Genomic DNA, 72089 nt, shown 5'->3' with positions numbered 1-72089 from the left:
TGGAGTACCATCTTCCATCCCCTCACTCTGAACCTGTGTTTGTCTTTAGAACCGAGAGGTGTTTCTTGGAGGCAACAGTTTGTTGAGTCTTGTTTTTTAATCCACCACACCACTGTGTGTCTTTTGATTGGAGAATTCAATCCATTTACACGTAAAGTGATTATTGATATATGAGGTCTTAATGCTGCCATTTTATCACTTGTTTTCCAGTTATTCTGTATTTCCCTTTCTCATCCTATGGATTTCAGATTACCAATTCAGTTTGGTATTTCCCCATGATAGTTTTCTCAGTTTTCTCTTTACATAAATCTCTATCATTTGTGTCTCTGTTATGATTATTTGTTTAGTGGTTTCCATGAGGTTTGTATAAAAAATCTTGTAGATGAGATAGTCAATTTTCTGATAGCCTCTTATTTCTTTAGACTAAGCCAATTCCATCCCTCTCCTCTTCCCCTTCTAAGTTATCATTGTCACAACTTATTCCATCTTGTATTGTGAGTTTGTAGTTAAAATTATGAGATTATATTTATTTTTGATGTTTTCTTTCTCTTTATCTTTAATGTTATAATTTTTTGCTAACCTGTTCTGATAGGTAGCTGCAATTTTATGATTTTGTCTGCCTATTTATCTCCTTGCTCATGGCTTTATAACCCCTTTATTTTTTTTAGGTATGAGGGACTTCTTGATGATTTCTTATAAGGGACATCTTGTCACAATGAATTCCTTTAGCTTTTGTTTATCTGAGAAAGCTTTTATTTCTCCATCATATCCGAAGGATATTTTTGCTGGATAGAGTATTCTTGGCTGAAAACATTTGTCTTTCAGAATTTTAAATACATCCTTCCACTCTCTCCTAGCCTGTAAGGTTTCTGCTGAGAAGTCTGTTGAAAGCTTGATAGGGGTTCCTTTGTAAGTTATTTTCTTCTGCCTACCTGCCCTTATCATTTTTTCTTTGTCATTGACTTTTGCCAGTTTTACTGCTACATGCCTTTGAGAAGATATTTTTACATTGATATAATAACAGTTCTATTAGCTTCTTTAACTTGTATTTCCCACTCCTTCCTAAGGCTTGGGAAGTTCTTAGCTATTTTTCTGCGAACAAGCTTTCTGCTCCATTCTCCTTGTCTTCTCCCTCTGGAATACCTATAATCCTTGTGCTGCATTTCCTAATTGAGTCAAATATTTGTTGGAGAAATTTCTTTCTAGTCTTAGATGTCTCTCATCCTCCATCTGAAGCATTTCTATATTTCTGTCCTCCAGACTGCTGATTCTCTTCTCCATAACATCAGCTCTGTTATTCAGGGAGTCCAGATTTTTCTTTATCTCATCCATTGTGTTTTTTATTTCCAACATTTCTGATTGGCTTTTCTTTATAGTTTCAATCTCTTTTGTGAAGAATTCCCTTTGTTCATTAATTTTGTTCCTGATTTCATTGAACTATCACTATTTTCTTGTAACTCATTGAGTTCTTTTATGATAGCTCTTTTGAACTCTCTATTATTTAGATTGTAAATTTCTGTGCCTTCAGGATTGATTTCTGGGTGCTTGTCATTTTTCTTCTGGTCTGGAGTATTAATGTAGTTCTTCATGCTATTCGATGAATGGATTTGTGCCTTCCCACAGTGGTAACATTTGGTCACAGATTTCTCCTGCCACCACTGGAGTGCATCATGAGTGGTGTATTCTGGAGCCTGCTGTGATCCCTGGTGTCTGTGCCTGTCATTTGGAATCTATGCTGACAGGGCCTGTCTGCCATTGTTGGCTTGCTCACTTGGTTGCAGCTGCTGCTTTTCTAATGTATGTGCAGGCTCTCTGGCTGGCCGGCTCAGCTGGAGCACTGGGTGCAGGGAGGTGCACTCTCTTTTGCATGCACAATCCCAGGGCCATTCTCATTCTGCCTTCATTATCTGTTATCCTAGGTTGGTGGCTTGATGAAGACACCCCTGCAACTTTTTGTCCTCCTCTGTATGGGGCTTTCTTACAGGCTGTGAGGGAACTTGGAGACTGAAGGTATTCCCACAGAGAGCCACTCCTCCCCTCTCTTCTCAGAGCTGTTCATGATCCCATTCCCTGGGTCACTGCTAGGGAGGGAGAAGAGATCCCCTTACCTCCTTTCACTTCCTCTTGAGGGTCCAGCACCTCCACCTTAAAATGTATGGGTCTCTCAGACGTCTTTTGTGTACTGTTAATGTCCTCTGTTGGTTTATGAATGTCCTTTCTGTTGTATCTCAGGGGGGAGAGTCTAAAGGAAGAGCTCATTCTGCCATGATGCTGACCCCGGCATATTCTGATGAGCACTGGGGGAAAGTTGGTTCAAAAGGGACTGTTTGCCTTTTGTAGGCAAATAATATTTCATCTGCGAATTTGGATTTGTCTTTGTGCATTCTTTTATTTATTTTTTGCATGCTACATTTAAGTAGAATGATATTGTACTTTTTTTTGATGTCTATGGTGTGCATATTTTGGTATCCAATTAGAAATGATAAAAGAAAGAGGTAAGAATGAATCCAGAGAGAGTTTACATGACAGTCACCATGACCACCTGAAGGCTGAACTATGGGCAGAAATAGAAAATTACATTTTAACCTTGACTGTTGCCAGATGTGTAGAGAACAGTGTGTTAGTTTTTCCCTGTGGTTAGAACTTTTGGAAATCCCCAGGCACAAGATAAACTGTAGCTGGAAAGGGTGACCAATCAGAACTGGACTCAGCCTTAGTCTTGGATACCCTACAATTTTTTGCCTTTAAAAACTCAGCCACCCTAGACTGAAAGGGGGGGCTTATCTATTAACTTACAAGTTAGTCTACTTCTCCATTTTGGTGATAAGGATGAGATGTAAAGTAGTAGCCTGATCTCTTGGGGGACGACTGGAGACTGCATGCTGACACAACTTGTAGCCTCTTGACTGCTGCTCCTCATCTCCAATGGCTTCAGGTAAGGCCCTCTCACATCCTTGAACTCCCAGGCTTTGGTAGAGGTCTAGAGGCTCTTTAAGGAGGGAAATCCCTCAATTTCAAATGAGAGGAATCCTTCAATTTCAGGATTCTTGAAGGTTCAGCTGCAGCTGATTTAAAGGAGGTTTCTCCACTCAGGATGGGTGCCTTTTGTTCCAAAGCTTGCTCTAAAAAGGCAGCAAATGGCCAACTACCTGCCACCACTCCTGTGACCTTTATGTACAAAAATTATGGACCAAACATTTGCAAGTTCGTTTTCACCTCGGTTCAGATTACTAAAAATGATCTAAAATTACATTAGCCACAATGGGGCTCCTTTGGTATTCCCAAATTCGTTTATTTGCATGCTTAGTTGGAAAAGAGAGGATATCACACCTCTCAAAGACTCTGTAAATCCTATTTTAATTTTTTGAGGCTTCTAAACAAGATAAGGAATCCCTTACTGTCTCTTTAAAAGAAAATAATTAAATAAAAAACATGCCAGATTGGAGGGTGTCAGCTACACCAGTGATCATCCTATCCAAATGAAACCAAATCTGCTGCTCCTCTGTCCTCTCTCAGTGAGCTCCCCTACTTCAACTCCCCTGAAATTCCTGATCTAAAACTAAGCAAGTGAAAATAGTAAACTTTTGAGATTACTTGAAATTATAATGGCAGATTCTGGGGAACCTTTGTTTCAGATAAGTCCATCTTAAGGGTCACTCTTAAAAGAGAAGATAAAAACCTCTCAGAGACAATGGAATGCATTCTTTGATTAATGTTCAAAAGCTTCCAAAAGACAAAATGTGTTCAAATACAGCTCTGAAAAGGATCGTTACAGTAAAAAAAAAAAAATTTTTAGTAAAAATCTTTGGCCATCTGAGCTGGTCCATCTACCAGGGAGCAATTTGGATACAACCGTTGTTTTTTGCACCTGAGACATGGCTAAAATTTTAAAGATCTCTATGTCTGTCTATATGTCTGTGTATGTTAGTCTCTCTATACATGTTTGTCTGCCTCTGGAAGGTATAATTTCTAAAAGAGCGCTATTTAATTGGCTTTAAGTAAGCACTTACATAAATTATTTCTAAATGTAATAGAAAATAGTCCAGATGTCTTTCAAGTTAACATGATATAAAATGATCTTTGGCAAATAAAAGCTAATTTAAGTTTGTTGGTTTAATAAAAACAGGCATGTCTTCAGAGTCATCAATATTAAATATAATGCAAACATACAAATTTTTCTACCTGAGCTTACTCATCAGATGGGCTTATGCTGTTTCTGTTGTGAAATTTGTCAGCAGAGGGAATGACTTGGGATGATGGTTAACTATTTAATATCTAATCCAAACGTCATTGTTAAAACAAATGTTTAAATGAATTTAAATAAGATAAAACTCATACTAAGTTAGACTAAATAATGGATATTCATTGAATATCTAAATAATTTCTGAATAGGATGGTATACTGAGACATTGATTGCTAAATATGTGTGTCTAGTTTTGGCTTTCTAACTTTTTTTCAAGAGACAAAAAAATATTTGGATCTGTCAATAGATATGTTTTGTGCCACATTGAACAGTTTGCTCTAAAGAGATATATGCTTCCAGAAATTATGAAATGTGTTTATGGGTTTGCTAATCTACTATAGGATCCTAATATTTGATACACAGTTCACAATTGCCTGCTTCCTAGTTTTCACTGGATAGCAAAGATTACAAATAGTTTTAAGAAGTTGGAAAAAGATCTGAGAGTACAAAATGAATCAAAGAAAAAATATGAGAACACTTAGAGTAATAAACACGTATTAACTGTATGCAAACTGGGTGCATTGATGCTGAGAGAATGCAGGCAAAGATGCAGGAACCCCTTTAAAAGATAAGAAGCAATGGAACTCTCATGAGAGTATTCTACTGTGGAAGGATTTACTGTAGCTTCTTATTTTTCAAACTATGGTCACACACCATTGATAAATTATGAGGAACATTTATTTAAATAGAAAATGTACACAGCATCTACATTTATCAATATAGATAAATGGATAATATATATCTTCAATTTTACTTCTAATTCATAGATACATTTATTATAAATTAATTATATATAAATAAAACAAAATAACTTCATAAAATGCAAAATAGAAAGCATGTATGGCATATACTAAAATAGGAAATATGTGTCAATTTATTAAATTTTTATTTCAATTACTTACATGATTTTATACATATAGGTATATGCTGGACCATAATATACAGTATATTTCTTGCTATGGAATGATTCAACATGTTTGAAAGCCACTTCTCTTATATCACAGTAAATTGAGCAACAGAAGGGTCTATGCAGCCAGATGGAGAAGCCAATACAAGGGCAACCACCCTTTCTGACCTCTACACACACAATGATAGCTCCTTAAGGCAGGCTGTAAATGGTCTCTGATAGGCTCAAACTCTGTTGCCTTGTCTTTTCAAATTTACAGCCAGGCAATCAGTCTTTGTTTAAAAGAATTTCCCCCATTTCTTATAACTACTTGCAAGGCTGAGAATTCTGGTGATGGCTCTCCAGATATTTATTGTTCTGCTATCAGTTTAGAAGTTGTTTTTCCATCTTTCAAATCTTTATATTGCTTACTCAACCTAGAGCAACCCTCTTCAGCAATAATGCAGGGATGTTGTTGATCTGCCTGTTCTATCATTCCTGGTTTGGCAGAGCAATGTCAGGATGAACCTACAGACATAAGTGAATCTCATACTGTAATTTCCAAAATGCATATGGTTATTTTAACTATGTTATGTGGAAAGAGATTATATTCATTTAATGTAATGCATAGGCATTTATGCTATCATCTAGGAGTAAAATCTGGCATCTATAACAACTACCTTGCATTATTTGTTTTCTAGGTAAATTTTGTAAGTCTTTGAAATTAAGAAAATGACTGTATATGAAAAGTAGACATGGAAAGTATGATATGTGTTTTTAGTAAGAGAAGGTATGAAGAATAAATTTTTGTTAGAACAAGAAATTAATTTTGTCCTAAAACAAAATGATTGTTACAAAATAAGAAACGAAAAGATAGGACAAAACCTAAATAGACATAGAAAGTCATAGAAGGTTTGTGGAAGTAAAACACTGAAGAAAGAGTTTTGTGCATGTTCAAGTTGGCTAAGATTAAAATGAATTCAATTAAGTAAATGTTTTAATATCTAAAGTAACCTGGTACAAAAATTAGAATTTGGCTTTCTGTCTCTTAAAAGGATAATTTTCCTAGACTTTTAGTCTGCTCTTGACAAAGAGTTACAAAATGGTTTTCTTTATCTTTGAATAAGTCTACCTAAAAGACAGAAAATCTATGTTTTGTTAAAATAATTTCCTATGTTCAAAGAGGCTGAGGTCTCTGTATTAGAGTTTTTCTTTCAACTGCTTAACTCTCTCTGTTTGCCTTTGGCATCTTCTGTTGTCACCTTAATTGAATGGATAACTAAGCATTGTTTCCTATTTGAGCAAGTGTTTTATAATTTTATTTATTTATTTATTTATTTATTTATTTATTTATTTATTTATTTATTTAGTTTTTCCCCCAAAGCCCCAGTAGATAGTTGTATGTCATAGCTGCACATCCTTCTAGTTGCTGTACGTGGGACATGGCTGCAGCATGGCTGGAGAAGCGGTGCATCGGTGTGCGCCCAGGATCTGAACCCAGGCCACCAGCAGCAGAGTGTACACAATTAACTGATAAGCCACGGGGCTGGCCTTTGACCAAGTGTTTTAAAACCTTTTGATATGTTTGACAAATTTCCCCTAAGGTTTATATCCTGGGTAAAGTCTTTCTTTTGACTTAAAACTGACCTTTGAGAATTTCCAATGGGCCCTGGGACTTCTCAAAGAATTTGTTCTCTCTTTCTATAAAGGGGGAGATATTAAACTAATTAGATTTATTTGGTATGTTAAATTACACGAGAAACACTGTCAAGTGATGATAAACATTCTTAGGTTATATTGCATGGCTAAATGTTATTTTTATTTATTTATTTATTTTTTTAATTATTTGTTTATTGCAGTAACATTGGTTTATAACATTGTAAAACTTTCAGGTGTACATCATTGTACTTCCATTTCTGCATGGACTACATCATGTTCACCACCAAAATACTAATTACAACCCATCACCACACACATGTCCGAATTATCCCTTTCACCCTCCTCCCTCCCCCCTTCCCCTCTGGTAACCACCAATCCAATCTCTGTCCCTATGTGTTTGTTTATTGTTGTTATTATCTACTACTTAATGAAGGAAATCATACGGTATTTGACCTTCTCCCTCTGACTTATTTCACTTTGCATTATACCCTCAATGTCCATCCATGTTGTCACAAATGGCTGGATTTCATTGTTTCTTATGGCTGAGTAGTATTCCATTGTGTATATATACCACAGCTTCTTTATCCATTCGTCCCTTGATGGGCACTTAGGTTGCTTCCAAGTCTTGGCTATTGTGAATAACGCTGCAATGAACACAGGGGTGCATGTACCTTTGCAAATTGGTGTTTTCAAGTTCTTTGGATAAATACCCAACAGTGGAATAGCTGGATCATATGGTAGTTCTATCCTTGATTTTTTGAGGAATCTCCATACTGTTTTCCATAGTGGCTGCACCAGTTTGCACTCCCACCAGCAGTGTATGAGAGTTCCCTTCTCTCCACATCCTCTCCAACACATGTTGTTTCCTGTCTTGTTAATTATAGCCATTCTAACGGGCGTGAGGTGATATCTCATTGTAGTTTTGATTTGCATTTCCTGATAGTTAGTGATTTTGAACATCTTTTCATGTGTCTGTTGGCCATCTGTATATCTTCTTTGGAGAAATGTCTGTTCAGGTCTTTTGCCCATTTTTAATTGGGTTGGTAGTTTTTGTTGTTGAGATGCATGAGTTCTTTATATATTTTGGAGATTAAGCCCTTATCAGATGTATGGTTTGCAAATATCTTCTCCCAATTGTTAGGTTGTCTTTTCGTTTTGTTGATGGTTTCCTTTGCTGTGCAGAAGCTTTTTAGTTTGATGTAGTCCCATTTGTTTATTTTTTCTATTGTTTCTCTTGCCCGGTCAGATGTGGTGTTTGAAAAGATGTTGCTAAGACCGATGTCGAAGAGCGTACTGCCTATGTTTTCTTCTAGAAGTTTCATAGTTTCAGGTCTTACATTCAAGTCTTTAATCCATTTGGAGTTAATTTTTGTGTATGGTGTAAGGTAAGGGTCTACTTTCATTTTTTTGTATATGGCTATCCAGTTTTCCCAACACCATTTGTTGAAGAGACTTTCTTTTCCCCATTGTATGTTCTTGGTTCCTTTGTCAAAGATTAGCTGTCCATAGATGTGTGGGTTTATTTCTGGGCTTTCAATTCTATTCCATTGATCTGTGTGTCTGTTTTTGTGCCAATACCATGCTGTTTTGGTTACTATAGCTTTGTAGTATATTTTGAAATCAGGGAGTGTGATACCTCCAGCTTTGTTCTTTCTTCTCAGGATTCCTTTAGCTATTCGGGATCTTTTGTTGTTCCATATAAATTTTAGGATTCTTTGTTCTATTTCTGTGAAAAATGTTGTTGGAACTTTGATAGGGATTGCATTGAATCTATAGATGGCTTTAGGAAGTATGGACATCTTAACTATGTTAATTCTTCCAATCCAAGAGCACGGAATATCTTTCCATTTCTTTGTGTCTTCTTCAATTTCTTTCAGAAATGTTTTATAGTTTTCGGTGTACAGATCTTTCACCTCTTTGGTTAAGTTTATTCCTAGGTATTTTATTCTTTTTGTTGCAATTGTAAATGGGATGGTATTCTTAATTTCTCTTTCTGCTACTTCGTTGTTAGTGTACAGAAATGCAACTGATTTTTGTATGTTGATTTTGTATCCCGCAACTTTACCATATTCGTTTATTACTTCTAAAAGTTTTCTGGTGGATTCTTTAGGGTTTTCTATATATAAAATCATGTCATCTGCAAATAGTGAGAGTTTCACTTCTTCCTTTCCAATTTGGATCCCTTTTATTTCTTTCTCTTGCCTGATTGCTCTGGCTAGGACTTCCAATACTATGTTAAATAGGAGTGGTGAGAGTGGGCATCCTTGTCTGGTTCCTGTTCTTAGAGGGATAGCTTTCAGTTTTTCACCATTAAGGATGATATTAGCTGTGGGTTTGTCATATATGGTCTTTATTATGTTGAGATACTTTCCTTCTATACCCATTTTATTCAGAGTTTTTATCATAAATGGATGCTGGATCTTGTCAAATGCTTTCTCTGCATCTATTGAGATGATCATGTGATTTTTGTTCTTCGTTTTATTAATGTGGTGTATTACGTTGATTGATTTGCGAATATTAAACCATCCCTGCATACCTGGAATAAATTCCACTTGATCATGGTGTATAATCTTTTTAACGTATTGTTGTATGCGATTTGCTAGTATTTTGTTGAGGATTTTCGCATCGATGTTCATCAGTGATATTGGCCTGTAATTTTCTTTTTTTGTGTTGTCCTTGTCTGGTTTTGGTATCAGGGTAACGTCAGCTTCGTAGAATGAGTTAGGGAGCTTCCCCCCCTCCTCAATTTTTTGGAAGAGTTTGAGAAGGATAGGTATTAAGTCTTCTTTGAATGTTTGGTAGAATTCACCAGGAAAGCCATCTGGGCCTGGACTTTTTTTTGGGTGAAGGTTTTGAGTACTGTTTCGATCTCCTTACTGGTGATTGGTCTATTCAAATTCTCTACTTCTTCTTGATCCAGTTTTGGAAGGTTGTATGATTCTAAGAATTTATCCATTTCTTCCAGATTGTCGAATTGGTTGGCATATAGCTTTTCATAGTATTCTCTTATAATCTTTTGTATTTCTGAGGTGTCTGTTGTAACCTCTCCTCTTTCATTTCTGATTTTACTTATTTGTGCCTTCTCTCTTTTTTTCTTGGTGAGTCTAGCTAAAGGTTTGTCTATTTTGTTGATCTTTTCAAAGAACCAGCTCTTGGTTTTATTAATTTTTCTATTGTTTTTGGTCTCTATTTCATTAATTTCTGCTCTGATTTTTATTTTTTTCCTTCTTCTACTGATTTTGGGCTTTGTTTGTTCCTCTTTTTCCAGTTCCTTTAGGTGCATTGTTAGATTGTTTATTTGATATTTTTCTTGTTTGTTGAGATAGGCCTGTATTGCTACAAACTTCCCTCTTAGAACCGCTTTTGCTGTATCCCATAAATTCTGGCATGTCGTATTTTCATTTTCATTTGTCTCCAGGTATTTTTTGATTTCTTCTTTGATTTCTTCGTTGACCCAGTCATTGTTCAGTAGCATTTTGTTTAATCTCCATGTATTTGTGGCTTTTCTGATTTTCTTCCTATAGTTGATTTCTAGTTTCATACGGTTGTGGTCAGAAAAGATGCTTGGTATTATTTCAATCATCTTAAATTTATGGAGACTTGTTTTGTGGCCTAATATGTGATTAATCCTGGAGAATGTTCCATGTGCATTTGAAAAGAACGTGTATTCTTCGGTTTTTGGATGGAATGCTCTGTATATATCTACTAGGTCCATCTGTTCTAGTGTGTCGTTTAAGGCCAATGTTTCCTTATTGATCTTCTGTTTGGATGATCTATCCGTTGGTGTAAGTGGAGTGCTAAAGTCCCCTACTATTATTGTGTTACTGTCTATTTCTGTTTTTATGTCTGTTAATAATTGCTTTATATATTTAGGTGCACCTACATTGGGTGCGTAGATATTTACAAGTGTTATATCCTCTTGTTGGATTGTTCCCTTGATCATTATGTAAGTCCCTTCTTTGTCTCTTTTTACAGTTTTTGTTTTAAAGTCTATTTTGTCTGATACGAGTACTGCTACCCCAGCTTTCTTTTCATTGCCATTTGCGTGGAGTATCTTTTTCCATCCCTTCACTTTCAGTTTGTGAGTGTCTTTAGGTCTGAAGTGTGTCTCTTGTATACAGCATATATATGGGTCTTGTTTTTTTATCCAGTCAGCCACCCTATGCCTTTTAATTGGAGCATTTAGTCCATTGACGTTTAAAGTAGCTATTGATAAGTATGTACTTACTGCCATTTTTTAACTTTTTTTTTTCTCAGTGTTTTAGTAGTCCTTCTCTGTTCCTTACTTCTTCTATACAGAATTGATGGTCACTTTAGTTTGACCTCTGTCTGAAAGCTGTACTCTTTAACTCCCCTCCTCCCTCCTTTTATGTTTTTGATATCATATCTAACCTCTTTTTTGTGCATTTGTATCCATTACGTTCTAATCGTGGAAATAGATAATTTTTCCTATTTGTGGTCTTCTCTTTTCCCCTTAAATCAGTCCCTTTAACATTTCTTGTAACACTGGTTTCTTGGTGACAAACTCCTTTAATTTTTGCTTATCTGGGAAAATTTTGATCTCTCCTTGCATTTTGAATGATAACCTTGCTGGGTAGAGTATTCTTGGCTGTAAGTTTTTTCCTTTTAGCACTTTAAATATATCGTGCCATTCTCTTCTAGCCTGTAAGGTTTCTGCTGAGAAGTCAGCTGATAGCCTTATGGGGTTTCCTTTGTATGTAACTTGACATTCTCTTGCAGCTTTTAGGATTCTCTCTTTATCTTTAATTCTGGACATTTTGATTATGATGTGTCTTGGTGTGGGCCTCTTTGGGTTTATCTTGTTTGGGGCTCTCTGTGCCTCCTGTACCTGGATGTCTGTTTCCTTCCTTAGGTTAGGGAAGTTTTCATCTATTATTTCTTGAAATAGATTCTCTGCCCCCTTGTCTCGCTCTTCTCCTTCCGGGACACCTATAACACAGATGTTAGTGCGCTTGATGTTGTCCCAGAGGTCCCTTAGACTGTCCTCACTCTTTTGAATTCTTTTCTCTTTTACCTGTTCACCTTGGGTAATTTCTTCTAGTCTTTCTTCCAGCTCACAGATCCGTTCTTCTGTATCCTCTACTCTGCTTTTTGAGTCCCTCTAATGAATTTTTCATTTCCAGTATTGTATTCTTCATTTCTGATTGGTTCTTTTTTATATCTTCCATTTCTTTGTTGACATTCTCACTGAGTTCATCTATTCTTCTCCCCAGATCAGTGAGCATCCTTAACACTCTTAGTTTGAACTCTCTGTCGGGTAGGTTGCTCATTTCTGTTTCACTTAGTTCCTTTTCTGGGGTTTTGTCCTGTTCCCTTACTTGGAATGTATTCTTTTGCCTCCTCATTTTGCCTCTTTCCCTGTGCTTGTGTCTACGTATTAGGTAGGTCAGCTACGTCTCCTGCTCTTGGATAGGTGACCTTATGTAAGTGATGCCTTAGGAGGCTTCCAGTGTGCTTCCCTCAGTTCTCAATGTTCCAAGGGTGGCCCCTATGTGGGCTACGTGTGTCCTTCTGTTTTGGCCTGTTAGCTCTCCCTATAGGCGCCCAGGGAGGCTGAGTTATGCTCCTGGCCAGCTGTTGTAATGCTCAGCTGCTTGTAGTTGTTGTCGGCTCTTCAGTCTCTTTATCAGGTGTGGGGAGCCCCAGCACAGTTGGCTGTAAGTTCTAATACCACACTTGTGTTGCAGTATTTCTTTTAAGTGAGTAGGCCCCCAGTGTGGCAGGTTGTTAGGCTCAGGGCCTTACAATTGCTGTAAACCTCTAGCCTATTAGGTCTCTTGTCAGCTCTCTGAGGATTGCAGCTGGGTGGGGCTGCCCTCAGGCACAGGAGCACCCAATTGTTTCAGGTTTTGGAAGGTGGGGCAAACCCCCTATGTGGGTCTTTGAGAAGCACAAGTCTTCTGCAGCTGACAAGCCCTGTTGCCCACAGGTCCACACACACAGTCAACACAGTCCTGTCCCGTGTGAGCGCCCCGACCTCCCCAAGCGGACCCAGACTCTCCACGGCGGGAGCCCCACACACTCCGCCACCACCCCACACTCTCCACCCATTCCTTGTGCACACCCTGCCCCGCTCAAGTCAGCTCATTTGCCAGGCTGCAGAGAATCCAGTCACCAATCTATGCAGGCCCACAAGTTGCCTGAGGGCTTGGTGTTGGGTGGGGCCAGTCTCTAGGGTGGGCTGCCTGCCCTGGCTGAGCTGGATTAAATCGGTGCTCTAGCGGGTGGAGCAGACCCTGGGCTAGCAGGTCTCTGGGAGAACTCCAATGGCATCTGTGTCAGCACGCTGACACCAGGCCACAACAATGGCCGCCGCCAATGTCCCAGTCCCTGGAGAGGTCTCACCCCTCACTGAGATGCACTCAGGGCCTATTAGGTGAGTCTGTTGTCACCGAAGCACTGTGCACCTTTCTTTCTGGTGATTTTAGGATGCTTTCTGGAACGGGTGAGTTTGTGCGCGGGCCCTTTAAGAGCCAGTTTTAGTTTCTTTGTGAACCGGGTTTTCTGGGGGTGCTACCCAATGCTTTAGTAGCAGGCACAGTCAGATATTATGCCGCTGGTCTCTATTGTGCTGGGTCCACAAAATGCCCACAGCGGGGGCGCTCCCCGGCTCAGGGCCCCGTGCCTCCAGGGAGGCTGCGTACCTGTGCGCTGCTCCCGGCGGCCGTGACGCTGGCGGCTTGTGATGGCGGCGTTTTTCCTCTCCGGAAGGGAGTCTCTGCCTCTTCTACCCCAGTTAGGATTGTCCGTTGTTGCAGGAGTTCCTCTTATCCAGTTTTCAGTTCTGTCTCAGGGATAATTTTTCCACGAGTAGTTGTAAATTGGCTGTGTCCACTGGAGGAGGTGAGTTCAGAGTCTGCCTACGCCGCCATCTTGACTCCGCCTCCTAAATGTTATTAATGTAAGTGTTTTAAAAATTATATAACATTCCTAAAATTCTGATCCATCCTGGTTGTTCATCATAATTCTAGTTATTGTCTCAAAGTGTTGTACATCACAGAAATAGCAAGTGTCTTTGTCAATTACCGTTTTTGTTTTGTTATTTGTAGACAATTTCTGTTTTACTCTGATGCTTTTGTAAATGTTTCATCTTCAGACAGATGCATAGAAAGGACTCTGACACTTGCTCTAGAATGCAAGTTTCTGATAAACTTTCAGATAATAAAACTGAAACTGGGTAAGATATTAAAGAACTCTAGCAGAGAAACTGATGGCCTCATAAAACTGTTAACAGAAGATCAAGATCAAAAGTTGCTTATATGGGACTAAATGAACTGATGAGGATGATTGTAATTTTTATGACTTTGTTTGAAATAGTGCTGATTTTTAAAATATTTTGTTTATCCAGGTTTAAGGAAACCTTTTTCTCTTTTCTCTTAAGCTAACTATGACTTATTGCAATTTGTAAGCAGAATTGAAATATTTATCTTTTTCTCTTTACCTGATCCCTCCAGAATTTGGAAACTCTTGATGAGTGAGTATTCTTATTTTCATGGCAATATAGTTGTTTGCATAAGTTCAATAAGAATCTGTTCTCCTTATAGCAGGACACAATTGGAAGCACTAGCTGTATTACCAAGGCTTTGACTGGAATGTCATATTTAAAAAAATGCATAGACTCAGATATTATTAAACAGCTTTAAGGAACAAGGATTGGCTTTATGGAACAAATAAAGCCACTTTGAAATATTGGCCTGCTACCTTGCTTATAGGGTTCCTAGCAACCTTACCAAGTGAGTAAAGAAGGTCACTTCCCTGGCAGGTGCAAGAACCTTAGGTTATTTTGGGGACCTTGAAAAGAGAAGAATTCACCCAAATCTGTAGGTATTGCAGTTGGAGTCTGATGACAAGTCCTTGGCTTGGCTTTCCTGGCCTCAAGAGGCCTTTAAAGTTCAATCTGATACTCCTTATAAAAAGTTTCAGCAAAACAGATTTAAAAGAGCCCATATGATCAATTGCTATTTTTGCTATACTTATGTAGATAATTGGGCCAAGTTTATTAAAACTAGACTTATTTTGTAAACCAATGAGTCTTAATTTGGCTATCTTTGGTAAAAATGAGGGTTATTTCAGAGAGGAAAATTATGTTTTGATAGAAACTATAATACACATTTGTGGATATTAGATTCTAGTTCTGTTAATCGTATTTGAGGTTTTTGTTTTCTCTTTGTAACCTGGACTGGATCCTGAATTCTTCTAGTTTCTTCAAATAACTGGTACAGATCTCCAAACTAATATTTTTGATTTTTTCCATCCATTTCATTTGGAATCATTGAGGACTGAAGCCACACTTTTTTCTGAAGACCTACAAACTGAAGCTGGACAACTTGACATAAACTTAAGAGATATCACCATGATAGCCCATTTTTAGACAATCTTCACACCTGTTGCTGTATAAGCAACTCCATAAGCTTACCTGAACACCTGATGACATCATCAGAGACATTTTAGACTACAAAAAAATGCTTCAATCCTGACATCTAGAAATCTTCTTGATTAGCTATCCTCTGGGCTCAGAAATTGGTTTATAATTTGCTCCAACCATTAATATTGTTTTTCTTTTTGTTTCATCAGATTTCACTTGTGTTTCCAGGCCCTAACATTGATTGGTGTACAGTTCTCTTCTCCTGGATTCCCCAAGGCTTGAGATCCATTATGGAGGGGATACTAGAATTTGGGCTATTTGGCTAATATGTGTGGCCCTCCAAGTAATTATAAAATGTGGACTTAAGCGTTGTTCCAAAGCCATTGATCAGAGTACTAAAATATTAGTCATGCAAAGCATTCCTCATTCTCTCCACCTGGTACCCAAAGTTACTTTATTTTATTTTATTTATTTATTATTTATTTATATTTTTTGTGAGGAGATCAGCCCTGTGCTAACATCTGCCAATCCTCCTCTTTTTTTGCTGAGGAAGACTGGACCTGGGCTAACATCCATGCCCATCTTCCTCCACTTTATATGGGATGCCACCACAGCATGGCTTGCCAAGTAGTGCGTCAGTGTGCGCCCGGGATCCAAACCTGCGAAAGCTGGGCCGCCGCAGTGGAGTGAACACACTTAACCGTTTGCACCACCGGGCCGGCCCCCATACCCAAAAATATTTTAAAGTAAGGGTAGAAGAATTTCATTCCTCTGACCTTGATCTTCGCTCTTTCATAGCACGAAATAGCTAAAGCAGTCTTTGCCCCCATTCCCTAAGATTGAGGAATTACCATAAGACAGTGAGATTGAAACTGAGAATAAAAGAGTTAAAATTTTCCCTGGATTGGGGTGAAAACATGCCTTTTACCCACAAGGTTGATGTGGGAAACAAAGTAACCAAAGTTATGACAGTTTTGCAGAACAAAAGGAAGACTGCTGATAAGCAGCTTGCTGACGGTGCCCACTTGCCAGACTAAACATCATGCAGCAGTGTCTGGACGCCACTCTGTCACTGGCAACCCACATGATACTGGCTCAAGTCACCATCTGTGTTAAGCCCATGCCATACTCTGGTGCCTCCTATGTGGAACTGGATGGAAGCCAAGTAGCTGAAGGGGCACTTGGGCACTGAGGGACCTGAATACTCCCTGAGTTGATCAAAGGTGTTGCCCTGGTGAACTAGGATCAAAAGGGGGAAATGATAAAAGAAAGAGATTAGGATGAAGCCAGAGTTGATGTGATGGTTACCATGACCACCTCAAAGCTGAACTATGGGCAGAAATAGAAAATTACATTTTAATCTTAACTGTTGCCAGATGGCCAGAGAACAATGTGGTAGTTTTTCTCTGTGGCTAGAACTTTTGGAAAGCACCATGCACAAGATAAAGTGTAACTGGAAAGGGTGACCAATCAGAACTGGATTCAACCTTAGCCTTGACTACCCTGCAAATTTTTGCCCTTAAAAACCCAGCCACCCTAGACTGAGGAGGGGGCTAGCCTATCAACTTACGAGTTGAGGTGTACTTTCCTTGTTTGCAAACTTTTTAATAAAGTCTCTCTTTTATTTAAAATTTTATCTTTGCCTCATAAACCTGCTCATTTTGGTTGACAGAAACATAAGTAGAACACAAGTCTTTCTGCTAGAGAGAAACAAGGCTATTCACCTATTTCTTCACCTGAACTTCCTAAACCCATACATCTCCACAGAGCTTCAAACCAGGGACCTCCAGAAGAAAAGAATGGAGGCTTTATTACACTACTTCTAGAATAATTAAATTTCCCATTAACAGGATGTTTGGACTAAATGCATTTTACCAGCATTTTCCTTTTGAAAAATCCTAAACCTAAAAAAATATAAATAACTAATGCAAGGAATGTCCACTGAAGTAGATTCACCCATTTTATCATTTTGCTTGTTTGCTTTCTCTCTAGATTTTGAAATACATTTTTGGAGAACTCTTTGAGAGTAAGTAGAAACTAAATTGCAGACATGATATGTGACCTTTTAATACTTGATAACACATCTCTTTAAGATAAGGACTAAAACCATTGTACTATTATTTCACCCAAAGGAAATTAAAAATAATGTCATCCAATATCTACTCTGTAAAGACTAAAATTCTTCACATTGTTCCAAAATATGTTTTAGGATAAGGACCCCATCAAGTTTTATATATGACAGTTGTTTATGTTTTTTAGTCTCTTTTAACCTAGAACAGAGCTATTGTTTCTCCAAAATATTGACTTTGAAGAGTCATGTATTCTTTTAGAAATTCACATTTTTTGATGTTTCTGATTTTGTATTCATGGTGTGTTTAAATGTTTCCTTCATTTCCTGTAATTCCTGTAGACAGGTAATTTCATCCAGTACAGAGATTGGCAACAATTTTCTCTGAAAAGGCCCAGGTAGTGCTTTATGCTCTGTGGATCATAAGGTCTAGAATTACTCAGCTCTGCTTTTGTAGTGCACAAGAACCACAGACCTTAGTAAGCACATGGGTATAGCTTTGTTCTAATAAATCTTCCCTGCTCCCAAACAAGCGTGTGAGCTGTAGTTTGCTAACTTCTGGTCTAGAGGCTGCAAGAGATCTTTCACAAAATCTTTTGTAGATGATGAAGTGCACTTAAAATTGCATTCTATCAGAAAGTTACAAATTTGTATGGAGTCATTTTTATCCTCATTACAGGCCAGACTAAGTAGTCCTCAAATTTAGTTACCAGCTCATTAATATTCCGTTATGTAAAGACTAAATTTTAATGTTATATTGTAAACTGTATATTAATAAGAATGTGAATGATAAAGAAGTGGATGGTTAGTATATATAAATACATGCATATAAATAAACACATACATATAAGAAGCATAAGACAAAACATGCAGAACTACTATGGTTTATGTTTCTAGATTGGTCTCAAGGTTGTAATTGATACCTATGGTTTACTTCTTCGAGATCAATTTCGTGTTTCTCTGTCCTCAGGCAAGTTTGATCTTGGCATTAATTTTTGCAGTTCCCCCAGCAATGTTGTATTATTTATGGATTATGTCAGGTCGTGGGGAATTCCAGGATCCTTCATTTAGCATTTTCCTATAATGGTCCTCACTTCATGGGTCAGAGAGCTAATTTAAGGAAATTCTGCCAATTGCCAAGAATGTCTTGAATCCAATTATACATTTAGGAACTGGGGAAATAACCACAGGGTGGGTCCTTGGTTCAGCTGGCTCCAATAAGAGTTCAATGGAGTTGAGACTTCATCTATCACTTGCCTAGCATAAGCCATTACTTTGACTGGTGGTGGGTCAACATGGTATTTTGGATACCCAGAAATTAGTGCATCTTAGAGCCCATTTGGGTAGTTCCTTTTCCCTAATGCATACTCACTCTAGTAAATGACTACAAGTCCCTTTGTGGATGGTTTGAAGGAAGATGTATACTATGGACTGTGGTGATGGTGCGGGGTCTTTCCTTTGATGAAGAGGTTTTATGTTTGTGAATTGATCTATGTCTTACAATTGGGTAGTTGGGCTGTGTTTTTCCACTATCGTGACTTAAGTCAGATTTTTGGTTATCAGACTTGGGACTTCTTGTTACAAAAAATAAGCAAAATTCTAGAACACAAGTTGGCAAATTATAGACCCTGGGCCAAATCTGGCCCTCCACCTGTTTTTGTAAATACATTTTTATATCAACATAACCATATTCATTTGTTTACATATTGTTTGTGGATTCTTTCATACTATAATGGCAGAATTGAGTTTAACAGCAGAGACTATTTGGCTCACAAATCCTAAATTTTACTATATGGACCTTTGGAGTTGGGTTTGTTGGCCCCTGCTCTAATGGGTTGCATATCTATTTCATTGCTAAGAACCAATTAGCCTGGGATCAGTTAGCCAACACTAAAGATCTCAGCAGACCAAAGCATTCTGATTCCTGCTTCATTCCAACTGCACTTGATGGTTTATTTGTCACCTTGTCTTTGGAGATTAAGTGCTACCTACTTGATTTCTGCTACTCTGGGTTCTTATCATCCCCAGTGAAATCAGGGAAGTCACTTCAGTGATGTTATCTCCTACAGTCATATCTCGCCTATAAAGGAAAATACCCAAAAACCTTTTCAAGGACAGAGGTGTTCCACTTATTAATCTATTTCTCAATTCCTTTGTGAGTAGAGAGTCTTCTGTTCCCTCAACACAGAATTGGGAATGTGGTCTGTACACACATGAAAAATCCAGTGCAACATTCCTATCTTTCTAGATGAGGCTGCCATTCCTTCCCCACTGCATTCTTTAATTGTCTGGAGCAGAGGATTTTTCCTGACTTCCACTTAAGCAAGAGCTGTCCCATCTGAGACGTGGGAGTGATTCCCCCTCCTTGGGAGAGGATATGTCTGACAGGGATGTGGGTACTCCTTTGTGCAAATGCTGTTTATTATCAACAGTGAAACAAATGGTAATGGGGACATGTCTGACTATTCCATAGCTTGGCCTGGGGCACACAGCTTGCACACTGACCTCTTCTCCCAGACGTCCTTATTCAGGGCTGTCTCCTCAGTGCCTAGAAATGCCATTTATTGGGTTTCCCATTGTCCTCTGGTATTGTTGGTAGCCCTTGTTACCTGCTGCTCTGGCCCTTTCTTCACTCTTAGACCTCATCATCCTCTCTGTCAGCAGCCTTTCTCCCACCTTTTCTCCCTCCCTGACTCCTTGCACTTTTTACAGAAAGGGTGGCCTGAGGGAGGGGGACATATTATAGGAAATTATAGCAGCTAGGAAATGTCTTTCCACAGGAGATAGCCTCCAGAAGGCAACACTTTGTTGTAAGAGCCTTAAGTTAAGGCCAAATGTTCTTAAGAATAAGGTGTAGAGCAGGGTCAGCTTGTTATTTGTGTGCAAAATGAGAAGGTGAGATGTTTCACTCTGAGCTTGTAAACATTTGACTTCTGACCCATTAAAACATATCTCCTTTTCCCCTCCTTCTCCTTCCCCCAATGAAAAATGTGATTGAGTACATCATGGAGCCCATTTTATCATTCTTTTCTATTTTTATCAGTGGCACCCTGTCTTACACTTCCCCAATGGACACCATTGGGGTATTTTCTCTAGACATGAGTTCCTTGAGGATTCAAGGGCAGCCCATGAATCACTTGTACCTTGTACAGAGGTAACGGCAAAGTGAAGGGGTCTTGTGGGGGCTTTAATTCTGCCTCAATATATCACACTTTTCTCTAGATCAAAGTCCAGAGTCACTGGCCAGCAAACATGTTCAGACACCCACACCCTTCACTGATGTGTTATGTTCATCCCATGGTGACTCTTGGTGTGTTGGTTTGCAAGGCAGGTCTGGAGGGCCAGGTGATGACTCCTCAGATCATGCAGACAATGGAAAATCCAGGGATCCTGGAGCTCCAGGCCTCTCACTCTTAGGTACATAGCTACTACAAATATTTGGATATTGGAATCTAACTTTTCAATTCTAATTCTTTGAGATATAAACACAAATCAATTACATCTGATGAAAATACAGTATCCAGTGAATTTTGAAGACTTGGTATAAGGGATTTAAATATCTAAATTTTTATATTGCTTACAATGTTGAAATATTTTAAATATGCCGCACTAAATAAAATTTATTATTAAAATTGATCTCAGTTCTTTTTTCGCTTATTGTGGTTACTGAAAAATCTTAAACTCTATATGATACATTATGTTTCTAAACTGCTGCTGGGCATTATGAAGAGATGAAAAATGAAATATTGTATTCAGCTGATACAGGGGATTTTCCCTTGAAGCAGTCTGGAGTCTTGTAACTTCTTTAAAGTTCTTATCTCTGGCTTTTTCCTTTACTCTTTCAGCAAATAATTAAGTTCTGTCCCTGTGCTAGGAAGTGAGAAGAGATAAATAATGTATACAGAAAACATCCAACTGCTTGAAGATCCAACGTTCCTATGGAAGTAGGTAGACAATAAACCAATGATTAATATATCAGACCAAAAGCATATTTAATATGAGAAAAATCAGGCAGGTAGTAAAATAAGGTGTGTTCTACACACACACACACACAGGCACAAATATTCTGGGGAAGATAATGGCAGAAAAGAGAAACTGGCTATTCAATCTTGAACACAAAAACAATGTCAACCTTTTGACAAAAAAAAAAACAAACTCAGAATACATTTCAAGTACTGGGCAACTTCAAGACTCTTGGTTGGGAACACTCAAATGAAACAGGTCTGCTCTCTCCCCCTCGCCTTCGCAGAGCGGAAATGCCAAATCAGACTTTCTCCAACATCCGTGCATTTTATGGGTCTCCTCAGATATGCATCTTCTCAGAGAACCACCTTTGCATATTGTTGATCAGTTCTTTTGTTTTGCTTTGATTTACATTCATTTATTCCTCAGATTTCCTTCATGTTCATTTATTTGAGATCTTTTAACCTTATGTGATTTCAAAGTCAATTCTTTTTCTCTTAAATAAATTGCACTCATTAATAATCAAAAACAGAAGAGTAGCCTGAACAGTAAGTTTCACAGTTCATTATCCATAAACCAAATCCACCCTCACAACAACCTCATGATTGAGAAGCCTGAAACTCTTTACATAATTCTATGTTGTCTGACATCAGGATCTGCTTTCTACTAGAGTTTTCACATATCATGGGCAGCATTATGTGTCTTTTGTTTACCAGTGTCTTTCTGTTACCCTGAAGTCACATACAGTTACAGGAAAAAACCAGCTATTTCCTAGTTGAAATTTTATTTAATACTACAGTTCTCAAAGTGGGGGACTTTCTGTTGATGAGACCCACAAATGTGTTTAGTTTAGTGGTGATTGCACAGAATTGTCTTTAATTATAATACAATTAATATACAATCAAATACGCAGACCTTAAGTATTCAGTAAATGATTTTAAAATTGCACATACTTGTGTAGTCACCAGCCTAAACAAAATATAGAACACATTCATCTTCCTCAAAAGCCTTCTTGCCCCTTCTAGTCCATTCCCTCTACCTCTTCTGCAGACAAGCACTTTGATTTCAACAGGTACTAGGTACAGTATTCTGTATACATATATTAGGCAGTTTGTTCATCACTTTCAAATCTACATCTTAACTGGTTTTTCTCTATTGTTTAGAGAAACAAGATGGGAGAAAGATTTTTAAATCTCCCACTAGAATTTTGGACTTAAGAGTCTATTTCTCCTTGTACTTCTGTCAAGCATTGCTTTACATATTTAATAACAATATTATCAGGTGGATTCATATTTTAACATTTTATATTTCGAAGAATTTGTCTTTTTTCTGAGTTAACTCTATCTCTAGAAATACTTTTTGACTTGAAGTCTATATTGTCTGACATTACGATCTGCTTTCCTTAGGGGACTTTCTGCTTATCATGAGCAACCTTGTGTCTTTTGGTTACCAATGTCCCTTTAGATCTGACATTGATCCTTGGTCACTGACACCCAGTGATTCTTGACAGACAACTGAGATCCTCCTCAAGATTGTTAGTGGATACCTAGTTACAGCAAAATAACTGGATCTTAGGTTTCTTGCTGTAATACACAATCCTCCAGGGGATAAATTAAATATCCATCTAGAAGCAAAAGAAAACAAAAAACATAAAGTGCTCTGGTGCTATAGTTGCTACTGCTACATCTTGATACCCAAACTACGGACTTTCTATGTATCAAAGTCTCCCTATTTTGTGCATCTTCTCAAAATCTCTATAAATAACTCACCTGCCCAGATATACTAAAATTTGAAAGTGAATGGATAAATATAGAATTACCATAATACTCAGCAATTTCTCCTGTGCGTTTCACTCAAAAGAACAAAATGCAGGAACTTCTAAAAGATATATGCACACTCATATTCACAAGCAGCTTTATTCACAGTAGCTAACAGATGGAAGCCACTCAAGTGTCCATCGATGGACAAATCGATACACAAAATGGGTATACATACAATGGAATATTATTCAGCCTTAAAAAGAATAAAATTCTGTCACATGCTAAAACATGGATGAACCTTGAAGGCATTCTGCTATGTGAAATCAGCCAGATATAAAAGCCAAATAGTGTGTGATTCCACTTATACAGGGTAACTAGAGGAGTCTACTTCACAGATACAGGGACAGAAAGTAGAATAGGGGTTGCTAGGGACGGGAGGTAAGGGGCTATGGTGACTTAGTGTTTAATAAGTACTACCAATTTGGGATGATGAAAAAGTTCTGGAGATGAATGATGGTGTTGGTTAAATGTGAGTGTATTTAATGCCACTGAACTGCACATCTAATAGGTTAAATGTATCAATTTTATGTGATATATACTTTATCACAATAAAAAATTCTGAAAGGACTGTTATTAGTATAATTTAGTGGAGCCTACCAAAATCACAGATCTGAGGGAAAAGAAATTCAAAACCAGCTTGGCTGCAAGTGCCTCTCACAGAGACCCAGTTCAATGAAATACCTACCCATAAAGAGAAGGATGTTAAAGTGTTTGAGATTTAATTAGTAATATTAAACTTATACATCTGAGTCATGTATTCAAAACACATTATAAATCAACTTGCAAATAAAAAGTCAGATTTTAAACAGTAATTTTAAAAATTACTACTAAACTCAGATCCTGAATTGAGGAATGTAATGTGTTAAAAAATGAGAGGTAAAAACTGCACTGCGCTGCCAGCCTTTTACAGAATAATACACCTAACACAAAACAGTACTTTTAAATGTCCACATATTGCACCACTCCTGTAGGTTCCTGGCACATAGGGAGGTTAATAGCGTGATGAGTACAGCTGCCACAGCCACTCAAAGACAGGAATGTCCTGTTATTTACCAGGCAGGCTCTGGCAGGTGGCTCATACAGGGAGAGCTGCAGACATCACCTAAGGCCAATGGTTGCCAAGGGAAGGTGGGCTTTGATACAAATCAGCCAGTGAGAGTGCTTCAAGGAAGAAACCCACACAATACAGTGTTTTATCTACCCAGCTGAGGGTAGCCCAGTACTTCTGGGAGCCACCACTGGAGACATTTCACTTTCAATTTGCATGGTCTAGGGAGGGGTCAAATGGCTCTTCAGAGTACAGCAGGAATCTGATGCCCCAAGAGACACCATGGGATGAAACCAGCCCCAAACTGGTCAAAGGAATGGGTGTCTAAACATGTTTATAGACCAAGTACTCTGGGCTTTGCTCTAGAGGCAAGACACTCTATCGACGCAGAAGTAAAGCCCCACCCTGTCCCCTTACCTTTTCCATTACTTCGAGGAAAGAATGATGAAATTGATTCCAATGATGAAAGCAGTTCCATTTTCCCTTAAGGGGTAATGGTGAAAGGTGGTATGTTCCAATGGGTCAGAAGTTAACTGGTTCAGAAGCTCAGAAGAGTGAAATGAAAGATCTCCTTCCCTTCTCTAATTCAACACAAATGCAAGCTGACCACGCTCTATTACTCACTTCTAAGGAATAAGTTGGCCTCATCTCGAGGCTCTTGTACTAAAAGGATGCCTTTCTGCTGTTATATCCCATGGAAAGACACACTGCTCTGTGGCAATAATTCCTTTTGTAATGTCCCTCTCCCTACAGACCCACAGGACACGGTTTATGTGACAAGTTACAGAGGAGTCAAGGAGAAAGAAAAGTTGGAAGGCAAGCCTGGGCTATGAGTGAAGAAAAGGCCAGACCTGCAGTCACTGCAGTGGTCCCCAAAAGACCAGTGAGCAATGCCAATGGGAAACCCAATGGAAGGCACCACTGGGGGCTGAGGGAGACCATCAGGACCAAAGTCTTCTGGGATAGAAAAGGCTAATGTGAAGCCTGCATGATCCAGGCAAAGCTGGAGAACAATCACACCTGTCTCCATCATCATTACTGAGTTTTGTCCACAGCAAGGCAATCATGCAATCTCCACTGGTGTGTCCCCTTAAAGAGGTGACCAACTTTTATCCTAAGACAGTACTTTCAGTTCAGTGTTTGATGATATCAAGCACTTCTCCATAAGGGTATCAACATCCCTGTCACACATACCCTCTCCCAAGAAGCGAAGGCTGTCCCACTTCTCAGGGGACCTGTTCGTCTTGCCACCTGGACCAGTTTAGTGGCTCCTCTGACTGTGGACTTATTTCTAGGTCTCTCTGTCAGTGTGCTGCTCAGAAGCTGAATAATGGGCATTACTGTATTCTTAAGTCCCAGTATACTTTGTAGGAGAGAAACAGTCTTAAGAGTCAAATAAAATATGTTAAAGAATTTTAGGGCAGCAACTAATATAAAATTAGTGGATTATATAAATCACAATCATCAACAGTGAAATCATTTACCTGAAAAAAAACATAAGAGCAGAGAGAAAAGCAAAATGAGTTATATACTGAAAAAAATGAGATGCTTTACACATGAATCCAAATTTATTAGTTATTACATTATGGATTAAAAGTTCCAAGTCAAAAAAAAAAGATTTTAAAAGACTGTATTTCAAATACTTAGATATTTTAAAACTCCACATTAAGTATGTAAAAAAGGAGACACTTAAAAATTAAGGGTCCAGGGCCAGCTCCGTAGCTTAGCGGTTAAGTGCGCACGCTCTGATGCTGGCGGCCCGGGTTCGGATCCCGGGCACGCCCCAAGGCACCACTTCTCCGTCCAACCCGAGGCCGAGTCCCACGTACAGCAACTAGAAGGATGTGAACCTATGACATACAACTATCTACTGGGGCTTTGGGGGGAAAAAAATGGATAAATAAAATCTTTAAAAAAAAAAAAAAAAATTAAGGGTCCAGTAAGATTAACAAATTAAGGAAAACCACGCCGACCTAACTATTGATGTACTTACTCATGAGCTTCATTAATAAGTGGGAAAGCAGGGATCCTTATTGTCCACTCTCACTCATATCATGAGGAAACCTGAGGGGGAAGACATTTCATGTCTGGGTTGCAGATACATGTATGTCTTCACACCCAGCCTGGCCACCACTGTTCCTCCTCTTCCAGAAAGCCATATCTCTATCAACATGCCATTCTCATCAACAAAACTGTTGGACCTGTAGTTTGATTATCCCCTTCTTCCAATGTATTATCTTGTCACTATTTCATGAATGCTGGCTGAGACACTGAAGCCAGAGACAAACTATTTAATTAACTCATGGTATAGCCAGCAGCATGAGCATCACCAAGTTTATACTGGTTACCTTTGTCCCCCAGTCTCTCAGAGGTGACACAAAGGGCTCATGTGGATGTCTGCACACTGGGTTGTGTTACAGAAGAGGAATGCTGAGGTTGTGGAACCTAGTTTATTTCAAGTAGTAAGCAAACCTGCTCTTTGTCTCAATGGGATAGATGGTCTCATCTCTCATGGTTCCTCACTGCAAACACACTTGTAAGAAATGGTCAAGGGAAAGAGTGGTCAGGGTCTTGTATTCTTCACATAAGCAACAAGATGAGTGACAGCAAGAGAGATGAAGGTGCACAAGTATTTCCTTTCAGGACTTGTTAAGCTTGACTTGGACTACAATTACAATGTTTTGATTAAGCCTCAAGAAAGTGTCAGCAAGCAGCTGCAGCCTTGATGGCCATACATGATATAACCCAAGGTTGCTCAAGCATCAGAACTATATGAATTTGTATCACTGATGCTGCAGTGAGGTTGTCCCTGTCTGGGTCTGCATTCAAAGTTCACAATCAGAAACTGCCAGTGATGGCATCAAGCACAGCATATTATCAGGACCAGCCATATTTGCATGAGTTTCTCCATTTTCACAGCACACAGACAGAATAACACACACAGAAGCAGGTCATATCACCAGTGGGAGCTGTGGCTTGGGTTGGAAAGATGACATGATTGTTATGCAAGGCTGTGGTGCTGGATACAGGGGTGAAAGAGAACATTCATTTTTCTCACCTTCTTCCTGCACAGCCTAAGTTTAAAGGTCCTCCCCAGGTACTAAGGTGGTTGGCCTCCCACACAAGTCATGAAGTCACGGTGTGTCCCAATAGTAGGTAAAACCTCACTTTTTCTAAACTCTTCTCTTGCCTGCACCCTGACTTTTGCTGAAAAGGATCAGGTGTGAGAAAGGGACAAAAACATTTTTAGATAATTTACAGAGACATTAGATTCCCCACCTTTGCTGGCATGAGGCACTGTAGATGGATTCTGTGAGTAGTGAACTGATACAAGTGGTCACTATCTTCATGATCTTAGACCTGGTCAGTAACAAGAAGGGGATCCATGAAACTGTAAATCTGGTAGGCCCACTTTTGGTCAGCCTGCAATCTGGAATGCATAGAAACTACACCAGCTTAGCATTGCTATTGGGAATGAAAGCCATACCATTCCCAAAAATTACCAGAGCAGAATGGCACATGTTCAAAATACATCTACAGAACCACCCTATAAGCTAGAGCTCTGCATATTTCTTACATTTAATGGTTTCAGTGTGAATTCTTACATGCAGGGTTGTAGTACATTCCGTTTGGTTTCCCACATCACCTAAATTCCTGTGGCATATAACTAATGTTAGTTCTTTCACGTATTTGAAGCAAATATGGACACTTGTAGGCTTTTCCACATTCTTCACATTCATAGGGCTTCTCTCCATTGTGAGTTCATACACGTTATACTGACTGAGGACCAAATGAAGTCTTTCCCACATCCCTTACATTGATAGGGTTTCTCTCCAGTGTAAATTCTTACATGTTCAGTTGGTCTTGAGGAAATAGTAAAGGCTTTCCCACAGTGCTTACATTCGTAGGGTTTCTCTCCAGTGTGGGTTCACATATGGATGCAAAATGCTGAGGAATATAACGTGCTTTTCCATGTATCTTAAACTCAAATGGCTTCACTCCAGTGTGAATTCTCAAATGTGTCCTCAGATATGTGGAATTAGTAAAGAATTTCCCACATTCACCACATTCAAAGGTTTCTCTCCACTATGAATACTTTCATGTCGCCTTAGAGTTGTCGAAAAAGTGTAAGCTTTCCCACACTGCTTACATTTATGGGGTTTCTCTCCAGTGTGAATTCTCACATGTCCAGTTAGGCTCGAGGAATCACTGAAGGCTTTCCCACATTCCATACATTCATAAGGTTTCTCTCCAGTGTGAATTCGTTTATGTTTTGTTAAGTCTGAAAGCCTCATGAAGGATTTCCCACATTCATTGCATTCATAGGGTTTCTCTCCAGTGTGAATTTGTTTATGTTTAGTTAAGTCTCAATTCCTAATGAAGGCTTTCCCACATTCATTACATTCATAGGGTTTCTCTCTAGTGTGAATACGTTTATGCCTAGTCAAATCTGAATGTCTAATGAAGGCTTTCCCACATTTGCTGCATTTATAGGGTTTCTCTCCAGTATGAATTCTTACATGTTGACTTAGATTTGAGTTACAAGTGAAGGCTTTCCCACATTTCTTACATTTATAGGATTTCTCTCCAGTGTGAATTCTTACATGTCTAGCTAAGCTTGAGGAAACAGTGAAAGCTTTCTCGCATTCTTCACATGCATAGGGTTTCTCTCCGGTGTAAGTACGAAAGTGAATCATAAAGCATGAAGAATTCACAAATGCTTTTCCACACACAGTACACTCAAAAGGCTTCTTTCCAGTATGTGTTTTTATATGTTTAGCAAGGCTTGAGTACACAGTGTAGGCTTTACCACATTCCTTACATTTATAGGGTTTTACTCCAGCATGAATTTGAATGTGGATATTAAAGTAGGAGGAACTTCTAAAGGACTTTCCGCACTTCTTACATATGAAGGGTCTCTCTCCAGGATGAGATTTTATATGTTTAGCAAGGTAAGAAGAACTAATTAAGGCTGTCCTACTTTCTTTACACTTATAGCGCTTCTCTCCAGTGTGGATTCCCATGTGAACTTTAAAGTATGTAGAACATCGAAAATTTTTCCCACACTCCTTACATTTGTAATGTTTCTTAGCAGTTTGAATTTGTACATGTCCACAAAGGCTTGTGGAGTGAATAAAAGCTGTCCCACAGTCCTTCCATTCATAGAGTTTTTCTCTATTGTGACTTCTCATTGGTGCCTGAAAGTAAGACTGATTAACAAGGGCTTTCCCACTGTCACTGCATTCGAAGGCTTTCTCTCGCATGCTAGTTTTCCAGGACACAATATTTGGAGTCAAGTGGACAGCATTTCCCCACTGATTAAACACACCAAGTTTCTCTCTAGTAGAGGACTTCCTGTGCAGAGTAAGGAAGCTTTCCCCACACTGATTATCCTCATAACTGTTTCCTCCATTTTGAGCTCTCCCGTGTGTCTTAAGGCGTGATTGTTCACTGAAGTCTTTTCCACATTCATTACACTCACTCAGTTCCCATCCAAAGTGGCTTCTTTCCTGTTGATGAATGAAGATAAAGAACTCTCAGAATCATTAACTGATTTTACCCATCTCAAAATAGAAACATCATTACCATGCTAATTTGCTTTTTACCATTTCCATTAGAGTCATACAACTTCCTATCCTGTTGATTTCTTTCAAGTGGAATGATGGAATCCTTCTGCCCAGATGATGTGTGATCTACTCTGATCTTAACAGATTACTGTACAGTTTCAAGGAATTGTTTTAAAAACCCCATGTCTAGTTACATACGTGGGAATGAGTACCTCTGCAAATTGTAAAGCAGTAAGTTTGAAGTTAGGTTTTCCCCAAATTCATCATATTCACAATATCTCACCAGAGATAATGCTCTCTCTTGGATGAATGCCACTTAGCTCAAATATCTATCACTTGTGCTGATCTTCTATCAAATGAAATTCCTAATCTTTCCTAAATGTGGAAAATAAGAAACATCTCTTTTCAAACTTACTGATCTTACCGTTTCAATCCTATTGAATATTCCTTCTCCTAAAATATCCTGTAGAGGAAGTGTTGAGTCTTTAGTTTTAAGTCGCATTTCCCATTCTAAAGTAAAAGAGAATAACAAATGTAAAATTCGCAAGAAATGATAGGTTAAAGGAATTAAAAACAATAGGCTCATGGGGTCAGACTGGTGGCATAGTGGTTAAGTGTGTATGCTCCGCTGCGGCAGCCCGGCGTTTGGATCCCAGGCACACACCGATGCACCACTTGTCAAGTTATGCTGTGGTGGTGTCCCATATAAAGTGCAGGAAGATGGGCACAGATGTTAGCCCAAGGCCAGTCTTCCTCAGCAAAAAGAGGAGGATTGGCAATGGATGTTAGCTCAGGGTTAATCTTCCTCACAGAAAAAAAAAAAAAAGCAATAGGCTCATTTGTATTATTTAGAAAGTAGATATGGTAAAAAGAGAAAAAGTATGACAGATTTGAGTAGTTTGTGTAGATCAACAATTTAACAATGTAAGGATGTGGAGTCAAAATTGAGCCATTGATTAAAAAACGATTCTATGAAAATCAAATATGATGGAAAAAGAGACAGAATATTATCAGGGAAGGAAAGTAAGCAGGCTCCGGACAAAGAGAATATATCAAAATAAACTTAAAAAAAAAAACAAAACAGGTCAATTTGTGAGATCACAGGAAATTTTGAGTAAATGTACAGTAAAAATGTATGTGAATTCACGATAAGACATCTCAAAGAATCCAAGACCAATGACCTCAGCTTTCTGAGAGAAAGCACATCTTAAAATGTCTCCTCATTATAATTCCAAACATAGTGAAATTTCTAATTGACCAGAAAAGTTCTTCACAATCACTGACCTTTGAAGACTCCTTTTTCCACTGTCCTCAACTCTTCTTCTTTCAACCAAGAGATCAGATTGGGTTTGAAGAATTGACACCCTGTCCATAAGGAAAAATATATTAACGGACAAGGCTCCTATAAAAGATGATACACACTTTGATGAATCGGGTCCTATATTTCTGATGAATATTGTCAAAATCATTTCAAATGAGATAAAAATGCAAAAATCTCTTTTCTGTGCACCAAACAGGATTTTTATCTCTGGTTTCTAAAATCACACTCGAATGTATACACCTACACTTACAAAACATTAAGACTTTCACTGAAAAAGTGCAAAAGGAGATTTTCATTCTCATGGAGAAACTGCTATACCAGTGGTTGTCAAACTTTGATGTCCATCAGAATAGTGTCCAGTGTTTTTTAAAACACAGATGACTGGGCCCCAGTGCCAAAGTGGAAACCGAGAATGCACATTCCTAACAGAGTGACAGTAATGCTGTTAGTCCTAGAACTACATTTTTATAGCAACTATGCTGAATTGAAATCCATTAGTGCAAAGACTATGTGTCTCTTATTTCCCACTGTATTCAGATTTGACATCACCCATCCAGGAATATAGTAAGTACATAATATTTACCTGTTCTATAAGAGGGTATAGCAATGATGGCAGCCTTACCTACTGTGGACAGATTCTTGTAGTTCTCCAGCATCACATCTTTGTATAGGTTTCTCTGAGTTGGGTCCAGTAAAGTCCACTCCTCCTGGGTGAAGTCCACAGCCACATCATCAAAAGTCACTGAATCCTAAACCATCACACAAAGCTGGCTTCAGTAAAGTAACATCTCCACCAATGTTCACTGGGGAATGAAGATGAGAGACCCAATGGCAATAGAAGGTTCCAAGGTCTCTCATCAACTCCCCCAGGGTGCAATGGTCCTAAGTTCTCTTCTCTCTATCTATACTCACCATTGATATCCTTCAGTTATATCTTTTTTTTTTTTGGTGAGGAAGATTGGCCCTTAGCTAACATCTGCTGCCAATCTTCCTCTTTTTGCTTGAGGAAGACTGTCTCTGAGCTAATATCCATGCCAATCTTTCTCTATTTTGCATACGGGACATGGCTTGATGAGTGGTGCGCAGGTCTATGCCTGAGACTTGAACCCGCAAAGCCTGGGCCACCAAAGTGGAGCACACGAACTTAACCACTATGGCACTGGGCCAACGCCAATACACCTTTAATGTAACCTGTAACACATGAACTTATCTCACCACAACTAGACTAAAAACTCTTCTTATCTTATTCTTATCTTATTGCCCTCTTGCAGGACACTCCTGAGAAAATTGCAGACACTTGTAAATGCTGATGAATAAATAAATTCTTTGGAGAAATGCACACTCTCATCTTCCTTACCATCTGTCACCACATCGAACAATATAAAAATTATGCAGCCACCCTCATCAGAGTCAACAGTTGATGGTAAGAATTGAAATACTCAGATTATTCAGGATAATCCACTACCAACAGGAGGCACTACTTTGTGAGGAAATTCAACAGGAGCTCCGTCCTTAGTGGCTTTATTTCTTTAAGAAGTTCTGGAGAAGGTCTACCTAGAAGGAAATGTGTCTGGCTGGTGGCTGCAGTACGTCATTTTGTAGAAAACACTTTATTCTCATCTGACAACAATTTGTCAAACAGTCAGTCACCATCCTTTCTGCCTCTATCTTGCCCTGAGAATGGCAGAACTGGTCCTTAGAAAGAAGGCCTAGCGGAAAAGGAGGCATGAGGACCCAGAGATAATGATAATTCCCACATTCAAATGCCTAGAAATCATTCCTTTCTAGCTTGAAATTCCCAAATATCCCTGTACACTCAAGAAAATCCACACGACTGCCATCAAATGACAAGAGTAGTCCTGTCTCACCTGGATCCAAAAAAGGGGATTGTGAGCCATGCTGCCCATCAGGAAAAGAATAATAGCTTCATTTCACAGGTAAGTGGAATGGAATTACTCACAGCCCTGAGTAATGTGACTTTTCATTTGTCAAGGCAGTAAAATTCATGAATGAGATTATGCAGCAACTCTACCTAATACATGCATACCAAGAAGCTTACTTAGAGAACAGCACTCTGGCCCACTTCAGCTCCTCCTAGATGAACCAGCAGCATGACTGTTCAGGCCCAGACCAAAGGACTCTATACTGTGCAGGGAGAACCTAAAGCAGCCTCTGAAAAAGTATATTAAACATGACCTACCATGGGAAAAATCATAGGCCACCCTCCTGTAAGACTGATGGTGAAATTTGCCTGAACACTCCTTTCCTTGAACCAAGATTACTTCAGGGAAGCTTATGAATATAAGTGGATAAGGCCATCTCCATCCCTCTGGAGACTGGGTTATCTGGAGTCCTGCTTCATATCAATCATTAATCAATGAATATTAATTATCAGTCATCCAACATGATAAATTAGCTCTTTCCATCCAGATGACATAGCTGAAAGCTACTAAAACAGTATGCTGTATATATAACAAGAGTATCAGTAACACCAATTGCCATTTACTGAGGACCATTATCTACCAGATGTCTCACTGGGAGCTTACAGCTCACTTTTTTTTTTTTTAATTTCCCTAACCACTTTCTCCGGACTTTATTTTCACTGATGGCTTCCTCGGCACTGTCCAATAGTAACATTAAGCACTCTATATTATAGAGTTTAATTTTTTTCTTAGTAGCCACATTTTACAAAATGAAAGTACTAGGTGAAACTAATTTTAATAGTATATATATATATTTTTATTGATGTTTTAATGGTTTCTAACATTGTCAAATTTTGGGTTGTACATTTTTGTTTGTCCATCACCATATATATGACTCCCTTCACCCCTTGTGCCCAGCCCCCACCCCCACTGCCCCTGGTAACCACAGTCCAGTTTTCTCTGTCCATGTGTTGGTTTATATTCCACATATGAGTGAGATCATACAGTGTTTGTCTTTCTCTTTCTGACAGCTCACTTTTATATTTTGAACAACATGAATATTAGAATCTACTATTTCAACTGTAAATTTTGTATGATATAAATACAAATCAAATATGTATGATAAAAAAACCTGTGCACAGTGAATTTTGAACACTTTGAATAAAGAAAATAATGTAAAATATCTTAATATTTAAATACTGATTTCATGCTTAAATATTGATTTCATGCATAATATACTGATATTTTAGTATATAAGGGGTAAAATAAAATACATTCTTAGAAATAATCTTACTTTTTTCATTTTTTTTAATTGTGGGTACTGAAAAAAATTTTATTATATACATGATCTACACATTATATTTATATTGAACAGCACTGGTGTAGACTGCTGCTAGGCATATGAGGGGAAGAAAACAAAATATTTTATTCAGTCAACACCCTTGAGCTTCCCTTGATGGATGTTTGGAGAAGCTTGAAGCTCTGGGCCACCTTTTAAGTTCTTATTACTGGCTTATTCCTTTATTCCTTCAGCAAATAATGAAGAGGTTATGTCCCTGTGCTAGGCACTCAGTTGAGAGCACCACCGTATACAGAAAACATTCTAGGCAGTAAAGATCCAACATTCCTATTGGAGAATATAGACAATAATAACTGATATATCAATTCACAACTGATATAGGAAAACAATCAAATGAGAAAATAAATCGTGTCCCTGACTGACACACACAGACACGCAGATATTCTGTTGATTCTTGGACAAGATAATGGTAGAAAAGGGAAATAATCATGGGTTCTTCCATATTTGACTCAAAAAGATTAGAAAAAGTATGTCAAAGTTTTTACAAAAGAACTCAGAATACATTAAAGTACTGGGAAGCCTCCACAGATCCTGGCTGGAAACAAATCAAACAGGTCTGCACTCTCCCCTTGCCGTGGGAAAGGGGCAATGCCATATAATACTTTGCCCAAAATTTGTCTATTTTATGAATCTTTTCAGATGACCACCTTTTCATATTATATATCAGAGTTCCATTTCCACCAAATCTGCTTTTATCTTTATTCATTTCATCCATAGACTTCCTTCATGTTTCTCTGTCTTTTAAAATTCTGTATTTAAAAGGTAACTTCCTTTTATTAAAAATCAACAACCTTCAATAAACCCAACACAGACCAACAGGCCAAATGCTGATCTACAAAATGGTATCTGAATGATGACAATGAGTCACCACAGTTCATTATCTATGAACCAATATCACCCTCACAACCCCACAGTCCTTATTCTACACTTCAGAATACTAAAGCCCAGAGACACATATGGTCACAAAAACTGTGTGTCTAGACTTACAGTATAATTGTACTTACTACCAGGGATCTCAAAACTAGGAGTCCTTGGGCTGAACAGGCCCACAAATGTGTTCAGTCAGATGGTGTCTGCATAGAATGTTTAAATTTGCGTTTATTTTGTAGTTGAGATATAATTAATGTACAAATTCAGTGGTCTCAAGTATTTAATGGATGAGTTTTGACAACTGCATATACTTGCGTGATCACCAGTCACAAGATACAGAACATATTTATTACCTTAGAAAGCCTTTTTGCCCTTTCCAGTACATTCCTTACTCATTGTTCCCAGACAAGGACTTTCTGAGTTCAATCAGTTACTAGATACACTATTCTATATAAGTATACCAGGCAGCTTACACATCATTTTCAAATGTACATTCTAACTGATTTTCCTCTATGGTTTAGTGAAACAATATGGGTGAAATATATTAAAATCCCCCACTAGAATTGTGGACTTGTCTATTCCTTCTTCTACTTCAAGCAATGCTTTATATATTTGCAACAATATTACTGAGTGGATACACATTTGAATTTTTATATTTTTGGAGAAACAGAATCTTTTCTTATAATGATCTCTGTAGCTATAGTAAAGCTTTTTGACAATGTTGTTTGATATTAGGATCAGCTTTATTTTGGAGAGGTGTTGGCGTTTTTTTTTGTTTTGTTTTGTTTTGCATATCATGGGTAGCATTATGTTTGTTTTAGATGCCAATGCTTGCACTACAAGCAGTAGTGAAGAGCCTGGCTCACTGAAGGCACCCAGTGACTGGTGATCAAGAGACAGTGGAGATCCTTCACACCACTCTTCAAGTGTACCTAGATTATAGCTAAATAACTGTTCATAACACAATATACATCTCACTTGTCAGAAATGTATTTAAGTAGCTTAAGAATGTAAGGATGGGAACAACCACTGTCTTCTTCCTAGCACTCATCCACCAGCCTTGGTTTACCTGCACACCAGTCAGTTGATTCCTGTGGCCTCCTTAAATGGATACTTAGTGCTCTAGGTCTTGCACATGTAGTGCCACTCCAATTCACTCCACATCTACCCACTAGTCATGGCTTGTCTGCATTCCAGAGGTTTGCTTCCTTCTTGCCCTCTGACTGCTGACTAGCCCTGGGCCTGGCAACCTAGCGAACTTCTTCACCATCCAACGGACTGCCAGGACACCTTCTCCAACAAGGTCTGAAGTCAAGTCTTGGGGAGAGAGCTGCCCTACAAGTTTGGTCTTCCTTAGGGACTCTCCATCAACTCTAGGATATCCATTAGAATTCTCTTTACATCTTTATATTACACTTTTCCTGTTTAAATCAAAGTATGATTTCTGTCTCTTGATTTCATACAGACTCATACAGAACTGAGAAGGGCAGTGACCCCTGGAGACAACTGAGTAAAGATGAGATTTGGGGATAGGTTTGGTCAAGTCTTTGAACTTCAGCAAAGCGCTAAGCTCCTTGAGAATGGGAAAGACATTCATAGAGTCACAACAGTCAAGCTAGCACCTAGGTGACTGTGATACAGTGCCAACTGAAGAACTTGCCTTGAGAGATTAAGTGAATGCTACACTTAACAATTACAGCAGTAATGATGATTACAATGGCTGTGATGAGGGATGAATTCTTTTGAGTGTAGTTGCCCAGAAAACGGTAAGCTCAGATCTGCTATCTTGGAGCTCAAGTCAAAGTCTGGGACCACCGAGATTCCATGACAGCTCCCAAAAACTCACTTCTTGTGGTCACAGGGGTAAGATATTACTGGAAATCAAATGTAAAATTTAACTGTTCGACCATAGTTAAATTCCATCTCCTTAATAGTTAATGTGAAATTGAGGGCATTGATCAGGGAAAAACGATAAGAGGAAACTTGAAATGGGGACATCTAGTTGGACCCAGATGAAACTCACAATCATCAACACCCAAGACACTCTGACCATCCCTTACCATGAAGTAAGTAGCTTGTCCTTTGGTTTTTGAGGAGACTAGCCTTCCTCTGCTTGACAACTCTGTGATAATCTCACTTGGAGCAGATGCCTTATAATGCTCATTCTCATGACCCACCACAATCACCTGCTGTTGCCTCTAGACTCACAACTAGTGCAAAATCCAAGAGAACAGGTATAAAACATAAGGGAGGAGATAATAGTTTACATACAAAATAAACGCAACTGTGCAAATATGTACCAGAAGAAACCAGGGAACATATAAGCTCCTATGAGCTCCTAAGAGATCAAGCTTAGGCAATTACAGTGAGCACAACTGAAATGTATGGTAGGTTGCCAAGGCTCTTTTCTCTTTTCAACACCAATTGCAGCTGCACTACCTCCTCTCCCTCAGTCCATGTCTATACCTTTCCATGGTAGTCCTTACATCCAGCTGACTGAGACAAAAATCTGGTTTACAGATGAGTCTGCATAGTAAGCTAGAAACACCTGGAGGTGTAGAGTTGAAGCTCTATATCCTTACTGAAAGGATGACCCTGAAGGACAGTAGTAATTAAAAATCTTCCCAGTGGCAGAAGTTCAACAGTATATTTAGCTATCTACTAGGTCTGCAATGAGAAACGGCCATATGTATGGATACATATTGATTCATAAATAGTTGACAATCGTTTGGCTACACAGTCAAAGAAAGATGTGGATGGAACAAGATTGGAAGGTTGATGACAAGGAAGTGTGGGAAAAGGTATATGAATGGACATCTCTGAATGGACACAGACTGTGAAGTTATTTGGGCCCCATGTGAATGTCCACCAACGGCAATCCACTGTAAATAAGACTATCAATAATCAGGTGGACAAAATGAAACAGTATGTAGGTGTTCAGTTACTTTCCCTAGCCACTCTAGCACTTGCTCAACGGGCCCATGAACGAAATGGTAGTAGGCATAAAGCCTATGCATGGATTCAACAGTATGGACTTCCCCTTTCCAAGGATGACCCAGCTAACACTACTGCTGCCTAATGCGCTAAAAGCAGAAATGAACACTGAGTGTCCAATATGACACCATTCTCTGGAGTGGACCAGTCAGCCACTTGGTGGCAGGGTGATTACAGTGGATCTCCTCAATCACAGAAGTGGAACAGATACATGTTCTGGATATGGATTTGTCTTTCTGCTAGGACAGTTTCTGCTTATACCACCATCCACGGACTTGCAAAATGCTTTACCTACAGTCATGGCATTCACACATCATGTTTCTAATCAAGAAACACATTTCATTACAAAGTGCAACAATGGGAGCATGTTCATGAAATAAACTGGTCTGGTCTTATCACATATCCTCATCACTCAAAAGGAGCTGATATAAATGAAAGGTAAAATTGCTTAGTGAAAATCCCAATTCAAGTGCCAGTTGGGAAACAATCCTATGAAAGAATGATATTCTGTCTCACAGGATACAGTATATGATTTTAATCAGACAGCCTGACATGGTACTGTCTCCCCACAGCCAGAATACATGGGTCCAGGAATTGACGGGTAAATGTGAGAATGGCTCCTTGACAGAATTTTTGCTTCCAATCCTAGCAAGTTAGAGTGCTGCAGGTTTGGAAAGCTTAGTCTCTAATGTAGAATGATTCCCGGAGAGGGCACAATTATAGTCATCAAAATGTAAGATGAGATTGCCACCTGGCCATTTTGGGCTTCCTATAACACTAAACCAGAGGCGAAAAAAGGGAGTTCATCTACCTGGAGCAACCTCATCATCATTGCCTGGAGCAACTGGTCTCTATTACCAAAGGGTAATTGGGTTACTGCAGTAAAACTGAGGCAAGGAGGATGAACCTAGAACTTCTTAACAGCCGCATACTCCACAGAAAAAGTTAACAGAAAATTACAACTGAAAAAAAGGCACACCAACGAAGGACTTGGACTCTTTGGGAATAAAGATTTGGGTTGCTCCACCAGATACACAACCCAGACCAGCTAAGGTTCTCACTGAGGGCAAGGGAACGGTGGAACTGGATGCTGAAGAAGTAAACCATGGATATCGACCAGAATCTCAAGACCAATAAACTAACCATTTCTATCTCCTTCCCAATTTTATTTTATATAGAAGGTATTAGTGGTTAACTTTACAATTTAGTCTTTGGAGAACAGAATATTCAGTAAGACTGTGAGAAAATTTGAGGAATTCCATTTTTTCACTACGTCAATCAACCATTTTAAGCACTAAGTGCAATAAGTCCTCTAGTAAATCAACAGATGAAGGAATAACTTCATCTAGTAATTAAAATTCTCTCAATTTTACCTTCTATAAAGCTCTCAGGTCATTTCATTTATTTTCTTTTCCATAATAATAATCCAATTGTAGGTTACCACCACTGTGTTTTAAAACTTACTCATCATAAGCTTCTATGTTGACTCCAAGCCTTCACTCTCACAATTCCTGAACACCATTCTCAAACTAGGAGTTTGTGCACTCTATCTAAGTTGGAAGTAGATTCAAATTACTCCCCTTCTTAAAATATTTCAGAAGTTTCCCATGGCCTTAGAATATAGTGCAGAATACCTTATTCGTCTGGTCCTGCCCCCACTCTCCAATTTACCTCTCACCATTCTCTGGTTCTGCTTTGTTTCAGCCAACCCTTTTTCCTCAGCTTAGGAAATATACTAAGCTCTCAACTGCTCTGGTATTTTGCTCACTAAGTTTCCTTCGTCCGAAAAGTTTTCATTCACTCTACACCTCCTCACCCTAGCTTGAGGACCTGATTAGCTAAATCACATCCATGCTTTCATTCTCAACTGAAATATGAATCCTTCCCAATATACCTTCTCCCCTCATGTTAAGTCATGTCCAGATAACAAACTTGCCAGTATTCATCTAAAATCTGTCTTCCTAAATAGACTGTAAGCCTCATGGTGGCAGTACTATTTCTGTTTTGATGGCCATTGTTTCCCTGTCCCTGGCACAAATATAAGCCAAAATACTGTACCTCTGAAAATGTACTTGAGAACTCTTACTCTGGAAGAAAGTGGACTGGATATTCTTTTTGAAAACAAGCGCCTTGCAGTTAAAACTAAAATTTGTTCCTTATGTTTCTCCAGAATGATTTTTAAACATATTTTGAAGTTGATTCAGAAACTAGCAAATGGCACAAGATATACGGAATAGATTTATATATCCAAAACAATTAAGTATACACTTGCCCTTTGACCTACAAATCCAAACTTAAAATCCTGCCCTGAAAATGCACTTCTATAAATGTGAAACAACATATACAAAAGATCACTGCTGGTTACTCAGAGATGACAGAACAACTGATGATAGAACGTTTTTGGGGAATAAGATATTCTGAGTGTCAAAATATCACCCCCCCATATGACTTTCTTATTCAAAAGGAAAAATCTATCTTTAAAAATAGAGGGCCCTGGTGATCATTACCTTAAGTAATCAAACGCAGCATCACTAACAGAAGGACAATATAAATCTATATTTTCCTAATGAAATGCAACTTGAGGTACACAATATAACCTACAAAACATTTTGTAAATGATCTTTTGAAGCCTCTAGACCAGAACAAAGTTGAAGGCATCATGCTGCCTGATTTAAACCATATTACAAAGCTATAGTAATCAAAACAGGATGGCATCAGCACAGAAACAGACATATACAACAATGGAACAGAGAGCCCAGAAATAAACCTACACATATGTGGTCAATTAATTTATGACAAAGGAGTCAAGAATATACACAATGGGGAATGAACAGTCTCTTCAATGAATAATGTTGGGAAATCTGGACAACCATATGCAAAAAAATAAAACTGGACCACTACCTTACACCATAAACAAAAATTACCTCAAAATGCATTAAAGACTTGAATGTAAGACCTGAAACCATAAAACTGCTAGAAGAAAACTTAGACAGTAAGCTCCTTGACATTGTTCTTGAAGATGATTCTTTGGAAGTGGGACTACATCAAACTAAAAATCTTCTGCTCAGCAGAGGAAACCATCAACAAAATGAAAAGGCAACCTATAGAATGGGAGAAAATTTCTGCAAATCAAATATCTGCTGAGGGGTTAATATCCAAAATATACAAACAACTCATACAACTCAAGAGCAAAAAATAAACAATCTGAATAAAAAATGGGCAGAGAATCTGAATAGACATTTTTGCAAAGAAGACATACAGATGGCCAACAGGCACATGAAAAGATGCTTAACTTCACTAATCATCAGGAAGTACAAATCAAAACCACAATGAGCTATCACCTCACACCCGGTGGATGTATGGATAAAGAAAATGTGTTATGTATACACAATGGTACAGTATTCGGCCATGAAAAAGAAGGAAATCTTGCCATTTGCAATAATAAGGATGGACCTTGAGGGCCTTTTGCTAAGTAAAATAAATCAGACAGAGAAAGAGAAATACCATATGATCTCACTTAAATGTGGAACTCAAACACACAAAAAATCGAAACTCTTGGATACAGTGAACAGATGAATGGATGTCAGAAGCAGGGGGTGGGAGAAATCAGTAAAGGCGGTCAGAAGGTACAAACTTCCAGTTATAACATAAATAAGTCCTGGATACATGTAATGTACAGCATAGCGACTATAGTTAATAATACTGGGTTGTATATTTGAAAACTGCTAAGAGAGTAGATCTTAAAAGTTCCCACGGCAAGGAAAAAAAAAACTTGTAACTATGTGTGGTGATGGATGTTAACCTGACTTACTGTGGTGATCATTTCAGAATACATACAAATATTGAATCATTATGCTGTATACCTGAAACTAATACAATGTTGTATGTCAATTATAACGGAATTAAAAAAAAGAAATATCAAAACGCGTGACTTGCTAAAAGAACGTATGACTCTTTAAAAAGTCAATATAATGAAGAAACAACAGCCAATCTCTAGGTTAAAAGAGACTAAAAGACATAAAAAATTGCCGTATATAAACCCTGATCGCATCCTAGATCCAAAAACACCCAGAAGCATATTTCAGAACAATGTGGAGGATTTTACTTTTCAATGTGGAGGATAGTAGGTGACATTTTAAATTTTCTTGGGGGAAATAATAGTATTGTGGTTTTATTAGCACATGTTTTACCTTTAGGAGATGCACTACCAATTATTTAAAGGTCATGTATCATGTCTGCAATTTATTTTCAACTTATTCTCTCAAATAGTTCACCAAAAAATGGATACTTATTTATCTAGAAAGAGCAAACATGAAAAATGCTAAAAATGGGTGAATCTACTTCAATGGACATTCATTGTACTGGATGTTCACACTTTATTTAAGATTTTTCAAACAAAAAAATGTGGGAAAAATTATACTTAGTCCAAACATCCTGTTTAAGGGAAGTTCAAGTATTCTAGAACTAAGGGAAAAAGCCTCGAACCGTTTTTCTTGGAAGCTCATGTTTTGAAGTTTTGTGGGGACGGACAGGCTTAGGAAATCCAGATGAAGAGACAGGTGAGTATTCCTGTTTCTCTTTAGTAGAGAGACTTAAGGTCCACCTACGCTTACATGTCTATACAGAAATATGCACACCGCAGACATCTAAGAAAGTACATCATATTTCTACCTGAATATAACGTGTCAAAAATAAATAAGGAACACGCAAAGACAAAGCCAGATTCTCAGATGAAACACTCTTTCGCATACAAAAGGGAAGAGAGGACCTTCTGAACGAGCTTTCCCCCGGGGCTCACCGGACACGCCGGAATCGCCAGGTCCGTGAGCACGCGCGCACACGGACCCGAGTCAACCCACTCGAAAAGCGGGAATCCTCCTCCCCCTGGAGAAAAGTCACAGAGGTTGCTGTGGAGCCTCTGGGGGGAGCACAGTGGATGAAACGACCCCACAGAAGCGCCCTCACCGCATATCCGATCCGGCTCCTCCCGGGAACGACGGCCCGAGAGGCCTCCAGGACCCGGCCATGCCGGGCGGCCCCGCGGCCCCGGGAAGCGAGCGGCGCGCACCGGGCCTCACTCAGCAGGCCCCCGGCGGCCAGGCCAGACCCGTCCTGTGACTCCCTCTTCCACACGCTTCTCTCTCCTTCACGCCGGCCTCACCCAAGCCGAGGCGGTCCGGGCCGGACCACAAGCAACGTTCACTTCGAGCCAGCAGCGGCGAAGACTGTGGCGAGTTGTGACGTCCTTCCGCTTCCTGTCTGGGGTTGGGAAGGGGCGGGTCTCCGGCGTTGGAGCGCTAGCGCACGTTCAGCCGCTTCAGAGAAATTCTGGTTTCCTCCCGCGTGGGTGCGGATGGGCCCCTGGTCCGCTGGGCGCCGGGGCTTGGGCTGAATGAGGCCCAGGGACAAGGGTGGGGCTCGAAGCAGCCCTGTGGGCGGAGCTACGGGCGGGGGGCGCGGCCTATCCCTGGGGGCGGGGCTGGAGGTGGGACGGGCCCAGTGCGTGTTGGGAGTCCTGAATATTCACGCCAAAAGGGCGAGGCTGCGGGTAGGGCCCCAGCCCACAGCGAGCACATCAAAAGGTTTTCTAGCTGCCTCTCCCCTCGTTCCTAGAGCCTTACAGTGATTCTCCCGTACTGATAATGCTGCCAATCCGTGAAGTGGTCTGTCTCCTCCAATCTATCCCGTCTTTAAGCCTTTGCTTGCAAGAGAAACCATGCTCAACTCTAAACTCTAAAATTGATTCCTTTGGATTTTCAATGTAATGACATTTTCTGTAAATCTTTTATGTTTTTTCCTCTTCTAGTATGTATGTCTCTTTTTATTTTTATTTTTTTGAAATAGCACTGGTACGGTACATTCTTATTCAGGAATAGAGCTAACGTTTCCCCAGTAATCATGTTTGCTGTGGTTTTCAGTGGACGGCCTTTGTAGAAATAAAGATTTTTAAACCCTGATTTAATTTATTAAATTTTATCAAGAGTTGTTCATGTGCGTTATCAAATGTGTTTTATGCATCTATTAAATTGATAACAATTTTACTAGATGTGGATTGAAATAAAGAGTCTAGGTGATATTACTGACCAAATTTATTCAATAATCAGCATGAGGAATTTGAACCCCGGGAAAACAGTTCAACAGAGTGCTCTGAGGCAACTACTCAGAGCTGTGTGAGTTTAAGTGCAGCTTATATCTCTTTCACAAAACAGTGCACCTGTAGGGAAGAGGAAAAGAAAAAACAACCTTACAACTAGAGTTCATATATGTTTAAAAAAAAGGGGGGGATAGGGTATATTTGGCTTTCCTCTAGATTATACATTGAAGGTAACATAAACAAGAATTTCTTGGTTATACATCAAACAAGTTCAGAGATGCTGATGTTATCTATGTGTAGAGAGAGGCAAGGACAAGGATTGTTAATTAGTCCCTCAGTCTCTAAGAAATGCGGCTGGGAAATGTGAGAGAGGTAACCCTTTATATATTCCTGTTGTGGATCTGTCCAGCAGGTGTCTTCAGTCATGAGATGTGGGATTGCAAGGTCGTTTGTCACAGGCTGGAGATGGCCTGCACAGATGCTTCACAGTACAGCATGGATTATATTGTACTGACTTGAAGCCTATGCAGTTGGCTTGCTAGATTTGCCTCTTAGTCCAGGGAGAAGGGTCCCAAAAGTCTGTCCACAGCACCATGATAAACTCTAAGTGATTCCTTTGTGTTTTGAATATAAGGATGTTTTCTGTAACTTTATGTATTCTTTAAATACATATTTCTGTTTTTTAGTTTTCTGAGCATACCATACAGTCTAGGGCTTCCCATGCCGAGTTTTGAAATAGCACTGATACCAGGCATTCCTCATTTATTCAAAAGTTATTCTAAAATTTTGCTGATGATCACGTTTACTGTGGTTTTCAGTGGGTGGCCTTCATGGAGTTAATAAAGGTCTTTTAAAATCCTGATTTGCTAGCACATTTTACCAAGAATTGTTCATGTGAATTATTAAATGTGTTTTATGCATCTATTGAATTGATAACTATTTTGCTATGAGACTGTTTCATCTGTTGCTGTACAAAATATTTAATTTTTATGTAGCCAAAAGAGTCTTTTTAAAAAAAAATTCTGGGTTTCCTGTCTTGCCTTAAAAATTCTTTTCAAACTCTAGATTACATTAACATTTCCTAGTTTTCTTCTAAAATTTATTATTTTTAATGACATTTTAGTCTTTAACTCTCAAAGAACGTATTCTGGCATGTGGTGTGGGTTAGTGAATCCAATTTTTTTTTCCTCCAGAAAAATGGCCACTTGTATTATCATTTAGTGATAAACTCTCCTTCACCTACTGATTTGAAATTTCACCTTTATTAAACAATAAATTCCTATATATACCTGTATCAATTTCTAGACTCTTCTTTCCAGTAATATTTATTTATGCCCATATCATACTCTTTTGATTACAAGAGTTTTATATTAAGTTTTAACATTTAGAAGTAGAAATATATTGTACCTAAAGCTTGTTCCATCTTACTACTCTAGATGCTTCAGAGACATTAAATTTTTTATGCTCGTAATTATGTAGCTACTATCATGATTTTCTCTTTTGATTGTTTTCTGCAACAGCTATAGTGATATATAATTTGCATGCCATACAATCTACCCATTTAAAACTATACCATTCACTGTTTCTTAGTATATTCACAGAGTGGTGCAGCCATCACAATTTTAGAACCTTTACATCACTACAAAAGTACCCTTTGGCTGTCATACCCCCATTTTCCTACTCCCTTAACATCTAAGCTGCCACAAATCTACTTTCTGTCTCTATAGATTTGAGTTTTTATTTTCTAGGTATTTTAAGTAAATGAAATCATACAATAATATCTTTCTAATTGGTGTGTAGTTGTATCTCATCATTGTTTGATTTAGGTCTTCTGTAACTTTTTTCAGCAAAGTTTTGTAATTTTCAGTATACAAATCTTTTACCTCCTTGGTTAAATATATCCCTAGGTATTTAACTCTTTGTGATGCAATTGTAAATGGAGATTTTAAAATTTCCTTTTCAGGTTGTTCATTGTTGTCTATAGAAACACATTGATTTTTCTGTGTTGATATTGTACCCTGTGACCTTCCTGAATTTATTAGCTAGAGTAGTTTGTGTGTATGTGTGTTTGTGTGTGGATTAACCATACATCTTGCTTTTCTTTGGCTGCACAGTATTACACTGTACAAGTGTTCCCTCATTTATCTAAGTAGTTCCCTAGTGACTGATAGGTATGTTGTTCCCGATACTTTTAGATAACAAGCAGTGCTGCAATGAACAACGTACATAGAACATTTTACATGAATATGAATGTAGCTGAATGGTAAATTCTTATCATTTACCATTGATAATGGGAATTGCTGAGTCAACTCTAAAATCAGAAACAGCCTACATGAGGACATTGAGGTATAACAACAACAATGCATGTTAATATAACTGCAAATAGTTTAGTGTTATTTCATTAACATTGACAATTTTATTACTATTTCAAAAACCAAAGCATTATTTAACTGCTCTTCTCCCATCTTATGATGTGTTTCCTTGAATACAGACGTTCACCACAAAGGCTCTCTGCAGATGGTGTTTTTTTGGGGGGATATGATCCCAAGGAACAGGAATACAGAATAATGGAAGTCAATTAGAGAAGGAAGGAAAGACAATGAAAAGAATCATTATCATTTTGATCCCTCTATGGGTGACTGGTGCTCAATGCCACCAAACCCTTCTGAGGTGCTTTGTGAAATGTGTCTCAGAACTTTCTGCTAGGTAGATGAAAAGACAACAGCTCATGTCTTCTATTGGCCAAGGGTGATCCTAGGGAGATTAACATCCCCACATTTCTGAGTTGCACGTTTGTGGGTGCATAGCAGATGCCCTCAGGTGTCCTATATTGTGGTATCAGAGAAGCTTCAGGGCAGGAAGCAGGAGGAATATGATATGGGCCTGAGGCAGATGCTGTCCAATTGCAGCTATGCAAAGCGTTTTAAAGCTTCCATTCAAATAATTAAATAAGACATTGCTGGAGTAAAAAGATGGGGCAGGAGGATTTTGAATTCGTGCCTCTCTTAGCTGGCTAGGGCTGCCATAACAAATACCGAAGACTAGGTGACTTAAACCACAGACATTTATTTTCTCACCATCCTCGGGGCTGGAAGTCTAAGATCAAGGTACCAGCAGGCTTAATTTCCTCTGAGGCCTCTCTCCTTGGCTAGCAGATGGCCGCCCTCTTCATGCCTCTTCAGGTGGTCATCTCTGTATACAAACCCCCCTGGTGTCTCTCTGTGTGTCCTTGTCTCCTCTTCTTATAAAGACATCAGTCAGATTGGATTAGGGCCCACCATAATGACCCCCTTTTAGCTTAATTACCTCCTTAAAGTCCCTTTTTCCAAATACAGTCACATTCTGAATACTGGGGATGAGGATTTCACCATATGAATTTTGGAGGCATACAACTCAGTCCATAACAGTGCCCAAGATGTGTGTAATATACCCTTCTACAACTATTCCCTTTTATTAATCATGTGGGAAACATGCTAACTAAACCATAGTTCTTGTTTCCTTTTCTAGTCCATTATTTACATTACTCTTAGATCTGGAGTTTTGCATTAAAGAGGCAAATTACCTCAATTTTACATGTCAGTAAAATATATATGAAACGCAAGATATTCTGAAATTAACAGATGGATTAATGGAAGAAATGAGAAGAAATCCACTGTACAAATTTCTGACAGTTACAATTGTTCAGTTTGTGTAGATGAAATTTATTATCAGGCAGAGACTGAGAGAGAGAGCAACTTGGAAACACATCTGTACTTCCAAGTTCATTTCTAATTCTAGTATTAGCATGGGTGTGATTGACTGATTCATGCCTTAAATATTTATGACCTGATATCTTCCAGTTACTGGTATGAAGTTTGAAACAAGATAAAGGCCCAAGTTTCATAGAGCTTACATTCTTTGGGAGAAATAAAATAAATTAATATATAAATAAACAGTAAAAATAGAGACTGTGATAAGTGCTAATAAAAATGTAAAGTCTAATTAGGACACCAATTTAACATAATGTTATTGTTACTTAACCATCTAGGAAAATTCTTATGTAGATCTGTTGATGTTGTCGATTGTGTTATTCTCTCTGATATAGCATGTTTGTAAGAAAGGTAGGAAGGAAAAAGGGAATGAAGGCAAAAACATTGAGTTTGTTCTTGCAAAGTTTCATTTTGATGTGCCTATGAAACACTCCACTAATAATATCCACTTGATAGTGGCATGTGTTTGTCTGGTGTTCGGTCCTAATGGCAGTAGTGGGAGAGAGAACTGAATTTACAAAGAAACAGATCAGAAAGATAAGATTATGCTTGGCTGAGCCTTACTCATGATCCTTCAATTCTCAGTTTAGCTCTCACTTCCTAAGGCATGTGCTTCTCAACTCCTGATCCACACGCATCACGAATAAGGTTGCATGGGATACTGTATATGTTGTTGCAGGTCACAACCCAAATGGCCATGGATAGACTATAGTGAATCCTGTGCTGTGTTGCCCACTTCTCCCTTCTGAATTAAGGGCTTATTGTTCCGGGTGCAGGGAGTGCAGCCATCTGACGGCCCTCACTCTTCAGCCCTCTTTGAGAATTGCCCTCAGCTAGGAGAACCTGCATCACCTAAAGTCACACCACTCAGATCTCTTGCTGTGGGAGCGTAACTGACCAACAGCCATCTGCATCTACCACTGTGTTTGCACTGAGGTTGTTCCTGAGTTGCTCCCAGCCACTGACTGAGCACAGCAGGGTACAAGTACGTGCCCACAGCCATGGTCACACAATGACATTAGTGACCAAGGTCAATTACACCTTCCAGAATGGTATCTCCTCTTCTTGGCATGAAGGACCTGACATGCCAGGCAGCAGCATAGCTTGAAGTTTAATGGGACTTTTGCCATGTCTCTGAAAGTGTTACCCCTTTAGGGGTCAAGACCTCTCAATATGCAGAGGCCAGAGGTGTGGAGACCTGAAGCACAAACTCTCCAAGTGGCTCACTGCGAGTGATGTTAGGTGGGGCCACTTCTACTTCTAACCCTTGATTTCTGGATCCATGAATTCTATAAATTGGAGATACAACACATTATAATTGTCATTGTTATAGGGTGTATACTGCATCTTGTGAATTATGTAGCCAGAGTGTCCTGTATATTCAGAGGCCTGCAATAAATATGATTATTCTGTTTGAAATTGGCCATGTTCCCACATCTTCCATTAAAAAAAATTGTTTTAACTAACCATACTCCATACTCCCTTTAGGCTATGTTTTATCTCTGTCCTCCCTTTCTCTTATGAATTTTATAGGTGATTTATATTTGCCACCTATTTTGCTTCAATACTGACTCTTCAACTCACTTTACCTGGATTATTTCTGCCCCTGCTCCTCTATTTATAGGTAGTAAATAGAGCCCTCCCTAATATCAACAAAAGCTTCCAAATGAAGCTTTTTGACTAGCAAATGTCAAGGGATATTTTTCTGTGCTTGCTTATTTAGTCCTTTCAACAAAACCAAAACTATTAACTACTCAGCTTTTCTTCAGAAAGGACCTCTTTGCCTCCTTGACACTGAGGATACCAAGCTATCCTTGAATCTCCAAAGGTTCTTCAAGGGAAAGATGTCACAGAGAGTTGGTTCTTGGATTTGGTTCCAACAGAAATTAAACTTTCCTTAGGGGACACCTTGTCATATTTAAGTCAAACAAAAGAAAGAATAAATTTTTTCTGGAGAAAACACTTTCTTCTTTTCCCACTGTTGCTTACACAGACACAACATTGGCTGAAAATTTTCCATTCTCTTATCTTTGTACCCCAAGGGACCTGAATTTTTTGGAAAGAGAAATGTCTATAGAATAATTTATTTAAGGAGGAGCTCTGAGAATTCAACCCTTGAGATAATAATAACATAACTCTGTTGTCATTTTTCCTATAAATCTCTGATCCCTACGTAGGTGAAAATCCAATTAGGCTTCCCGGGGACAGACCTCAGAGAACAGAAACTTCAGTGATAACCATCAGACAGGGTCATAGTGTCCCAGTGAGGGCTGGTGGAGTAAGAAGGAAGAGGAGAGAAAGTGGGTACCGGACTTTACCTGTAGAATAATGAGACTGGGACAGTTCTATATTTATTTAGTCTATGAAAGTTAAGTCCTGGTAGTTTGAAGTATGTTAGTTTCGACTAAACCCAGTCTTTTCCAGCTCTTGTTCTGTTTTTTTCTTTCTCTTTGGAATCTAGAGCCTCTCCTCAATAAGAGTTATATTCCAGAAAGTTTCCCCTTCTTCTCTGCTCTATTCCATAATTGTAGGTTCCTGTTGGATTTGCTGTGTCCAACTGTCTATTTACTAACTACTCACTGGAGGTCTATTATGCCCAAGGTATTGTCTATTTTATTCCTCATGTGATTGGATTTTTCCATTATATTCCCTAACTATATTGATGCAGATTCAACGCACTGATAGCACTTAATAGTTCAGTATTGATTGTTGTTGTTGTTCTATTTGTGTCCCCTGTATTATCTACAAATAATATAATTCTCTCTGATGTTTGGTACTTAGGCTAATTTCCTTTTCTCATCTTACCAGTCTTTTTAAATGTTTAGGAGACTATCGAGTGATTGAAGTTGGAGTAGACAGCCTCAGTCTGCCCATGAATTTAACACAAGTATTCTAGTGTCTTAATGCAGAATATCCTGTTGGCCATAGTAAAAGAACCATTCTTTATTGGGTTAAGAAATTGTCCTTAGTGTCCTCATTTAGAAACAGGCTCTGTCCTGGCTGTTAACCACAGTAATGACTGTTACAATTTCTCAAATGCACTTTCTATTGAAATTATTTCATTCACCTATTTTGTCATGAATTATGTTAACAAACATCTCAGTATTAAACCAAGTCGACATTCCTAGAATAGGTATTACGTATTCATGATGTATTAATCTCTTAAAATAAATGTGAATGCATTTGATTTAAGTTTACTATTCAATTTTGTGTCTATATTCAGACATATGTGAGCTTGAAGATTTCTTTTTTGTGTCATAGTTGATGCTTTCAGTCTCAATCTTTATTATACATCTAACATTTGTATATGTGGAGCACCTACTATGTGCCAGGCACCATGTAAGTACCTGGAAAGAAAATGGTGAGCAAAAATATTCAGATCCTCTGACCCACAAATAAACATAAAATTGCCAACATGAGAGACTCATCAAGAAATAGTGCAGGATGCTGGACTTGTGGGCTCACCCACTCTGTCCTCCTGACCCTCACTCTCTGTTCTCCATCTCAGTAGCCTCTCAAATCCTTCTATTCTCAAACTCACTGATCCACAAGACAACCATGAATTCTGTTCTCTCAGCCCAAAATGCTTGTCCTTTGCTTCTTTCCCCTGGTTAACAATTACTCATCCTTCCTCTCACAGCTCAAGTATTCATATTTCAGAGAAGACTCTTCCACCCACTTTCCCAGACTAAATTGGTTCTCAATGACTTTTTTCTCTCTTTAATTGATTAGAATTCTCTAGACATTAATAACACTGAAGCCTTTTCTATCATGATGAATGTAAATATTTATTTTGAAATATTAAATTTCCTCATCAACTATGACACAAAAAAGTTTCAATTTTTAGCATGATTTGATTTATAGAAGTTTTGAGCATTTTTATCCAATCTATCAATCATTTTTTTGCAATTAATTCCACTAATTTTTAATACAACACATCCCCATTTCTAAGCATGTACACGTGATCACACATGAACACACACAATTTCTATTTTGTTTGAATAGTATCGTGATTTTTTTCCCTCCTCTTATCTATGAAGTCCACATGCTTTTCCCTCTTCTTTGAAGAATACACCCGGCAGGCAGTCTCTGAAAGAGGGAGAGATAGGGATCTTCATTAATTAGAAGTGCTGCACAGTGTAGGTAACAGATCTTTGTGTTTATAATGATCAGAATTGTATCCTTGCTGACTACCTTGCTTTAAGGGAAATTTGGTAAATGTTATCCACACAAGACAGATTTATTGTGGCCTAAGAATGGAAGCTCACATTTACCAAGTGTCCACTATATGTCACAAGAATCACACACAAAGAAATTATATGCATCATCTCATTTAATTTGCTTGACAGTCTTACAACGTAGGGAACATTTACCACCCCTATTGTAGAGATGTGGTATCTGCAGCTAAGAGAGATCAAATAACTTCCTAAATGTCACACAGATGGTAACTTGGTGGAGCAAAATTCTATTCTAGGAAGTCTGACTCAAGATCCCATTTTGTAAATCACATCTCTATACTGTGCTTTGGGAGAGTTATATATCAAAAATAATGTCACACAAGGAACAGATTAATAATGATAATAATAGCTATCATTTATTGAGCTCCTACTTTGCAGAAAGCTATTTCTAAACCTCACAAAGAAAGTAATAGCAGTAACCATACTTTTACAAAGAAAAAAAATAAGACACACGAGGGTTAACTGTGACATCAATAGGAAGCATCAGGTCACAGAATTAAGGTTGTTTGGGTTGAAACCATGTGTCTTAATCACTATTTTAGAGTTATTAGAACGAACGAAGTATGAAGATTATCAAAGAAAACACCTTCAATATCTTTAGTTATTTTGGAAGAGTCATTTCAAAGAAGAAACTGGATTATGTCCAGAGATCTGAATAACAGAATTAGAACCAGTGAGTAGGAGATAAAAAGAGAGAGACAGAGAGATTTCTGCTAAATTAAAGGAAGTCTGAAGGATTACACACTTTTAAAATGGAAAGGGGCTACCACTTGTCTGAGTGAATCACTGTCGTTAGAAGGACTAAGAGCAGATGAAGGATGTCCATGCAAATGTGGAATCAAAAGGTAATGTCTAGCTCAGGTTCTAGTTGGGTGTTAATTGAATATTGCTTTTGCCTCCTCCTCTGGCAGATACATCAGCTACACAGAATCAAGACACTACGCTGAAGTATCAGAATTCCTCCTCCTGGGTCTCTCAGAGGACCCTGACTTGCAGTCCCTGCTCTTTGGAGTGTTCCTGTCAATGTGCCTTATCTCCACGTTTGGGAACCTGCTCATTATCTTGGCCATCAGCTCTGTCTCCCACCTCCACACCCCCATGTACTTCTTCCTCTTCAGCCTGTCCCTTGTTGACATCTGTTTCATCATTACCACCATCCTGAAGATGCTAGTGAACATCCAAGTACAAAGCAAAGACATCTCCTACATAGGACGACTCACTCAAGTGTATTTTTTTATGGTTTTTGGTGGAGTGGACAATTCTCTCCTGACTGTGATGGTCTATGACCAGTTTGTGGCCATCTGCCACCCACTGCACTACATGGTAATCATGAACCCACGCCTCTGTGTTCTTGGTTCTGATGTATTGGTTCATCATTTTATCTCTCTCTCTGTTTTATATTCTACTGATGGTGCAGCTGACCTTCTGTATAGGCACTGAAATCCCACATTTCTTCTGTGAACTGGCTCAGGTTCTCAAATTAGCCTGCTGTGACACCCTCATCAATAACGTCTTGTTGTATGTGGCCACTGCCCTATTTTTGTGTTTCCTCTGACTGGGATCCTCTTTTCTTACTCACAGATTGTCTCCTCCTTAAGGAAGATGGCCTCCACTGAGAGCAAGTATAAAGCATTTTCCACCTGTGGGTTTCACCTCTCTGCATTGTCCTTGTTCTTTGGGACAGGCCTGGGGGTCTCCCTCAGTTTTGCTTTGATCCAATCTTCCCAGAGAAGCTTGATCCCCTCAGTGATGTTCACTGTGGTCACCCTCATCCTGAACCCCTTCATCTATAGTCTGAGGAACAAGAATGTGAAGGAGACCCTGGCAAGTCTCCTCAGCTGAGCAGCCTCTTGTCTGTCATGAGTCATTGGCCTCAGACACTGTGGGTTCCAAAGGCAATTGTTGCAAATTTGAATCTCCTGGTTATTTTTCTCCCCCAAAAGACGTGCTTGATTTTTTCAGTTCTTCATACTCCATGACTTCATTTTTTTTTTTTTTTGTATTAAATTCTTCACACCAAACTCCTCAGTAATTGCTTTTTGATTTTTCTTGCCTATGCATTGTCCATTAAAGTTCTATGTTTGGTCAGCTTTCTTGCAGCCCTTCTTAAGATTTCTAACCTTAGATTGAAAACACTTATCCTACCAAGTGCTGATGTGTTTTCTTTCAAACGCTGATGTTCTTCACCTTCATTTGGTTGCGGGCTTGTTTTTCCATAACATACTGACTAATGAACATTAGTCAGTAGTCATAACAAGTACTTACCACATCAGGACTGTGCTTGTTTCTTCATATGTATGACTTTATTTCATCTTGAAAACATTTCTTTGAGATATTTTCTCTCATTCATCTCACTTTTCAAAAGAAGAGATGGAGATTGAGTTGAACTCTAACATGACAAGCTGACACTGACTTTGCTAATCTACTTTTCATAAGAACAGTGATGTGATTTTCAACTTCAAAATAGGAAGATTGATTGAAAAGCTGGTTTATTCAGATGACTCATGGGAGTAAGCCACCTAGAATAACTCTGAGATGTTCCTTCATTTTTTGTGATCTTTCCTTTCTATCTTCATTTCGTTCCTCCCTTTATTTGACCTTTATTTCCCATTACTGCAATTTTGATATATACCCTCTAAGATCCTACAACATGTAGTAATGAATATATAATAGAATCCGAGTTGTTGTCTCACCGGGTTTGATTTTTTTCCTGGACTCTCAGGAGATGCCATCAGGATTGGTAGTTACACACATGTGGAAGGTGTTGAGAACTTAGCTCACTTTTTGAGAAGAAGTTTGATAGAATGCAATCTGCAGGGAAGGATGGAGTGGTGGATCCTGTCCACATTCCTCCCACATTCCCTGGCATGACTGCCAATGACCAGCACCAACTGGAACCTACTATGCCCAATATGTGGTGGCAGAAGTGACAGGGAATTATGCCTCATCAGAGACAGCCCTTGAGGGAGAGGTGTGGGGTATGCTACCTCCTTTACCCTTTAGCTGGGATAATTCTGAGGTTTGAAGTTTGTACCATTTTCCAGAATTTTCCCATGAGATGAAAACTGTGCTTATTTCCTTTGGTAGCTGACTTAATGCAAGTTTTATTGGATGTGTTTTCTTCCCTGTGTTTACTTCTCCTGTCTCTCATCCATGTTCCTTGCTCCTTCCAATAAAAATACCGGCAAACAAATGTCTTGGCTCAGCGTCTACTTCTGCAGGAACCAAAACTAACAAGTGATAAAGACTGTGATGTATCAAGACAATATCATGAAAGGATGTAGTGACTTTGAGACAAACAAAGAAAGTAATTATTGGAGACATAGTAAGAACTGCAAAATTACTCAAAAATAATAATTTGTTAGAGAAAAAAGGCTTATTTGCTGTGGCTTCAATTCACTTTGATTCCATTAAGTTTAACCCAACATGCATTTATTGTCTACTGTGTACAATTGACAAGGAGACCAGAGAGGTAGAAATGATTGCAATACAAAGGAGTGTAGTGTGCATAATAAAACTGGTGTGTAACAGATCCCATGGAAAAGAAAGGTAAAAGTTTTCAACTCACCTTGAGTTATTCCAGGAAAGACTCTTTAAATATTTAATTTTTAGCATTTTTATTGAGGCATAATTTACATACATGAAATTCACCCATGATAATGTAAATTCAATGATTTTAGTAAATTTATAGTTATGCAAGTATTACCACAAACCAGTTTTAGAATGTCTATCATCTCAAAAATTACCCATGTGTCCATTTTCCCAGTTAATCCCCACTCCCATCTCAGCCCTAGGAAACCACTTATCACTTTCTATCTCTGTAAATTTGTTGTTTCTAAATAAATGGAATCATACAATATGCGATCTTTCGTATCAAACTTCTTCTAGTTACCAGTGTTTTTGAGGCTCATCTGTGTGGAAGTACGTATCAATATTTTATTCCTTTTAATCACAGAATAGTATTCTATTGTATGTATATACCACATTTTGCTTATCCAGTTACCAGTTGATGGACATATGGATATTTCCAGCTTGGGGTTACTATAAATAATGCTGCTATGATTATTTGTGTATGTGTCTCTGTATTGACATGCATTTTCATTCCTCTTGCATAGATGCTTAGGAGTTCAATTACTGGGCTATTTGGTAAATTTATGCTTAACTTTTAAGAAAATGAGAAACTATTTTCCCAACTGACTACTCTAATTTACATTCCCACCAGGAAAGCATGAAGTTTCCAGTTTTTCCACATCTTTGCTGACACCTGCTTATCAGGAAAAACTTCTAATAGGAGAATATGTGAAAGTTGGACAACAAATAATGAGGAGAAATTTTAGAGAGTAGGCTTGGGTGACACTCAAGAGTGAGGCATATCAGGAAGATATATGGAATTTATAACTGAGATATTAGAAAGAAGATTGGATATGTAGTTGGAGGACAGATCACTGAGAGTATAGTTTGACATACTAAGGATTTTATAAGCCACTGAGCAGCAGAGCCATGCTATAATCATACATATAATATGATGACTTTAGGATTTTTCTGAGTGGAGAAAATTGGGGGAAGAGGGAACAGGAGGAGGCTGTGGAAACAGTCCAGGGTAGATGTGATGTGGACCTGACCTAAGCCAGCAGCAATGAGATGGGTAAATTTTGGAGGAAATATGTATTAGTTACCTAATGATGCTGTAAAGAAATTGCCATAAGCCCAGTGGCTAAAGGACACAAATTTATTATCTTGCAATTCTTCAGGTCAGGAATCTAAAATGTAGAAGCAAGCCTGTTTTCCTTCTGGAGACTCTAGAGGAGAATCCGCTTCCTTGCCCATTCCAAGTTCTAGAGGCCCCTGCATTCATTGGCTCATGGCCCCTCCCTCCATTCAAAGTCAGCAGTTTAATGTCTTCAAATCTCACTCTAGCCCTGCTGCCTTCCTCTTCTAAGGATATTTGTATTATGTTGAGCCCAACCAGATGGTTCAGGGGGGTTTTCCCTTCTCAAGATTCTTATCTTAATCATATTTACAAAGGGCCTTACACCATCTGTGGTAACACAGTCACAGGTTCTAGAGATTAGTATAAGGACAACTTTTGGAGGCTATTATTCAACCTACTTCAAGATATGTGTGTGTGTTAGAATTTGCCAACAATTGATTGATAAGCTTTGAGCTGAGAAGGTAGAGGGTCTATCATGACACTCTGTGTTGATTTTTGTTGGGCATGATCATCCCGTGATCCTGTCTCATGTAAAGATAAGGCTGCGCAGAGAGGTCTGTTTTGCTGGTAGATGATGGAAGAGAATTTCCTGATTCATCTAATGAAAACTGAGCAGAGGCTCCACTGGACACTGGACACAGGGGCTCAAACACTCTGAGGATTTCCTTTCAGATTATCAGCTTTATTTTCTCAGACTAGCTATCCCCCCATGGAAACAGACACAGAAACCAACCAAGCTCTCACAACTCACACCTCACAGTGTCACTACTAAAGAGGAACTGGATTTATTTTAGCTCCTCTTGTGTAAAAAAATCTCTCATAAAGGGATTCTAATTGACACAATCATGTCCCCTTCCCACCTTGGACCAATCAGCTGTGGTCAGGAGGCAATGTCACTGACAGCCCCTTCAGAACCATATTTGTTTATTGAATTTATCAAACTAATTTTTTTTTTTTTTTTTTTTTTTGGTGAGGAGTTCAGCCCTGTGCTAACATCTGCCAATCCTCCTCTTTTTTTGCTGAGGAAGACTGGCCCTGGGCTGACATCTGTGCCCATCTTCCTCCACTTTATATGGGATGCCGCCACAGCATGGCTTGCCAAGCAGTGCATCGGTGCGCGCCGGGATCCGAACTGGCGGACCCCGGGCTGCCGTAGCAGAGCACGTGCACTCAACCACTTGCGCCACTGGGCCGGCCCCTCAAACTAATTTTTAATGAGTATTTACTATGTGTCAGTCATTAGTGTAGGCTCAACTCCACAGGATAAAGGGATCAGGAGTGTGCAGAGGGCAGGTGGTCATGTTATAAAAGATGGTCTAATAAACCTCATTGAGAAAGTTATATTTGGGAAGACAATGAATGACTTAAGTGAGTGCATATCTGAGGAAAGAGTGCCCCAGGCAGAGGGTAGGTAAATGCAAAGGCCCTGAAGTGGGCAGTGGCCAGGGGGAATGTGGCTGGAGAAGAGAGTGAGGGAGATCACAGTAGTAGAGGACAGGTCTCAGGGGCTGATCATGTGAGGCTGTCTCTGCCATTAAAGGACATTTGCTTTCATTTATTCTGCCTAACATATGCAGTCATTGCAGGAATTTGAGGAGATATATGATATGATTAAGATTTTAAAAGGTCATCCTAGCTGCTGGTTTGAGAATGGATTGTAGGGTACGAGGAATACTGCTTGAAGCTGACTGCAGCAAGCACGGTGAGATATAGGTTGCCAGGGCCCAGGAGATAGTGGTTTAAGGGTGAGAAGTAGTCAGTTGGGCCATATATTGAAGGCAGAGACAAGATGATTTGTTGCCTGGCAGGATGTGAGTTTGAGAGTGAGAAAGGAAACAAGAATGTCTCCAGGGTTTGGAGCCTGAAAAACTGAAAGAATGGAATTGCATCCATTGAGACAGGGCAGGCTGTGAATGGAACAAATTTGGGAGACAAAGGGGACATCAGAAGTTTAGGTTTTGAAATGTGAAAATTGAAATATTTTAAATGGATAAATATTATATGATTCCACTCATATGAAGTACCAAGAATAGTCAAATTCATAGAGAGAGAAAGTAGAATGGTGAGTGTCAGGAGTTGGGGGAGGAGGATGGGAAGTTAGTGCTTAATGAGGATAGAGTTTCAGTTTGGGAAAATGAAAAATTTGTTGAAATAGATGATGGCAATGGTTGTCCATCAATGTGAATGTACTTAATGCCAATGGTACAGAATTGTAGACTTAAAGATGCTTGGAATCATACATTTTATGTTATATAAATTTAACCACAATAAAAAAGATGAAGTAGCATAAAAAATTGGAAAAAGATTGTGAGGTCTTTCATATAATATTTCCGCTATCATTATAAAATAATAAACAATGGTTGGGAATTTTTGGATAAAAATTTTCACATTAGTGCTCAACAGTCTTTATGAAGATTTCTAACCCACGACAATATCGACATTTTGGTCTATATAATTCTTTGTTGTGAGGGGCTGTCTTGTGTATGGGAGGATTTTTAACAGATCCCTGTCATCTATACACTAGATGCCATCTATACACTGAGCTGTGATAACCAGAAATGTCTCCAGACATTGCCAGTTGTCCTGTAGGGGGCAAAATCAGCCTGATTGAGAACAACAGGAGTAGATCAATTCCATGGGTGCCAGAGTTGATGGTGGTAGATTTCACAGTATGGGAATAAAAGGAAGAGCAATATTTTAGGGAGAATAAAATATCAGTTGAATCTTGGAAAAGTTGAGGTGAGGAGTGAACAGAACATCCAATTGGTAATATTATGTCAGAGGTCAAATATATTGGTCTGGTGATCATCAGTCTCCATGGGTGGCAGCATAAATCAAGCAACTGTACAGGAAGAGGGAGAAGTTCCTGTTGAGAGAGTCAGGAGCTAGAAAGACAAGCTGGTGATTGGCTGAATCCTACCCATGATCCTTCAGTTCTCAGTTATAGGGCCCCACTTGGTATATGCTCTCATTGGACATAATACCATCCATCACAGCATTAGCCACCATTGTAATTAAATAATTATTTGTATAATTATTTTATTAATGACTGCCTCTTAAAAACCTCCATCTGAACAGTGATTCTCATCTATTCCTAACTTTTAGGGGAAATTATGCTGTCCTTTATCCTTTCTTTATCCTGCATATTCCAATGTCTGTGTGCAATGTTATAATTTCCAATGTCATGGGAAAGTTCCACATTCTCACGTCATTTGGTGAAAATGAAACTCACATATAGAGCCATACTTCCCGTTGAGTATTGCTTCAAACTTTCGGAGGATTTGGTCTATACTTGTTACTTCCATTTCCACTCTGTTCATTCTCTCTTCAACAAATTCTTCTGGAGTGTTCCTACATCCTTCACATTTGCTCTCCCTGAGGTCTGCAGTAACCTCTTGTGATATTTCCAATAAATTCCCAGGGATATTTCCATTCTTGCAAATGCTTGATTTTTCAGTAGCAACATCACTAATGGTTACATTCTCCTTGTGGAAATAGGGACCTTTCTCATGCATTTCATTTTTGTGACAATGGGATTCCGAGGGTCAGGTCCATTGGGCTCCTTGTAACATTAACACATCCCTCAGGTAGAAACTCCTAACTTTGAATTTACATCCTGTGAAGAGGAGGCAAGAATTAGGGCAGTACATTAAGGAACCCTGGGAGACTTCTTTGAAGGAAGATGAAGGAACTTTTTTAATCTCCAGGAGAATGATTTTGTTGACTGCAAATTTTAAATGTACCAGATAAGAAGGAATAATTGGAAGAAAGAAATTCATCTCTCTCCACAGCTATCTTCAGGGAAAGGGAAGTGGCAGAAAGTTTTATTTCTATTATTCTCTTTCTACTCCAAGGGAGCTTAACTGTTTAAAGAGTAGAAGGAAAATAAAATAATTTAGTTAATGAGGATGTCTGAGAATTCAACTCCCAAGACTCTGGAAACTTTAAATAATGTTCCATTGTCCCCAAGGCAAACCATATTGGGCCTCCCAGAGATATAAGTTATGAATTCCCTCCCTGGAACATCTCCCAGTACTTTCTGGGAAAAGTCATTGTAGGAGAAAGAACCAAGGTCCCCACGGGTTTCCATGATGCCATCTGAAAGAGCCAATGTATCCTAGTAAAGGCTGGGGGTGGGGTGCAGGAGGGGAGATGTCAACAGTGGAGGAAATCTTTTATTAGGTCAGATTACAATGGACACAAACAAGTGTGTCTCAAAATGTCTCCAGACCAGGAGCATCAGCATCACTTGGGAGCTTGATAGACATGCAAATTCTTGTGCTTCATCCCAGATCTACTAAATCAGAAACTCCAGGGACAGGCCCAGCCATTTGTGTTTAGTAAGCCATCCACGTGGATCTTACCCATGGCTAAAATTTGAAAATGAGTGCCCTGGGGTATTTGTTGAAATGCATGTTGAAGGACCAACATGGAGCTGCATGTTCAGAGATTTGAAACCTCTCCACCTCCAAAATCTTATCTACAAATAACCATACATTTCTCTTTTACTTCACAATGCTTATGTCTCTTTCTTTTTTCATCTTATGCATTTATTTTAACGTTTAGAATAATATTAAATACGGTTCATAGCAGCAGTAGTTGCATGTACATTAGTTGTCATTTCTGAATGCTTCTACATTCCAATGGACATTATCTCACATTGAAAAATGCACATTATTTATCATTTGAAAGATATATTCTTATTTTCCTTTTTTGAGAGCCTGCATCCACACACACACATATACCCCCCATTTGCAGCAGCAACAGTTAAAATTATCAAATACATTCTGATTCCTTTTAAACATACAGCTTTTGTATTGATTTATTTAAGAAATAAGTGAATGTAAATAGATTTCCTAAAGTTAAAGCATATTTACATTCTTGGGATGAACATTATTGACCTTTGTGTATTATTCTTTAACATACTGATCAAGACAGGCTTAAAAACAAACAAACAATCAAACAAGCAAAACCAAACTTACAGATACAGACATGAGATGGTGGTCACAAAGGTGGGGGAGAATGGGTGAAGGTCATCAAAAGGTACTGTTGGGGAAGAGGGAGAATCCCCCTTCACCCTTTCCCTTAAGGTTCTTATGGCTGGCCAAATAATTAAAAGACACGTTAGCAGGAGAAAATAATACCAAGTTTAATAATATGTATACATGGGAGAAACCAGGGAAACTGAGTTTCTCAACAGAATAGTGGCAATTCTCATCTTAAATACCATCTTCAGCTAAAGACAAAGGAGGATGTTGGGGGTGGGGGGATTGGGATTTCAGAGAGGAAGAAGACAATTCACATGGAGAGGGAAATGTAAATGTTTGTCAGACAATTCTTTGCAGGGCCACCTATAGAATATGTGGCCAGAGAGACACAAATCACAGTAATCAAGAGTATGTAGATTTAAGTCTTCTCCTTCCATACTGATAAGTTTTTACAGGTAAGTCCATCCCCCACCCTTCCCAGTACAGAGAGGGAGATACCTTTACAAATGTAAATGTTTGGTAAACAGAACTTTCAGAAGAATGGGCTTAGCCAGGACCCTGCCAGTCTGTCCATACCCAGAGTTAAATTCCTTTAGGCGGTTAGTGGGGGAGGTCAAATGTCCGACAGAGAACATAATCAATGTAAAGAGACATATTTCAGGGTGGCCAAATTTTGATCTCCCACAGTACAAAGTCCTATTATAAAATAAGTTATGGGATGTAATGTACAGAATGGTGACTAAACTTAATAATACGGTATTGTATATTTGAATGTTGCTAAGAAAGTGGATTTTAAAAGTTCTCATCACAAGAAAAAAACTTGTAATTACTTGTGGTGATGGATGTTATATAGACTATATTGTTATATTGTGGTGATAATTTCCCAACATATACAAATATTGCATCATTTTGTTGTACATGTGAAAATAACAAAGTTATATGTCAATTATTTTTCCATCAAAAAAAGTTGATGCAAATGTCCCAAGGGATGGACTCTTGTGAATGCTGTGCTGCATTACCCAGATTTTCCTTCAGGATTAAGGGCTTATTCTTCCAGGTGCAGGGGCTGCAGCCATCTGACAGCCCTCAGCCCTCAGCCCTCTTTGAGAATTGCCATCAGCTAAAGGAAGCTGCCTCACTCAAGCTCAACACCACTCAGATCTCTTGCTGTGAGAGCATAACTGACCAATAGCCATCTGCATCCTGTGCTGAGTTTGCACTGAGGTTGTTCCTGGACTGCTCCCAGTCACTGACTGAGCACAGCAGGGTACGAGTGCATGTCCATTGCCATGGTCACACAATTACATTGATGACCATGGTCAATTACACCTGCCAGGATGGTGACTCCTCTTCGTGGCATGAGGGACCTGAAGTCCCAGGCAGCAGCACAGCTTGAAGTTTAATGGGACTTTTGCCATGTCTCTGAAAGTGTAACGCCTTAAGAAGTCAAATTTCTAAACCTGCAGAGGCCAGATTTGTGGACACCTGAAGCAAAAACTCCCCAAGTGGCTCATGGGAGTGATGTTAGATGGAGCTGCTTCTACTTCCAACTCTTGGTTTATGGATTCAAGTATTCTCTAAATTAGAGACACAGCACATTATGATTCTTTGATTTATAGTGTATACAGCATCCTGCGAATTATGTCTATTCAAATGGCTGCATGAAATATGATCATTCTCTTTGAAATTAAATGTTTTCTCTTATTTTCCATCATGAAAATTTCTGAACTCTCTCATATTTGTTACTCTCTTTAGATTGCGTTTTAACCTTGTCCTCCCTTTCTCTAACAAACTTCCTATATGATTTATATTTGTCACCTAAGTTGTCTCAATATTCACTCTTCAACCCACTCTACCTGGATTATTTCTGTCCTGCCCCTCTATTTAGAAGTAATAAATGGAGCCCTCCCTAATATCAGTGAAGGCCTCTATGTCACCAGCAATTGTCAAGGGATATATCAGTCCTCACTTGGTGAGTCCTTTCAACAAAACCAAAACTATTAGCTATGCTGCCTTTCTTTAGAGGGATCTCTTTGCCTCCATGACATTGTGGACACAAAGGGATTCATAAAATCTCCTGAGATTCTACAAGGGAACATCACCAAAAGTTGGTTCCTGGGTTTGATTCTTGTTGAAATTATACTTTCCTTAGGGGGCAATTTGTAATTTTTAAGTCGAATCAAAGAAAAAAGAGTTTCTCCTCAAATGAAAAAAATTCATTTCCCACCTTTGCCACTTGCACAGACACAATGTTGGCTGAAAAATTTCCGTTCTCTTAACTTTGTATCCCAAGTGAAGTTAATTATTTGGAATAAAGTAAGTCAATAGAACAATTTATATAATGAGGAGCTCTGAGAATTCACCTCTTGAGACTCTGGAAACTTTAACCATGTTTCTGTTGCTGCTTTTTGATAATTTTCTGATCCCAGCCAAATGCAAAGCCAACAGGGCTTCCCAGGGGCAGACCTCAGAGAACAGAAAGCTTCAGTGATAACTGTCAGAGAGAGTCAGTGTGTCGAGCGAGGGCTGGTGGAGTAAGAAAAAAAGAGAGATAGTGGGCACTGGGGTTTACCTCTAGAGTAATGAGACTGAGATTGTCTCATATTTATTTAATCTACAAAGGAGAAGTCTCTGTACTTTGAAGGTACTTTAGTTTCCGCTGAGCCCAGTCTTTCCAGTGCTTGCTCTGTTTCCTTCTCTCACTTTTTGGAGTCTATGGACTTTCTGTGATAAGAGTTATTTTCTAGAGTTATTTTCTCCACGTCTTCTCTACTCTTTCCCATAATTGTAGGCTCCTCTTGGACTTCCTATGTCCAATCATTTATTCACTAACTACTCACTGGAGATATATTATACACAAGGTATTGTCTACTTTATTCCTAATGTGACTGGATTTTTCTATTTCCTAACAATTTTTGCAGTGGGTTTGCCTTACTGAGAGCACTTAATAATTTTGTATTGATTGTTGTTGTTTAACTTGAGTGTTCACAATATTGTCTACAGTAATTATTTCTGATGATACATACTCAGCCCAGTTTCCTTTTCTCATCTTAACAATGTCTTTTAAATGTTCAGGAGAATATCTAATGATTGAAATTGGAGTAGACTGCCTTGGTCTGTTCATGAATTTAACACAAACATTTTAGTGTTTAATGTAGAATATCGTGTTGGCTGTAGTTTTAAAATTACCATTCTTTCGTGGGTTTATAAATTGTCCTTGGTTTCCTCATTTAGCAAAAGGCTCTGTCCTGCCTGGGTGCTAACCACAGTGATGACTGTTACATTTTTTCAAATGCATTTTCTATTGTGATTATGGTTATGATTTCTCCTCAATGACCTATTTATGTGATGAATTGTGTTAGCAAACATCATAGTATCAAACCAGTTTCCCATTCCTAGAATAAGTATTACTTACTCACGATGTATTATTCTCTTAGTATAGATATGAAGAAATTTAGTTTAACTTTCTTATTGAATTTTGTGTCTATATTGAGGCATATGTGAGTTCGAAGATTTCTTTTTTGTGTCATAGTTGACATTTCGGTCTCAGTCTTTATTATACATGCAACATTTGTACGTGTTGAGCACCTCCTATGTTCCAGGCACCATGTAAGTCCTTGGAAAGACAATAGCGAGCAAAAAGTGTCACATTCTCTGACCCACAAATAAACATAAAATTATCAACATGAGAGGCACATCAACGAATTGCACAGGATGCTGGACTTGTGGGCCTCCCCTACTCTGTCCTCCTGAACCTCCTTCTCTGTTCTCTGTCTCACTGGACTCTCAAGTCCTTTCATTCCCAAGCTCTCTGACCCACAGGTTAACCATAAATTTTGTTCTCTCAGCCCAAAATGCTTGACTTTTCCTTATTTCCCCTGCTTAATGCTTACCCATCCTTCCTTTCACAGTTCAAATATTCATATTTCAGAAAAAGACTTCTCCACCCACCTGTCCCAAATAAATTGGTCCTCAATGATTTTTTCTCTCTGAATTAATTAGGATTCCCTCGGCATTAACAATAGGGACCTTTTTTCTATCATGGAGCATGTAGACATTTATAATCACTTCTTAAATTGTCCTTTAAAATTTTAGGATGATTGGGTTTATAGAAGCTTTGAATATTTTTTAATCAAATCTATCAACCATGTTTTTTTGCAATTAACTCTACTGATTCTTAGTACAACACATTCCCACTTCCGAACATGCATACATGAGCACGTGAGGACACACATTTTGCGTTTTACTTTAAAGCTTTGTGATTTTGTTCCCTCCTCTTATCTTTATAGTTCACATACTTTTCTCTCTTCTTGAAAGAATCCGCCTGGCAGGCAGGTTGTGAAACAGGTAGCCATAGGCATATACGTTAATTAGAAGTGCTGCATGGCAGTGAAAAGAGGTAACAGATCTGTTGTGTGTATAATGATCAGAATTCCATCTTCAGTGACTGTCTCAGTTTAAGAGGAATAGTAATAACGATAGCCACATAAGCTGATTTATTGTGATGTTAAGAACAGAAGCTCACATTTATCAAGTGTCCAGTGTATGTCACAGGATTCACAAGAAAAACGACAAGCATCATGTCATTTAATTCTCTCATCAGTCTTACAATGTAGGGAATATTTACTCCTCCCATCGTAGAGGTGAGCTATCTGCAGCTAAGAGAGATTAAATAACTTTCTCAAAGTAACACCAACAGTGAGTTGGTGGAGCAAACTTCTATTCTAGGAAGTCTGACTCCAGATCCCGGTTGATAAATCCCATCTCTATCCTGTACTTTGGGAGAGTTATACATTAAATATAATTGTCATAAAAGGAACATAATAATAAGGATAATAATAGCTATCATTTATTGAGATCCTGCTGTGCCCAAAGACATGTCTAAACCTGACAAAGAAGGTAATAACAGTAACCACATTTTTAGAAATAAAATAAATGTCACTTGAATGTTAACCATGACATGTTGAGGAAGCATCAAGTCATAGAATTAAAGATATTTGAATTGAGAATCCACATCTTAATAAGTATCAGAGCTATTTGAATGAAGAAAGTATGGAGATTATCAAAGAAAAGATATTAAATGCCATGAACTGTTTTGGTGGGGTCATACCAGAAAAGAAATTGGTTTATGTCCATAGCCTCAAATGGAATAAGAACCAATGAGTAGGAGACAAAAGAGATTTCTGCTAAATTTCAAAAAGGCTAAATAATAACCTTTAAAAATGAAGTGGGCTAGCACTTGACTTAGTGAATCGTTCTCATTTGAAAAACACAACAGAGGGCGAAGTTTGTCCATCTAAAGGTGGAATCAAGAGGTGCTGACTAGCTCAGGTGCCAGTTGGGTGTTCACTGAACATTGCCTCTGCCTCCTTCTCCAGCAGACACACCAGCTCCATGGAAGCAGGAAATCACACAGAAGTATCAGAATTCCTCCTACTGGGCCTCTCAGAGGATCCTGAACTTCAACCCCTTATCTTTGGAGTGTTTCTGTCCATGTACCTGGTCACGGTGCTTGGGAACCTCCTCATCATCTTGACCATCATCTCTGACTCCCACCTCCACACTCCCATGTATTTCTTCCTCTCCAACCTGTCCTTTGTTGACATCTGCTTCATTTCTACCACTGTCCCGAAGATGCTGGTGAACATCCAGGCACAGAGAAAAGACATCTCCTACATAGGATGCCTCACTCAAGTGTATTTTTTTATGATTTTTGTTTTACTGGACAATTTCCTCCTGACTGTCATGGCCTATGACCGGTTTGTGGCCATCTGCCACCTGCTGCACTACATGGTCATCATGAACCCACGCCTCTGTGGCCTCCTGGTTCTGATGTGCTGGTTTATCATCTTCTGGGTCTCCCTGCTTCATATTCTACTGTTGAGGCAGCTGACCTTCTGTATAGGTACTGAAATTCCACATTTCTTCTGTGAACTGCCTCAGGTTATCAAATTAGCCTGCTCCGACACTCTCATCAATAACATCGCCATGTATGTGGCGACTGCCCTGCTTGGTGTGTTTCCCCTCACTGGAATCTTCTTCTCTTACTCTCAAATTGTCTCCTCTATAATGCGAATTTCCTCTGCAAGAGGAAAATATAAAGCATTTTCCACCTGTGGGTCTCACCTTTCTTCAGTCTCCTTGTTGTACGGGACAAGCCTGGGCGTCTACCTCAGTTCTGCTGTGACAAATTCTTCCCACAGAAGCTCCACCTCCTCAGTGATGTACACCGTGGTCACCCCCATGCTGAACCCCATCATCTACAGCCTGAGGAACAGGGATGTGAAGGGGGCCCTGGGAAGTCTCCTCCGCCGAGCTGCCCCTTGTCTGCGAGGCATCACTAGCCTCAACTAAGTGGACATGGTGGGTCCCAAAAGCAAATATTATGAATTTTATCTCCTGGTTCCTTGTCTCCCCTAAAACACAGCTTCATTTCTTCTACTCTCGAAGCACCTATGACTTTCCTTTTATTTGTTTTTGTGTTAGTTTCTCTTCAACAACCTCCTCAGCCATTCCTTTTTGATTTTTCTTCCTTGTTTGCAGCCCATGAAGTTCTATCTTTGGTCAGCTTTCTTACTGCCATTTCTGAGATTTCCAACATTAGATCTGAAGCACTTATATCATGTTATTGCATTGTTTCTCCAAAAATTTGTCTTCTCTAATGTTTATATCTTCACTTTAATTTGCTTGTCTGTTTGTTTTTCCTGGAAGAAATGGAATGAAAATCATACAATACTCATGACAAACATGCTGGCCATATCAATACTCTTCTTGTTGCTTTACAAGTGTAATTTTAAGTAATCGTGACAGCATTTCTTTGAGATATTTTTTCTCGTTTACTCCATTTTTCAGAGAAAGAGATTGAAATTGGGATGGACTCTAATCTGAAAACCTGACACTGAGCCCACATCCTAACTGTGCTATCATACTTTTCATGAAAACAATGATGTGATTTTCAACTTCAAGAGTAGGAATTTAGATTTGAAAGTTAGTTTCTCCAAGAGATACATAGTAATGTATTGCATACGATAACTCTGAGATATTGCTTCACTCTTTGCCTTCCTTCCTCCTCCCTTCCTTTCTTCCTCTTCTTTCATGTGTTATTGGACCTTTATTTCTCATCATTGCAGTTTTAGGATACACCCAAAGATCCAAAAACACATACTACTGAATATAATAGAGTAAGACTTTTTCTCTCCAGTGGTTTATTGTGGGGGAAAGATACCTTCTGGAGGTGCCATCAGGAATGATAGTTACACATTTGTGGAACACATTCAGAACTAGTTCACTTTTTGAGAAGAATATTGATAGAACTGAGTATACAGTGAAGGGTGGAGTATTAGAAGCTGTCAGCATTTCTCCCTTGTTCCCTGGGATCTTTTCACCATCTCCGTTGCATGATTACCTGACCGTCAATGATTCACAGCAGGTGGAACCTACTTTTCCCAATGCATGATGGCAGAAGTGTCAGGGAATCATTCCAATCAGAAACAGCTCTTGATGGAGAGGTGAGGGGTACACCATCTCCTTCACCCCTTTGCTGGAATCATTTTAGTTTGGAATTTGTGCCATTTTCCATGATTTCCTTACAGGATGAAAACTCTGCTCAGTTATTTTGGGAGCTGACTTAAGGTAAGCTTTATTAGATGCATTTTCTTCCCTATATCACTTCTCTCTCTAACCCATGTTCCATGTTTTCTACTCCTTCCAATAAAGTGCTTACACATGAATCCTTGGCTCAGTGCCTGCTTCTGGGGGAAAAACCAAAACAGGTGATACAGGCTGTGAAGGGTATCAAGACCGTATCACGAATCTAACTTTGGACTTTTGGGAAAAGAAAACATAACGAGACCAAGAATTGTGCATCTAGTAAGATCTTCATATTACTGAAAAATCATAATTTATTAGTGAGGAAAAACCTATTTGATGTGGCTTCAATTCACTTTGATTCCATTAAGTTTAATCTAGTGTTTATTTTGTGTCTACTGTATACAAGTGGAAGAGGGAACCAAAGAGATAGCCATGATTGCAACACAGAGTGGTGAGCATAATAACACTGGGGTTCAAGAAAACATGTTGAAATCAAAGATAAAAGTGTTCAATCACCTCGAGTAATTCCAGAGAAAACTTTACAAAATTAATTTTACAGTTTCCTTGATATATAATTAACATACCATGAAATTTTCTCATTGAAAATGTTAATTCAATAATTTCCATACATTTATAGTTATGCAACCATCATAATAATTCCATTTTAAAACACTTGTATCATCCCAAAAAGTTCCCTTGTGTCCATTTGCATATATTCCCACTCCCACCTCCATCCAGGCAACCACTTATCTCTTTCTGTCTCCATAAATTTGTCTTTTCTAGATATTTTATATAAATGGAATCATACAACTCATGATCTTTTGTATCTGGCTTCTTTCATATAGCATAATGGTTTTGAGGGTAATCCCTGTGGAGACACAGATCAGTGTTTTGTTCCTTAAAATTGCAGAATAGTATTCTAATGTGTGGATATACCATATTCTGTTTATCCAATTACCAGTTGACAGATATCTGGATATTTCCAGTTTGGGTTGTTATGAACATTTGCATACATGTCTCTGTGTTGACATGTGTTTTTATTTCTCGTGGGTAGACAATATGGAGTTTACTTACTTTGCTATATTTAAATTTATGTTTGTTGTTTAAGAAACTACCAAAATGTTTTCAAAGTGGCTTCACCATTTTACATTTTCATCAGCACTGAATGAAGGTTCCAGTTTTTCCGCGTCTTTGCTAACACTTGAGGTTCAGGAAAAACTTGTAATGGGAGAATGTACTTGAGCATTGAGTAACAAGTAATCAATAGAAATTTAATTGGAGAATGGGTTTGGGTTGGAAGCAGAGAGGACAAGACAGTGGGATCAAGAGGCACATAAGCATGGAGAAATTCAAGAGTAAGGCATTTCCGGAAGATATATGGAACTTATGACTGAGTTGTTAGAAATAAGCCTAGATATGTAGATGGAGGGTAGACTCTTGAGAGTCTAATTTGACATATTAAGGATTTTAAAAGCAAATGAGCACAAGGGCCATGCTGTAATCACACATTTAATATGAGGAATTTAGGATTGCTATGAGAGCGAGAAACTGGAAGCAGAAGGAACAGTTGGGAGGCTGTGGAAGTAGTCTAGGGGAGAGATAATGGGGACCAATCTAGGCCAGTGGCAATAAGAAAGGCAGATTTTGGAAGAGAGGTGTATTATATTCCTCTTGCTGCTGTAACAAATTACCATACGTTGAGGGTCTTAAAACAACAAAAATTTATTATCTTACAGTTTTGGAAATCAGAAGTCTAAAATGTATCAGCAGGGCTACTTTCCTTTTGAAGGCTCTAGAGGAATATCTGTTTATTTGCCTTTTCCAAATTCTAGAGGCTCTCTGCATTCCTTGGCTGTGGTTCCTTCCTCTGTCTTCAAAGTCAACAGAATAGCATCTTCAAATATCTCTGTAGCCCTCCTGGCTTCCTCTCATGAGGACCGTGGTGATGACATTGAGCCTAGCCAGATAATTCAGGATAAATTTCTCATCTCAGGATCTTTTGCTTAATTACACCTGCAAAGTACCTTTCATCATCTTAAGGTAACACATTCACAAATTTTGGAGATTAGTACATTGACGTCTTTGGGAAGCTATTTGTTCAGCTTGCCATGGGAGATGTGTGTGTGTCAGAATTTGCCAAAAATTGATGAGTAAGGCCTTGAGCTGAGAAGGTGGAAGGTCTGTCATGGCACTCCTTGCTGATTTTCATTCAGCATGATCATCTCATGATCCTGGCTATTGGAAATATAAGGCTGCACTGTTCAGGTTTGCTTTGCTGACAAGTGATAGAAAAGCATATCCTGATTCACCTGTTCACAGCTGAACAGAGGCTCAGATAGACACTGGCACAACTAGATACAGGGACTCAAACACTACAAGGATTTTCTTTCAGATTATCAGCTTTATTTTCCCACCCCGACTACTTGCAAATGGAAAGAGATGCAGAAACCAGCAGCTCTCACAACTCACACCTCACTTTAGCATGAAGCTCTTTTTTAGTAGCTTCATTATTAAAGAGAAACTGGATTTATTTTAGCTTCTAATGTGTAAAAAAAATCTCAGAAAAAGAATGTGATTGACAGAATCACGTGCTCTTTCCACCTTGGACGAAT

At 38.7% G+C, this 72089-nt stretch overlaps 2 protein-coding genes and 1 pseudogene across 2 annotated transcripts; 2 read left to right on the top strand and 1 right to left on the bottom strand.

Moving 5' to 3' along the window:
* Positions 1 to 28175: 28175 nt before the first annotated feature.
* Positions 28176 to 43459, bottom strand: LOC101395170 (uncharacterized). The gene is made up of 5 exons (XM_087425558.1): positions 43073 to 43459; positions 31584 to 31710; positions 30925 to 31005; positions 30065 to 30150; positions 28176 to 29583 (listed from the first exon to the last, which is right to left on the bottom strand). The coding sequence occupies exons 2-5, from the start codon at positions 31615 to 31617 to the stop codon at positions 28441 to 28443; spliced, it is 1344 nt and encodes a 447-aa protein (XP_087281684.1). The 5' UTR covers positions 31618 to 31710; positions 43073 to 43459; the 3' UTR covers positions 28176 to 28440.
* LOC101395433 (olfactory receptor 7D4-like) lies at positions 42655 to 54030 on the top strand (annotated as a pseudogene).
* Positions 54031 to 67242: 13212 nt separating this feature from the next.
* Positions 67243 to 68241, top strand: LOC101389812 (olfactory receptor 7D4-like). The gene has a single exon (XM_004434170.3). The coding sequence runs from the start codon at positions 67282 to 67284 to the stop codon at positions 68239 to 68241; it is 960 nt and encodes a 319-aa protein (XP_004434227.2). The 5' UTR covers positions 67243 to 67281.
* Positions 68242 to 72089: the final 3848 nt, after the last annotated feature.

The sequence above is a fragment of the Ceratotherium simum genome, chromosome 39 (assembly GCF_057802395.1).
Source record: "Ceratotherium simum simum isolate JZ-2026a chromosome 39, ASM5780239v1, whole genome shotgun sequence".
In the NCBI taxonomy this organism is placed as follows: Eukaryota; Metazoa; Chordata; class Mammalia; order Perissodactyla; family Rhinocerotidae; genus Ceratotherium; species Ceratotherium simum.
The sequence above is the reverse complement of the archived record's forward strand: the minus strand, read 5'-3'. Positions and strand labels throughout refer to the sequence as shown.

Bases quoted from the DNA above. Each gene is read 5' to 3' on its own strand.
- LOC101395170 (XM_087425558.1), bottom strand. From the start codon at position 31,617: ATGCTGGAGAACTACAAGAATCTGTCCACAGTAG. The intron at 30,151-30,924 runs GTCAGTGATTGT...CTTTTACTTTAG, and splicing joins GGAAAAAGGAGTCTTCAAAG to AATGGGAAATGCGACTTAAA. The intron at 29,584-30,064 runs GTAAGATCAGTA...ATTCATCAACAG, and splicing joins TATTCAATAGGATTGAAACG to GAAAGAAGCCACTTTGGATG.
- LOC101389812 (XM_004434170.3), top strand. From the start codon at position 67,282: ATGGAAGCAGGAAATCACACAGAAGTATCAGAATTCCTCCTACTGGGC.